The sequence below is a fragment of the Apium graveolens genome, chromosome 3 (assembly GCF_009905375.1).
Source record: "Apium graveolens cultivar Ventura chromosome 3, ASM990537v1, whole genome shotgun sequence".
NCBI classification, from domain to species: Eukaryota; Viridiplantae; Streptophyta; class Magnoliopsida; order Apiales; family Apiaceae; genus Apium; species Apium graveolens.
The window spans coordinates 78787670-78859758 of record NC_133649.1 but is presented as its reverse complement, the minus strand read 5'-3'; the positions used below and the strand labels follow the sequence as shown (position 1 = coordinate 78859758).

General features: G+C 36.5%; 3 protein-coding genes and 1 non-coding gene across 4 annotated transcripts; 1 reads left to right on the top strand and 3 right to left on the bottom strand.

Moving 5' to 3' along the window:
• The first annotated feature begins 11534 nt into the window (after window positions 1-11534).
• LOC141716048 (small nucleolar RNA R71) lies at window positions 11535-11641 on the top strand. The gene has a single exon (XR_012572781.1). It is a non-coding gene; the product is annotated as a small nucleolar RNA R71 (small nucleolar RNA).
• Window positions 11642-38594: 26953 nt separating this feature from the next.
• On the bottom strand, window positions 38595-39380 carry LOC141712476 (UPF0057 membrane protein At4g30650-like). The gene is made up of 2 exons (XM_074515445.1): window positions 39167-39380; window positions 38595-38971 (listed from the first exon to the last, which is right to left on the bottom strand). The coding sequence occupies exons 1-2, from the start codon at window positions 39254-39256 to the stop codon at window positions 38846-38848; spliced, it is 216 nt and encodes a 71-aa protein (XP_074371546.1). The 5' UTR covers window positions 39257-39380; the 3' UTR covers window positions 38595-38845.
• Window positions 39381-44610: 5230 nt separating this feature from the next.
• LOC141712474 (uncharacterized) lies at window positions 44611-47542 on the bottom strand. Its single transcript, XM_074515444.1, has 4 exons — window positions 46795-47542; window positions 45953-46023; window positions 45093-45627; window positions 44611-44960 (listed from the first exon to the last, which is right to left on the bottom strand). Exons 1-4 carry the CDS (start codon window positions 46894-46896, stop codon window positions 44805-44807), a joined length of 864 nt encoding a protein of 287 aa, XP_074371545.1. The 5' UTR covers window positions 46897-47542; the 3' UTR covers window positions 44611-44804.
• A 2173-nt stretch (window positions 47543-49715) lies between these two features.
• Window positions 49716-51603, bottom strand: LOC141710788 (CENP-B homolog protein 2-like). Its single transcript, XM_074513313.1, has one exon. It carries the CDS (start codon window positions 51394-51396, stop codon window positions 49777-49779), a length of 1620 nt encoding a protein of 539 aa, XP_074369414.1. The 5' UTR covers window positions 51397-51603; the 3' UTR covers window positions 49716-49776.
• Between the last annotated feature and the right edge of the window lie 20486 nt (window positions 51604-72089).

The window sequence follows — 72089 nt, the reverse complement described above, 5'->3', positions numbered from 1 at the left end:
TACTTTATGAGAGGGATTAACAACAGGCAAATTATGCATGGTAGACATGGCATTTTTGTTATCCAACTCATGTGTGTCTAAGTTAGTCTCAGTTGCTTTCACAACTTTGACTGGAACTTTCGACACTCTTGGCTTGGAAACAACCTTCTCATTAGCAAGATCTTCAGCACGTATTTCTTCTTGGATAATAAAGGAAGTCTCATCAAATGGTTTAGCAATTGATTCTTTATAGAGGGGTTTATCAACACCCTTAAGCACATGTGGTACTTCCCTACCTTTAGCACATACATGAGGAGGGGAGTTTATGCATAATTCTGCAATAACAACATTTTAATCAAATCCTATTCCAGATGTTTGATTAATAGCTTGCTTACTGTAGAACTCTTTAGCCTTCGAACAAGAATTAAAGTAAGATTTAACCTTAGTCTCAAGACCGGTGATCTTGTCTTTGAGAATAGTTTCGAGTTGTCTATAACAGTTAACTCTATTCTCTAGAAAAGATACTTGTTCTTTTAAATTGTCTTGATTAATGTGCACAAGTTTTAATTCGTTGAACTCTTTCTCAAGGTCTTTGACCTGTTGAATTAACATTTCATTATCACGACGAGCACAATCTAAGGAACCTCCTAGATGATAAACTAATTCAGCTTTAGTAAATTTTACCTCTTTTCTTGACGATGAAGTATTTCCATCAATAGCCATAAGAGCAAGATTCCCAACTTCTTCATCTTCACTATCAGTATCATCCCAGCTTCTTCCCTTTGCCAGATAAGCCCTTTCAGATTTTCTCTTCTGATTTGAATTCTAAGAGTTCTTCCTTACTTGCTTTGGCTTCCTGCATTCTGTGGCAAAGTGTCCCAACTCATTGCAGTTAAAGCATCGAATGGTGTTCCGATCAACCATCCCTGTTTTGTATCCACCACTGCTGATGTTAGAGGATGAAGATCTACCTTTCTGGAATCTGTTGTAGTTGGACTTGTACTTGAACTTGGGATTCCTCTTGAATCTGACATTGGAGAATCTTTTGACAATCAGGGCCATTGACTCATCTTCCAATTGCTCCAGCTCTTCCAAGGAGTAAAAATCATCACGGGATTGATTTGTAGTAGGAGGATCAAATTCTGCTGCTATCACATTTTCCTCAACCTTGGAAGATTGTACCATTCTCTCTGACTATTGAGATTGTTGTTGTTGTTGTTCTTCAGCTACTAGAGCAATAGACGTGCTAACCACTCTACCTTTCCCGTAGACTTCCTTCTGCTGAATCTGCTCCAACTCATAGGTTTTTAACACACCATAGAGCCTTTCCAAAGAAATCTCACTCAGATCTCTCGCTTCTCTTATGACAGTGATTCTATGTTCAAGATGAGTTGGCAATGTTAAAAGGAACTTTTTGTTGACCTCCCTGATTGAATAATATTTTCCATTTATGTTCAGGTTGTTGATCAATGCATTGTACTTCTCAAACACTTCAGTAATTCCTTCTCCTGGATTGGATTTAAAATGTTCATACTCAGAGGTTAGGATCTCTAACTTGTTCTCCCTAACTTCCTCTGTGCCTTCATTAATCACCTCAATAGTTTCCCAGATGTGTTTGTAATTTTTACAGTTCATCACATGTCTGTTCATCAAGGGATCAAGGGAATCAACTAAAATTAATTGAAGGCTGGAATCCAAGGAGGCTTCTTCATTTTCAGCAGGAGAAAAATCATCATGATCTTTTACATAGGTTCTAGCTTTGGTAATTACAACATCATCTTCTATTACCTCTGGTTCAATAACCATCGGAATTTTTGGACCCTTCTTTAACACGTCCAGATATTTGGAATTTGCAAGTTGTAATAACATGAGCATCTTCTTCTTCCACATAATATAATTTTCTTTATCGAACAGTGGAATTTTAACGGTTCCAACTTTTTGTGAAGTCATTATGAATTTTTGAATAAATAAAAATTCAAGGAGTTGAAAAATCACAAAATTCTAGGATCTTGATTTGTTCGTTAATCAGAAGGCTCTGATACCAATTGTTAGGTCCCAATATGTTTGTAGAAAGGGGGTTGAATAAAAACTTTACCGTTTAATCTAGTTAATTGCGGAATAAAAAAGTGAAATAAAATTCAAGTTAAATAAAACTATTATTAAACTTGAAAGGTGTTACAACAACGGTATCGTTTACAAGGCATTAATCTCAAATAAATTATCACAAATCTAGAATAAATTTGACATGAACTTTTTCTATTTTTGCAATAAAAAGATCAAATACTAGAAGCAATTTGAGATTAAGTTCTAGGGATTTTGATCCGCTAGATAGTTACACAAGAACAAGAGAATGATTTCTAGTGGTTTGGATTTAACTTAAATGACTAGAAATTAATGAACTTGAAATGCAGTTGAGAGATTAAATAGTTTGTGGCCGCTGCTTCTTTTGTTCTTGAGTTGGTTGAAATGTATTGAATGATAATCTTTATGATCTTCTGCTGTTGACATTTATAATTCACTCAATAGGACTGAATTGAGCTGGCAAGACAATCTGTGAATTGGCAAGACAATCGGTGAGACAATCCGTTGAACTAGAAAGACAATCGGCATGACAATTGATTATACTGGTAAGACAATTGGCATGACTATTGAATGAACTGGAAAGACAATCGGCATGACTATTGAATGAACTGGCATGACTTTCGGTATGACAATTGATTGTCATACCAGTTCAAATGATTGTCTTGCTGAATTAATATTAAATATAAATTCAAAATCAATTCTGAAAATTCATAATATTAATTCAGAATTAATTAATCAATTAATTCAATTAATTAATAAATTAATCTTTGCATATATAATTTATTTACTTAATTAAATTATATGACTTAATTAATTAATAGAGAATTATTACTACTCTTGAACAACAACCATTCTTCTGAAAATCTTCTGAAAATTATGAATCAATTCCACCACTTCAATGTTGACACTCGATGTACTGTCTGGTTCATGAGTGACTAACTTACGTGGCGTTTCTTCATGTCTTGACTTTGATAACTTGATTTTCTTCATATTAAAAACCTGTAATTATCTGATACCCTAACAAGATCTCTGACACTTGATTAAATCCACAATCTTGATTTATATCACTGAGGCTTGATGAATTTCTTGAAATTCTTCCAGTGAATTAATTCCTCAAGTCTGTAGATGAACAATGTTTCTTAATCCTTTGACAGATGTTACTTTGAGAGATCTCTTTGACGATAGAACCACTATTTACTTGTTACATTCTTATTTGAGTTGAGTTAAATCCTCGAATAAACAAATAGGCTATGACATATGCCTTTCACCTTGATATGTCTCTAGCTTGATACCTTATTAAAAACGACCTAAAGTTATTTATATAGCAGCCCTAATCAGCAGAGAAGTCTTCCAATTCGAATTAGAATAGAATCAAAATTCTGCATCCCGACCTGGCGCGGCCGCGCGCTTGATCAGCGCGGGCGCACTGGCTTTCTGAACTTCGGGCGCCGCCGCGTGCTTGATCAGCGCGGGCGCGCTGGGCTTCTGCCAGAACTTGACTTCTTCATTTTTCTTGCAGATTTGAGCCGGCTTTCCACGAGCTTTTATTCCAACACCACCTTGACACCAAATTAGCACCAAAATAATGTTAATTCACCTGATTACCTAGATAATGCCTGAAATGTAAAAACACTCGAAAACACGTTAAAACACTTAACAACTTGAGTACAAATGCATCAATTCAAAGCTTTACGGAGCGTAATAAAGTGTCATAAATGCCACTCAACATACCCCCAAACTTGAATCGATGCTTGTCCTCAAGCATAAACAGACTCAAAAACAAGAAATAAAAATGCATGAATACAACTAAATGAATGCAACGATCCCCATAGAATAACTAAACCAATCAACAAGCAACACCTCAGCAAATGCAGTTATTCACATAAAGATCAATCGAATCTCACAAATCAATTTACAACCAGAGACGTGCGTGTGTGCAAATGCTTACAGATATACTATCGCAACTAGATCAACAATCATGACTCACTACTCAGCAAAACAATCACAAGTTTATAAATAGAATAAAAGCTAGACTCAAAATAACTTATAACACTTCAATTCTTATATCGGGGTTTAACATGGATTCACACTTTTATTCAGAACAAAACAACGCAAGTATGCTTATTTGATCGTGCAATGAGTGAGGTCCACAAAAGACTTATACAATAGTACCCATGTAGCGAGCATTAGGTTAGCAGATCCCAGACTATAAAAGCCTTAGGTCACTAGGCACAAAGTCCCCTAAGAACTTAATAACTCGAGTACCAAAGAGCCCACTCGTGGTCAATTATACATAACAATTGTTCCTTTTTTCTCTTTTTTTCTTTTTTTTTTCTTTTTTAAAATTCTGAACGAGTGTGTTTCGCTCCATCTCGCTCAACCCTAGACTACTCATATAAATATGAGCCATCTACTAGCCATTTGACACCTAGCCACACAACTAGCAATGAAATCCGATTTTCTCCAATTTTTAAATCTCCATGTCTTTTATTATTAAGAGAATATCCAAAATTCTAAATATAAAGAAGCGATTATAACAAACCATGATCATGATCTAGCACTCTAGCAACCTATAAGACTTAGTGAAATAAAATTATCTCTAGCATGCAAATTAATTCAATAAGACTCAACATCACTAAATACGACATCACTACACTAGCATCAATATCACCAATTAATCGGAAAAATCATCTAAGGGGTCATGTTATAATGCAAATGCATGAAACTATATGAACAAAATATCATAAAAACTATCAAAAAAAACTACATGGCGAAATATGCAAACTATATGAACTAAACTATCATGAATATGCAACTATATGTGACTCACACAAAAATATATTCCTTCAACTACTACCCCCAAACTTAAAATATTCACTGTCCCCAGTGAAGGTAATAGTAAGGAATTTAGGCATACCTACGGCAAATCAGAATCATCACCTTCAACGGGTGGAGTGTCAGGTGTGTTAGGAGGTGGATATACGGAGTCCTCACCAAATACTGGCCACTGGATGTCAACCTCGGTGGCTCGAAATGCAGTCCCAAGTGCCTAGGTGAGATCATGTGCAAACCGACTATGGATGTCGTGCATCGCATCCATCCTCCTAGCTAGACGATTATATTGCATCGAACTCAAACCAGCTCCAATATCGGCTCCTGTTGCCTCCTGCTGCTGCTGTGACAAACCAGCCTCCTCTTCTAACTGAGCTCTCCAGGCTGCTCGACGGGCATGCTGAGAACCTCCCGCACTAGCCTGATGCATGGGCACTCCACCTGGCAGATGATCATATGAATACCCAAGCCCTTAAGGATCGGGCTTACCTCCATACCACTCATGCATGCTCAACAGTGTAGAACTATCGATAGGAGCACTGGGAAGCTGAAGCTGCTCATGTGCGGGCCAATGAACACCAATTACCACGCACAACTTCATCACCACGGATGCAAATAAAATAGCACCTGTAATACCTCCTCTCAAGAATCTCAAAATCCCCTAATATATCACCATCCCCAAATCAATGTAATCACCCTGAAGAATCCCCCATAGCAGACGAGCACCCTCCACAGTAATCTCATGCATATGCGAAGATGGCATGATGTTAGCACAAATAAACGAGTTCCAAGCCCGTGCAAACCTGTTCATGCACGACGCAGGGAATGTGGAGTGATCAGTAGTGCCCCTCTTGAACTTCCGATGAGTCTCAGGCACACACAAAGTCGCAACGATCAAATCCAAATTGAACTCCTTGGGAGTCTTATCATTCCAAGTGTCCTGACCCACCTTCCTCGCGGGCTGCTCAATCACCGTCCTGATAGCCTCCGCAGTATACTCCATAGTCATCCCTCGAACCACCATGAAGCCATTCTTCTCCGCCTTTGGGTTAGCATAAAACTCCCGCACAACACTCATGGGCACAACAGTGGGAGCCTCACAAAAAGGAACCCAGCCCATCTCAAGAATCATCTCCAATAGCTTACCATCCTTCCCTGATGGCATAAAACCTCGCTCCTTAGCAATAGGCTTCGAGAGAAGCCTCGTGTACTCCTCTTCAGCCTCAGGAGTAGAATACCTTGGCCTCACACCACCCGCAGATAAGAATCGGTGGTGTTGCTGCCTACTTACATTATTTGCCTCTTAGGTGCCATTGGGATTATATGAGATAGAATAAAAGTTAAGTGTTTGAGAGAGATTTGTGTTTTAAAAATTATGATGTGGTGGAGAAATTTGTGTATAAGTATATGTATTTATAGGTGGCGAGGTGAGAATTTGATAAGGAATAGAAGTGGGAATTGATTGTGGAAATCGTGGGAATAATGGGTTTGATTTGGAGAGGGAATTATAGGGTATGGAAGAGTAAAAATCGGGTTGGAATTGATTTTTGAGTAAAAATCACGATTTTCTCTTCATTCTTCTATTTTTATTTTTTTTCGAACAGGGACCCGGCGCGGGCGCCCGCTTGGACAGCGCGGGCGCGCTCACTCTCTGGAAAACTGGCTCGGCCGTGCGCTAGATCGGCGCGGAAGTGCTTACCTTCTGGAAAAATAGCGCAACCACGCGCTGGATCAGTACGGGCGCGCTTGGTCACTGGAGTTGGCCCTGAATTTTTTCCTTTTTCCGATTTTTTTATGTTTTTCTCCTTTCTTCTTGCTTCCTCTACCTACTAATGTACAACAAACTTGGGTTATCTCCCAAGAAGCGCTTTTTTTACGTCGCTAGCTCGACGTAGAATTTTGAGCTCAAATGGACAATAGAACGGCACTAACCACCTCACGGTTTGCCGTGTCACCATAATAATGCTTCAACCTCTGGCCATTTACCTCGAATGCTTGACCCGGATCATTCTCAAAAATTTCCACCGCTCCATGTGGAAACATAGTTTTGATTATGAAGGGCCCTGACCACCTTGACTTCAACTTTCCAGGAAAAAGACGGAGACAAGAGTTGAACAAAATAACTTGTTGCCCCAGCATAAATGATTTGAGCACTAGACCCCAATCGTGCCACCTCTTGACTTTTTCCTTGTACATTTTGTTGTTCTCATACGCTTAAAGTCAAAACTCGTCGAGTTCATTCAATTGAAGCATCCTCTTCTTTCCAGTCGCATCCAAGTCAAGATTCAATTTCTTCAAAGCCCAATAAGCCTTATGCTCGAGCTCTACATGCAAATGACACCTCTTACCATAGACCAACTGAAACGGAAACATTCCCAATGGAGTCCTATATGTTGTTCTATACGCCCAAACAGCTTCATCAAGCTTCAAAGACCAATCTTTCCTCGATGGACACACAACTTTCTTTAAAATGTGCTTGATCTCTCTGTTAGACACCTCAGCTTGACCATTTATCTGAGGATGATAAGCCGTAGCAACGCGATGATTCACATTATACCTTTTCATCATAGCAGTAAACTTGCGATTAAAAAAATGTGACCCCTCATCACTGATTATGACTCTTGGAGTTCCAAACCTTGTGAATATCTGCTTGTGAAGAAAATTAAGCACCACCTTCGCATCGTTCGATGGCAATGTCTTAAATTCAACCCATTTAGACACGTAATCAACCGCCAACAAGATAAACTGATTGTTACAAGATGAGACAAATGGCCCCATGAAGTCAATTCCCCAAACATCGAGACCTCAACCTCTAGAAGCACATTAAGAGGCATCTCATCCCTCTTAGACATATTACCCACACGTTGACATCAATCACATTTCAAAATGAACTGGTGAGCATCTTTAAACACTATCGGCCAAAAGAAACCTGCTTGAAGAACACGAGCTGCTGTCTTTTTTCCACGATAATGTCCTTCATAAGTCGTTGAGTGGCAATCTCGCAAGATCCCCTCGTTTCGCTGTAAGGAATACATCTCCTGATGATTTGGTCAGCTCCTTGTCAAAAAAGAAACGGCTTATCCCACATATACCACTTCACTACATGTAGAAACTTCTTCCTTTAAGCATAAGATAAGTCAGGAGGCTGATATTACTCACAAGGTAGTTCACAATGTCTGCAAACCACGGTTCTTCTTCTTTCACTCCAAACAGATGCTCGTCAGGAAAAGACTCATTTATCAATGTCTTATCCAATGAGGTAGCATTAGGATTCTCTAAACGCGAGAGATGATCAGTGACTTGATTTTCAGTTCCCTTTCTATCCTTGATCTCTAGTTCAAATTCTTGAAGCAAAAGAACCCATCTAATCAATCTAGGCTTCTAGTCCTTCTTTGAGATGAGATATCGAATTGCAGCGTGATCAGTGAAAACTGTCACCTTAGTCCCAAGTAGATAAGATCGAAATTTCTCAAAAACATAGACAATAGCCCAAAGTTCTTTCTCCGTAGTAGTATAATTTAGTTGAGCACCATTTAGGGTCTTACTAGCATAGTAGATCACATGAAATATGTTGTTCTTCTTCTTCCCAAGAAGTGCTCCAACTGCATAGTCACTTGCATCGCACATCATCTCAAAAGGTTCATTCCAATTAGGCGTAGTTATGACCGGTGCCGTGATTAAACTTTTCTTCAAAGTCTCAAAAGCTGCAAGGCACTCGTCATCAAACTTGAAAGGAAGTTTCGGCCAGAATGGTTGGGAAAGATCAAAGGAACATCTTTATCTAGAAAACTGCACAATGGCTTTGAAATTTTTGAGAAGTCTTTGATGAAATGCCTATCAAAACCCGCATGACCAAGAAAACTGCGAATTCCTTCAACGGAAATAGGTGGAGGAACATTCTCAAGACTCCCACCTTGGCTTTATCCACCTCAAGACCCTTACTAGAAACCTTGTGCCCGAAAATAATGCCATGTCATACCATAAAGTGGCTTTTCTCCCAATTGAGAACCAGATTGGTCTCAATTCCAAGATTTTGCAAGCATTCCTCAAAAGAATCGCCAAATACAGATAAGTCGTCCATAAACACCTCCACATTCTGGCCAATCATATCATAAAATATGGCCATCATACATCTCTGAAATGTGGTTGGCGCACCACACAGACCAAAAGAAACTCGTCTGAAGGCGAAAGTACCAAATGGACAAGTGAAAGTAGTTTTTTCCTGATCTTCTGGAGCGATACAACTCTGATTGTAACCCGAATAACCATCCAGAAGGCAGTAGTACTCATGACCGGCCAATCTGTCAAGCTTCTGATCAATGAAGGGCAAAGGGAAGTGATCCTTACTAATAACTTTGTTCAGCTTCCTTAGTCCATGCAAACTCTCCACCCCGTGACTGTTCTAGTAGGAATAAGCTCATTCTTCTCATTTGCTACCACAGTAATTCCACCTTTCTTAGGCACACATTGAACCGGGCTTACCCATGAACTGTCTGAAATAGGATAGATGATTCCTACATCTAGCCACTTAAGAATTTCCTTCTTCACTACTTCCTTCATGATTGGATTAAGTCGTCTTTGCTACTCGACCGTAGGCTTTCTACCTTCCTCTAGCATAATTTTATGCATGCAGTAAGAAGGGCTGATTCCCTTGATATCTGTTGTAGTCCAGCCAAATGCCGATTTGAACTCTCTCAGAATCCTCAGAAGCTTTTCCTCGTCACTACCTGAAAGGTCAGATGTAATAATAACAGGCAAAGTAGATGCAGCACCTAAAAACGCATACCTTAAATGCTCAGGTAAAGGCTTAAGCTCAAGAATGGGAGGTTCCTCAATAGATGGCTTGAGGCGTTTAGGAGCTTTGTTCAATTCCTCCATTCCAAGATATTCAATAGGCATATCAATCTTCCTCTTCCAAGGAGAAGCATTCAAATATTGCAATTGTTCTTCACCTTTATCATCTTCACTATCTGAATTTCCCCATAAGACTTTTTTCTAAGGCATCGGACCTTGGAAATTGATCAAGTTCTGAACTAACCACAGAATCGACCAACTCCACATTTAAGCACTCCTCATTTTCCGTAGGAAATTTCATAGAATTGAACACATTAAAAGTTAAATCCTGATCCAGCACTCGTACTTTAAGCTCACCCTTCTGCACATCTATCAAGGTTCGACCAGTTGCCAAGAAAGGTCTCCCCAAGATTATGAGAATCTTCTTATCCTCCTCGAAATCAAGAATTACAAAATCAGCAGGGAAGATGAGTTTATCAACCTTGACCAAGACATCCTCCACGATACCTCGCGGATATGTAATAGAACGGTCGGCCAACTGCAAGGTCATATAAGTCGGTTTTGGATCAGGTAAGTCTAACTGCTTGAAGATTGACAAGGGCATTAGATTAATGCTAGCTCCCAAGTCACATAAGCATCTGTCAAAAGACACTTTTCCAATAGTATACGGAATAGTGAAGCTACCTGGATCTTTAAGCTTCGGAGGCAACATTAGTTGCAGCACAACATTATTCCTCTGTAAGAGCGACTGTCTCTAAATCATCTAGCTTCACTTTCCGAGAGAGAATACCTTTCATAAACTATGCATAACTAGGCATCTGCTCAAGAGCCTCAGCGAAAGGTATGTTGATATGAAGTTTCTTGAACACCTCCAGAAACTTCTCAAATTGCTTGTCCAGCTTTTTTTTCTGCAGCCTCTTAGGAAAAGGCGGTGGAGGATAGATCTGTTTCTCCCCTGTATTACCCTCAGGAGGAGTGTGCTCAACAGTAGTCTTCCTTGGTTCCACTTCTACTTCATGTTGCTCTGCTTCTTTCTCAGCTTCAGCTTCTTCAGTCAACACTTGAGTTTGTTCGAGATTCGCAACCTTTCCAGACCTTAAAGTGATTGCCTTTACCTTCTCCTTAACTTCCTTCTTTCCTGGCACTTCAGTGTCACTGAGTAGTGTGCCAGGTTGATGATTTAGCAAGGCATTGGAAATTTGCCCAATTTGATTTTCCAAGGTCTTGATAGAAATAACTTGACTTTTGCATATAAGCTTCAACTCCTCTAATTCAGATTTTTCATTGGCTTGTTGTAACTGGAGTTGTTGTCTTGGTGTATATTGTGGTTGCTGAAAACCAGGGGGTTGTACTGCTTAGCTGGATATAGCTGATAAGGCTGTTGAACTGCATTCTGAGCGTTGCTCTAACTAAAATTAGGATGATTGCGGTTGTTAGGATGATAAATGGCTGGCACAAGTTGCTGCGAACGCTGAAAGTTGCTCACAAACTGAGTTGATTCACTAGAAATTGCGCACTGATCGGTCTCATGGGCAGCAGCACAAAACTCACAGACACTAGTGAATTGATTTACTCCATAATTAGCCAAAGTGTCCACCTTCATCGTCAAAGCCTTAAGTTGGGCAGCTATAGCAGTTGCTGCATCCAACTCCAGAATTCCTGCTATCTTTCCATGAGTCAGTCTTTGGGAAGGATTCTGGTACTCAATAGCAGCCATCAGTTCAATAAGTTCATAAGCTTCATCGAAGCTTTTAGCCCACAAGGTTCCTCCTGATGCTACATCAAGCATGGGTCTAGAAGTAGCACCCAATCCATTGTAGAAACAGTTAATATTCATCCAATCAGACATGCCATGATGTGGGCACTTCCTTAGAATCTCCTTAAATCGATCCCAAGCCTCACACAGAGATTCTCCAGTTTTCAGAGCAAACTGAGTAAGAGCATTCCTGATTGCAGCAGTCTTCGCCATAGGGAAGAATTTAGTGAGAAACTTTTGAGCAAGATCTTCCCAAGTGGTTATAGACCCTGCTGGTAGAGAATATAACCATCACTTAGCCTTGTCCCACAGAGAGAACGGGAAGAGTCACAGCTTGATAGCATCTTCACTCACATTATTGAACTTGAAAGTGTCGCAGATCTCGATGAAATCCCTGATGTGCATGTTGGGGTCTTCGGTAGGAGAACCCCCAAACTGAACTGAGTTATGTATCATCTGAATCGTGCTTACCTTGATCTCAAAAGTGTTAGCCCTGATGGCTGGCCTGATTATGCTTGACTGAATGTCATTAATCTTAGGCTGAGAATAGTCCATCAAAGTCTTAGAATTTTCTGCTTGATCACCCATCTCTACTAAAGCTGGTTCCTCGACTTTCTCTTCTTCTTCTACCTTTTTTTCTTCCTCAAAAACTTCCTTACGAACTACACCACTTCTTCCTCGGCTTTATCCAGAGTTCTCTTACGAGTACGCGAACGCGCATGCATACACCCTCGCTAGAGTACCTGAAATAAGACAAGGAAACAAATAAGTAACAATGTCTGAGTCACTAAACTTTAACGACCACTGATGGAAAGCACATAAACTATAAATTAACATTGCAGTCCCCGGCAGCGGTGCCAAAAGCTTGTTAGTCGCTAAACACGCGCTAATAATACACGTAAGTATACGAGTTCGCAAGTAGTATAGAATTTTTTCTAGTTCGTTCCCACAAAGATTGGCTTTGGTTAACTAATTAATTCATGCACTTAAGCAACAATGTATGGTTATTATTCAATAATAAGATGATAACAAATTGAGGTTGTTTATAAATAAGAATTAAACTAACAATTATAACTAAGAGAATAAAATTGACTGAATTAATATATATATGACAAACATGGGATTCTAACTTCATTAAATATTTCTTTCAATAGCCTTATTCTTCTCAACCTTAGCATGCAATGGTGACGACACTAATAAGACAACACAAAACTGATAAACGCCAACTTTTGTTGCACGAGTATCATACTACCAGACATCCATAAAAGAGATAGAAGCTGAATAGACACCAATTATATTGAGACCCTATATGTCTATAGAATTTGACAACAGAACGGTTTAAGCACAAGCTATCTATCTTGATTACATAGGGCAAGTAAGATGGTTAAAATTACCCACGAATCATGCATAACAAATACATGAACCTATGCTAGCATGGCAATTTCTAAATCCTTAAATTCACTTTCGCTTCATTAATAATTAACACACTATCTTATAAGTTCACGACGCTCATAAGACGAATACGCACAACCAATACTGGGTTATCATACAATCACTACACACTAAGGCGTCGAAACAAATTAACTAAAGAAATCCATAAATAAATCTGTTAGAACCCCACAATAATGATTAGCCCATAATCGGACTCATCATCAACGTGGGTTCCGATAAAAGCATGGTATAACAAACGTAGTCTTTATAACGAATAAATAAAACCAAGTATAAAACAAGATTAAGGTTCACAAATAAGAAAACTAGCATCCAAGTTACAACTTAAAACAAAGATTCACAAGTAAAAACAAGATCTTCTTTGTCTTCGTTGAATCGTGCTAATACGGTCTTCTTATGGCTCTTCTTGATATGTCTCTGGCTTGATACCCTATTAAAAATGACCTAAAGTTATTTATATAGCAGCCCTAATCAGCAGAGAAGTCTTCCAATTCGAATTAGAATAGAATCAGAATTCTGCATCCCGATCTGGCGCGGCCGCGCGCTTGATTAGCGCAGGCGCACTGGCTTTCTGAACTTTGGGTGCCGCCAGAACTTGACTTCTTCATTTTTCTTGCAGATTTGATCCGACTTTCCACGAGCTTTTATTCCAACACCACCTTGACACCAAATTAGCACCAAAACAATACTAATTCACCTGATTACCTAGATAATGCCTGAAATGCAAAAACGCTCAAAAACACGTTAAAACACTTAACAACTTGAGTACAAATGCATCAATTCAAAGCTTTACGGAGCGTAATAGTGTCATAAATGCCACTCAACAATAGCTCCCCCTCAGGAGTACTACCCTCAAACCTAACAGCCTGTGAAGGCTAATTTGCACATGAAGGTGCATTTGTAACATCCATGGGGTCTTCAGTAAAAACTGATAAATTCCCCATGGTTTTGATGGTGTCAACAAGGTCTACCCCAGCTGGTAGCCTCTCACCATCTAAATTTAGTGTCTAGGTGGTGAGTAAGGTTTCTTGAACCAAGTCACTTGATTGGGAAACACTTGAGGACTTGATTCAACTGTTTCATTATAGGAAGAAGAAATGTTAGAAATAAGATTTTGAAGCTCAGGATTGAGTGTTGGCAGCTTCCCCTGAATGGATGAGGGAGATTCAATGGATGTGATCTCCTTGTGTGTGCCATCTTTATTTCTTCTTTCTGTCATACACTTGGATTTGTTCAAGTGTTGGCTATAAAGACTCTTGACAGGATGCATTGGGGAGAATGTTCTTTTCAATAGAAACATCATGTGAGAGGATGTCTTTAGAATCTATTTTGGCCCCATTTGTACAACTGCATCCTTTTGGGAGGATACAGAGGTGGTTTGAGTGGTCAGCTCAGATTTCTTAGCCTTCTTTGTCCTTTTGACCAATGGTTACTCAGGTTCTGCATGTTCCTCACCACTCTCATTCATAATAGTAAGGGTTATCTCCTTTCTCTTCTTTTTACTCACTTCACCCTTTTGAGAGGATGAAGTGGTTGGTTTCCTAGCTGCTACTTGGTTTGAAGAAATGGTCTCAGCTTTGGAAGGTCCCTGTTGGTTTTCATGTATTTGTACTTCTACAAGTTCAGGTACCATAGTTGTACTAGATTTTATATTTGATCTCATGTCAGGCATTGGGTAAGGGTAAGTCCTAAATCTCTCCATGATGAATGGAATGATTTTCAGACTTACATTTATCTTGTTCTTTGTAGTAAGTGAACCAAATATTATTTTGGACACTTGCTTACAATTGCCTATTTTAGTTCTATCTATACCATTCAATAAATGTATGTTTGTTACTTTATGATTTAAAGTAGACATAATGAATCTAGGGAAGAAAATTTCCTTACCTCTAGCAGATTGGGGTATTGTTAACCTGGTTGCAAGTTCTTCCAGGATCAATAGACCAACATTCGAGTGTCTGTTGTGGGCTATTGAGAACATCAGCTTCTGCACCACACTTAAATGTTGTCATACCCTGTCTTCCTGCATGTGAAGGCCCTTACTATAGAATCAAACACAAAGGACCATTCATTTCTAAGGTTTGTTCTATTCAAGCTTTCCAGATTGATCCTTCCACCATAGTTGATGAAGTCCATAAACTCAGCAAGCTCATCTTATGTTAGCATCTCCACCAGATTTGCAATTGGAAGACCCAAGGCTGCATTAACATCTTGCTCATTGAACTCTATCTATTGGCCTCCAATTGTGCAAGTTATCACCAAAGATACAGAGTTGTCATTCATAACAGTTCTCACCACAACTGTTGTCCAAAACTCATGAAGAACATCCAAGTACAAGACTGGGTTAGCAGTTAAAGCTCCGGCGAGGTAAGATTCAGAAAAGAATTTCACAAACCCCTTGAAACTATCAAGGGCTTGGTTAGCATCAGTAAAAGCCAGGTAATTGGTTCCTTTCTCTAGGATAGTAGCTCTAACAATATTGAGTGCTATTGTTGTTTAGTGAGAGTGAATGGGTAAGAAAAATTAGTGAGAAAGGAGTTGAAACGAGAGAGAAGTCGGTTTTGGATTGAAAAGGCTAGGTCACTTAGAGTTCTCGAAGGTGTAAGTATGTATATGTATCGAGATGTCTGGGTATTTATTGTAAAAGCAAATGTCTTGTCGAGAAGTCAAAAATAGAAGTTTGGAGTATACTTATCGAGAAGTCATTTTGAAACGTGAAAACATATCGATAAGTCATTTTATTTATTCTTGTAGAGAACTAAAAATAAACTTATCGAGATGTCAAATAAATACCCAGTTTGTCCAAAAATGGACTGAATTGTTTCCAATTTTTATTTGAATAAATCAAAATAAAATTGAAATAATTTTGCCAAAAGTATTTTACTAAAATAATTTATTGAATTAAATTATTTCAGTTCTGAGTTATTCATAAGTCTAAAAGATACTTGTAGAGAACTCTGTAAGTTAACACTTATAGAGAACTCTACAATGACTTATTGATCAGTCATAATAAAGCTTATCGAGAAGTCAGTAAATTGACTTATCGAGAACTCACTCGAGAAGTCTTAAAATGACTTGTTAATAAGTCAGTTAGACTTACTCAGTTCTCTATATACTTTTGATTACTTAATTATGCCTTGTGTTAATTTTACATACTGAAAATACAAATCAACACTTAGATAGTTTACTTAGAATTTGAATAATTCCAAGATGAATTTTTATTTTTGAAAAATAAATATGCAGAGATTTCTGAAATATTTATAATTCATATTTCAGTTAATTTCTAATAAAATCAAATTAATTTTATTTACTATAAATTAATCTTCTACAACACATTAGCTGAGTTCTTGCCTTAGGATAAAGAATTTAGCATCCCAATTTCACCTGCAAGTCTAGTGAAAGTTGCTTCATCCAAAGGTTTAGTAAAAATGTCAGCTAATTATTTTTCTATTGGAACAAAAATGAGCTCAATGGTACCATTTGCAGCATGTTCTCTAATAAAATGGTACCTTACATCAATATGATTTGTCCTATAATGATTAACTGGATTTGCCACAATAGATATAGCGCTAGTATTGTCACACATAATTGGAATTTTATGTAACACTAGACCATAGTCCATTAGCTGATTTCTAATCCAAAGCACTTGAGCACATCAACTTCCAGCAGCTATGTATTCAGCTTCAGCTGTGGAAGTTGGCACAGATTATTGTTTCTTTCTATACCAGGATACAAGTCTTTGTCCAAGAAACTGACAGCTTCCACTAGTACTCTTTCTGTCAACCCTGCATCCAGCAAAATCTGCATCTGTGTATCCAACAACTTCAAAACAAGTTCCCTTAGGATATCATAATCCCAAGTTTGGAGTCCCTTCAAGTATCTGAAAATCCTCTTCACAACCATCAAATGTGATTCTTTTGGATTGGCTTGAAATCTTGCACACAGACATGTAGCAAACATGATATCTGGTCTATTTTCAGTTAAATAAAGTAATGATCCAATCATCCTTCTATAGATTGAAATATCTACACTTTTGCCCTTTTTATCTTCATCCAACTTTATTTTTGTAGACATAGATGTAGATGCAGGTGAACAATCAACCATGCCGAAAAAATTCAATAAATCTTTGTCATACTTAGTTAGCTGATGAAGATTCCATCACTTCTTTGACTAACTTGAAGTCCAAGAAAGTAACTTAATTCCCCCATCATACTCATTTCATATTCACTCTGCATAAGCTTAGAGAATCTTTGACAGAGCTTCTCATTAGTAGAACCAAAGATGATATCATCCACATAAATCTGAACTAGGATCATATCACCACCATACAGCTTGTAGAATAGTGTCTTGTCTATTGTTCCTCTAGTGAAACCATGTTTAAGTAGAAAATCTGTCAGCGTGTCATACCAAGCTCTAGATGCCTGCTTTAGTCCATATAGAGCCTTGAGTAGCTTGTACACAAAATTCGGAAATTCTGGATCTTCAAAGCCAAGTGGTTGTTACACATAAACTTCTTCTTCTAACTCACCATTTAGGAAGGCACTCTTGACATTCATTTGATATACTTTGAAGTTAGAATGTGCAGCAAATGCTAGAAAAATTCTTATTGCTTCAAGTCTTGTAAGTGGAGCAAAAGTTTCATCATAATCAAGTCCTTCTTCCTGTGAGTAGCCTTTTGCAACCAACCTTTCCTTGTTTCTGGTAACTATACCATTTTCATCCATTATGTTCCTGAACACCCATTTTGTTCCAATTATACTTCTATTCTTAGGTGCAGGAACTAACTCTCAAACTTTGTTTCTTTCAAACTGATTAAGCTCTTCTTGCATGGCAGATATTCAATCAGGATCCATAAGAGCTTCTTCAATTTTCTTGGGCTCTACTTGAGATAGAAAGCATGCATGTAGGCAATCATTATCAGTTGTACTTCTAGTCCTTACACAGCATTAGGAACACCAATTATTTTATTTTGATTGCGACTCCTATCCCATTTTCTGGTATGAGTTTGTTGACTGGTGCCTTCATCATTTTTTTTCATTATTTCTATGACTGGTAGATTCTTCTTCACTTTCTCCCCCTAAGTTCGTGCTATCAAATTCAGGTGTATGAGATGAGCTTCTGTTTTCATGATTTTCCTGTTCAGTAATATCTTCATTCAACATCTGTTGTGCATAGCGTTTATCCTCTTCATCGTAATCACTGTTAATGTTGAGATTTTCAAATGAAAGGGCTTCAGCTTCATTTTTATCAAGGCATTCCAAGCCTGGACACTTGTCATCATCAAAAGTCACATATGCGCTCTCCATGATTTTCTTTTGATCAATTACATAGACCTTCTAGGCAGTTCTTTCTAACGAATATCCCAGAAAAATTGCTTCAAAAACCTTTGAGTCAAATTTTCCCACATATTCAGAGTTGTCTTATAAAATGTAACATTTGCTTCCAAACACATGAAGATATTTTACAGTAGGCTTTCTCTTAGACATGATTGAGTAAGGTGATTTTCCATGAATCTTGTTAATGAGATATCTGTTTTGAGTGTAATATGCAGTATTTACAGCTTCTTCCCAAAAACTAGTCGGCAGATTTGCATCTTGCAGCATTGTCCTTGCAGTTCTACTAATGTTCTGTTCTTTATCTCAACTACCCCATTTTGATGAGGTGTTCTAGCAGCAGAGAACTCTTGAACAATGCCTTTATTTTTGCAGGATTCACTCAATGTTGCATTTCTGAATTCTTTTCCATTATCACTTCTCAATCTCTTCACACACTTTTGAACTTCAGTCTGTTTCTCTATCTTCTTTTTGTGCTCAATTATGATGTGTGGAGTTTCATCTTTAGAGTGCATAAATTATACCCATGTGTATCTTGAGTAGTCATCCACCATCACAAGTGCATATTTGTTTCTTGAAATTGATAAAACATTTACTGGCCCAAACAAGTCCATGTGAATAAGTTGTAATGGTGCACTTATGTTGTTAGGTCACACACACACTGTAGAGGGGGTGAATACAGTGTATAATACAATCAAATCGAACTTTAAAATCTTAAGTAACAGAAAACAAACTTTATTGAAACAATAAACTCTGTTACAGTATGGAACTGTTACCTCTCAGTGATGAACAAATATCACGAGAGCTGCTAGGGTTACAATGAATAATCTTCTCGAATATGATAACACTTATAGTGTAAACCCTATGTCTGTGTTTATATACTACACAGTTACAAGATAATCGCTAATTGATATGGAATATAATTCTGCTTCCTAAAATATATCAATCAGATATCTTTTCTTCCAAGTATTCCATTCTTCACGGAACTCCTTCTTCATGCATATCTCTTCTTATGTTTATCTTGATCTTCTTTACTTTAATCAGCTACTGTCCTTATCTGATCGTCCTTCAGCACTTAAGTTCTGATATCTAACTTCTGATGATTATCTCCTGATAATATTAGTACTGATATCCTTAAGTCCTGACTTCCAGTATAAGTACTGATCAACGGTTAAGTACTGATTTGTCCTGTTAAATAAGATCTGAAATCTAAACATAAATTATATTAGCCATGACATTATCAAATATATCTAACAATCTCCCCTAACTTGTAAATTAGCATAATATACAAGTTTAACAGATATTTGATGATGTCAAAAATATTAAGTACAAATGCATGAGAATTAGACTAGATAACTACAACTTACAGTCCTTAAATCTTTACCAATATTCAACTTCTGATAACAACTTCAGTCTGTACAAATATCAGAATTTAAGCAGTTGTAGATCTTCGACTTGGCTTCATCATCTGATCTCTCTGATGTCAGGAGTTGTTCTGAGATAGTTCTTCAACAAACATTTCTCAGCATATCTGAGTTCATCAATCATTCTCCTTTTGGCATCTTTAAGCTCTGCAGTATCTTCACCAATTTGAAAGATTGCAGCTCTGAGATCATTGATCTTTGCTTTTCTTATATCCTGATCCAGTCTGATCAAATAAGCTTTATCAGACTCAAGATTGAATTCAACAGCCCTGTACCCCAGAAAGGTAGTTATAATCTTAGCAGTGTTGAGCTTCATTTCAACTATATCACCATTGTGATCTCTGTACTTTGGAACGTATGTGCTGTCAGACTTAATAGAATAAAGTCTTTTCTGTCTCTGAATCTGTTCTTTCAAATAGTTTGCAGCAGTTCATGTTATTATGTCATCCACTTGAAGTAAGAATAGTACATGCTCCAATTCTTCAAAATACTTCAATGGAATGGCATTTTGTCTCATATGATAAACCCTACCATCTGTCATGAAATACAACAACATGTATTCTTTCAAGTAGGTATGGTAAACCATCTGTACAGATTCCAGTTGATTCAATCTCTCAGGAGTTGCTCCAATACCTGGTTCACTCAAGGAAGTTGGATCATTGGTGGTGTTATGTATTCTTCTTTCATCAGCACTTCCCAATCCAGTTTTATCTCTTGCTTCCTTTCCAGTAACTACTCTAGCTTCAAAACCACTTGCAGTAGTCTTCAAAGGTTGAGTCTATTTTGCTTTAGTGAATCCTGGTAGGAGTGTCTTTGGTCTATCTTCTGATATCAAGTTAACTTGAGCTATGTCAGAGGTTACTTGCTTCTTCTGAATATCAGAACTTACAATTTCTTGACTCTGAACAACTTGAGCCATGTCAGAGGTTGTTTTAAAAAAATTTCTTGAAGTCAGAGCAAGATTATCCTTTTCATCAGTAATTTATTCATCCTCTGGAGGCACATAAACCTTGATAGGTTCACCAACCTTTTCTTTACCCTTGGATCTTGGATCTATCTGCGGTTGTGATCTAGCAAATGTTGCTTCAGTATATGTCCTTTCTTTGATCACAATGCCTTTGAGTTTTGGAAGTGGCTTTTTACCAGAAGCTTCAGATTTAGATGTGACTTTCTCTGATTTAAGCCTGGCTTCTTCTTCCATTAAATTTTCCAAGTCCATTCCTGGATTTTCCTGAAGAAATAACTGTCTTGACATTTCCTCATCAAGATCTAAAAGTTCATCAGAACTTATCCTTTTACCAGCAGCAGAACTTATTCTTTTCCCAGTATCAGAACTTGTCCTGTGACTTGTGATTTCAGCTTTTCTTGATGTGAATCTTCTACCTTGACTATGACCTCTACCCATTCCAGGGTTTCCTTGATCATCTTTTTCATCATCCTTCCCTGTCAGTGTCTTGTCAGTCTTGCATTTGGACTTAATTACTTTCTCCCCCTTTTTGGCATCAGCAGGTAGTAGAAGAGATATAAGCAATTCCACTAAGGATTGGATTTCAGTCAGTTGTGATTGCTGAGAAGCTTGATTTTTCAGAATATCATCAATCTGAGCTTGTTGATGATCTTGAGTCTTCTCAATATAAGCAATCCTGTCAAAGGTAGGTTGGAAGAACTTTTTCTTATCAATTTTCCAAACTTGTTCCTGTTTGATAAATTCTTCCTGAATCTTGTGTAGCTCTGCATGAGTAGTTGAGTGAAGACCTTGTAGATGTTTAGTACTCAATGCAGTGACTCTAAGCTGAGTTTTGAAATCATCAGAATTTAACATTTCATCAGCTTTAGTCAAGTGCTCAGCAAGATGCTTTGCAGTTGGAACACATGAAACTGAGTTCCATTCCTTAGTCCACTCCTGTCCTGCAGGAGTGTCACTCCAAGGTACTGGTGCTTCTCCAGTAACAAACTTCTTAACCAGTTCAGACTTTAGAATAGTCTGTTGAGGAGCATGTCCTGAAGGACCTGCTGCATCAGCATCTGCAGTTGGAGCAGCATCACCAGTATCTCCAGCATTTGCAGCATCAGAACTTAAAGAATCAGTATCTTCTGATAAGACAACAGTGTGAGTAGCAATGAAGGTTTCAGCATCCTCTAATTGCTGATCTGGTTCTAAGTTCTGATCAACAGCCAAATCCTGATGCTCACCTAAAGTCTGATCATCAGCATCATGATGCAGAGAAGGTGTTGTTGATAACTCTGGAGTTTGAACAGCATCAGTAACAGGTGTTGTTGAAGGATTAGTTACAGGTGGAGCTTCTAAAAGAATTACTTCAGGCACAACCAAGTTTTGAACATCAATATCAGTACTTGTTCCTGGATCAACAGGAGACACAGATGGTGTGTTAGCCTTTTCAGAGTCAGCTTCCTGAGATGGAGTTGATGGAGAAGAAGTGACTGGAGCAAATTCCTTGTCTTGTGAGATCAGAGATTCCTGATCCCCTTCCTTAGCTGCTTCCTCTTCATCATCTGAAACTGGCATGTGTGCCCTCTGTTTCTTGTATCTCTTTGTTGATTTGGATTCCTTTGGAGTGTCAGGAACTGTCATTCTTCTAAGCCTCTTGAGAAGCCTAGCTCCCCCAATTCCATAATCCCTCTGAGAAGTCTCTTTCTCAGCTTCACTTACAACAGGTTCTGAAGAAGGAACCTGTTCCTCAGTATCAGATTCATCTCTCAAGGCAATCCTCCTTCTCTTTTGAGGTCTTTGAGCAACAGTCTTTGTCCTCTTTGGCTTGGAGGATGAAGGCTTCACAGTAGGTGCTGAGGATGAGGGTTGAACAGTCTGTGAAGTGGAGAGATAGGATTTGAGATATGTCATGAGGGTAGGTTGAGTAGAATGAGTGGTAGGTGCTGAGGATGATGGTTTTTGGATGTTTGTTGTTGGTTGGACATCAGAGTAAACAGATCTATAAGTATCAGGATCAGCATTTACTAGGATCTGTTTTACAGACTGAGGAATCTGTAATGGTCTAACCACTGATTTCTTAGTGTCAGCATTTACCAGGTCATTAAAGTAGCGTTTTGCAACTTTAAAAGGTGTGGTTGAGGAACTGACTAATTGAGGTTCATCAGTACAAAAAGTATAACTAAGTTGACAGAATCTAGCAAAATAGACAACATTCCTATCCTCTATCATCCTATCCCCAATAAAACCAATTATACCAATTACAAAATCAAAATGAGTTTGATTGATAATAGCATACCCGATGTGCTGACTCAGAATTGGGATAGCATCAAAATTTGAACATTTGTTCCCAAAAGCTTTGGTGATGCAGTCGAAGAAGAAGCTCCATTCTCTTCTGATATAAGCCCGTTTCAACTGGCCAAGTTTTGCCAAACTTCTTTCATATCCCAAATTAGCCATTAACTCCTGAAGAGCTGATTCCTCTGGAATTGAAAAAGTACACTCTTCTGGGAGATGTAGAGCCCTGCGTATTGTACCAGGAGTAACTGCATAAGATGAATCACCCACTTCGAAAACAATACTGGGAGTGCCATGTTTACCACCATCATCAAAGTGCCCAGTCCGCCAAAACGTCAGAACTTGTTGGCTCGAAAAGACTGAAGGCTGGGTTAATGCATACCCAATCTCACTGTATGCAAGAAGATCTTGCACAAAATGCAATTCAGATGGAGCTTCAGCATGATCAAGAATTGCAGCATAGTTGTTTGGAACAAACTTAGCTCCATCAATGATTAAATCCTTAGGTGCCATGTGAAAAATTTAGATAAAAAAGTGCCTGTTAGGTGTTTGATAAAATGTCTGTATGAAAAACCAACGTGAGAAGATGAGAGAAACTGAGAGTAAAAGCAAGTAGAGAGAAAAAAATATGAAGGAAATAAAAGATTAAAGAAATCCTCTCTCTGTCGTACTTATACTCTGAAAAAAAATGTTACCGTTGGACACCTGTCAGACATGCAGTAATAACGGATAGTTACTGGGCTCGAGAAAACAGTAATTATTACTTACCCACTCGCCTATTTTCAAGGGAAAAAAAACCGTTCCACTTACCCAGATATGCCATTAATTAAGGTGAAACAGTTTTAATTCAAAATTGAAGCCGTTCCCACTTATGGAATTATTTTTCACTGCAACATTAATATTCTGAAAATAAGTCAACTGAAAATGACCAAGATAAATCATATGAATAAGTACTGATAAAGGAAAGTCAGAACTTAAATTTAAACAGAATTTATATGGTCATCAGAATATCAATCAGGATTTATCAATGCATTACAAAAAATCTTAGAGACAAAATCTTGAAACAAAAACAAATTTCATTAATATATCAAGTGAATACATTCATGAAATTGAGATTACATCAGAATTTATACAAGATTTCCCTAAGGTGCTAAACCTAACATCAACAGCCTTAGTCCTAGCTAAGAAGCCTGACAAAGCTGATGATGAAGAAAAACAGGAAGAAGACGAGATTAAATCATTTCTTCTTCCTACTCTCGACAAACAGAATGGCGAGTCGGATGATTCGCTCTTGCTGGTGGAGAGCTTCCAGCCTTTCCTCCTCCAATCGCTCCAGATGGCGATGGTAATCCATATAGAAGAACAGGAGGTGGGTCAGTACCTCCTGTGGGACAGAGTCCCATATCTCCTCAGGAATGGCCGTGACGTGCCATTCCTGCTGCTAGTCGGCACAGCTTAGCTCCATATTGAAGTTTTGGTAGTTCAAAAACATGTTGTATCTGACCATTGCGTTTTTGAAAGAAAAAGTATGAAGGTAAGTTTGTGAGAAAGAATTTGATGGGAAGGCTAATGTGAAGTGGCTGCTTATATAGGCAAGAGAATGCCAGGAGACGTAAAAGTATTTAATGCTGACAGGTAGAATTAATTCTACCTCGTCTCCCCAGACTTTGAAAAAAGAATAACATTCATTGGAAGGAGAAAAAAAATGGTTGAATGCGCACAAGAAACAAGTAAAAGTGGACTGTTTAAGTACGAATACCATTAACCCTAACCATAGTGACTATTAATCTTCCACTTCAACATATTCTAGTTTGAACCGAGACTGTTATTAAATTTTATCCACAGATAAGCCAAGTAAAGAATTAAACTGTAATATCAGAACTTAGACTTATATCAGAACTTAACAGTCATCAGAACATAATTTCTTAACTCGAAAAAGGAATGCCTATCTAAGTAAATCCTCATACAAGTTCTGAGTTATACTCTTCAGAACTTAATCGTCGGAATATGCAACCAGAACTTGTCCTCAGAGTTAGTGCATAATGACACAATGACTGTTTATCTAAAACAACATAGACCACCACAGTAATTTTCATCATTCAGATGGAGTGATTAGTGTGTGCATTAAGCTAAATTCCAGACAAGGAGTAAAGTCTGATTCACTTCAGTACATCTTAGAAATAAGGCATAACTAAAATTTTGATAAAGAGCTGTCATTATCCTGAATACCTATTGATGAATGAGTTCATGCTTGAGTCCACCTCAGCTGTTTTTTGCTAATTTTATGCATCTTTTTAAATTCTATTTTACAGTGGCTTCTCAGTGTAAGTGAGTCACGACTGCTTATCAGAATTTATGCTATTATCAGAGTATTTCTCCAGTAATCATAGAGTGTGAAAAGTCACCAAGAAAATATTTTGCTTTTCTAATGCATATTTACTTAATACCAGCAATGCACTTGGGTCGTCCCTTCCACATTTTTACTCTAGATCTCAAAGGAGTACCTGATTTTATTCTTTGATCCATTTTGCTTTTTCTTTTGATAAGTGAGGTGTATCAGCACTTAGTACATTCAGCAGTTTTACTAGTATCAGAACTTAACAGATGAGTAGCATTATTTTAATTTGTGACTTAGTAATAAGATAAACAAAGTAAACTCAACTAAGCTCAATTATCAGAATTTGCTTGTGACATAAGATTTCCACAGAAATAATTACTTCTTATATGGGATCATCTGTTTATTGAAGACTACTAGGTCAGTATATAGCACAGTTATCCTCATAGGATTGAATAGTTACTTAAACAGACATAGCACTTATCAGAGTTTAGAAACATATATCAGACAACAATCAGTACTTGAACGCATATTTCAATTAATCACAGAATACACAAAGAGATTACATGCTGTAAATACTGATCATAAAGTCGAATGAAACAGAACAAAACTAGACAGATTTAGAAAAAGAACCTGAAACCATTCCAAGTTCATTTACCAATCTTGTAAAAGTGGCTTCACACAGTGGTTTTGTGAAGATATCTGCTAGTTGTTGATCTGTTGGAACAAAGTGCAATTCCACTGTACCTTCATCCACATGTTCCCTTATGAAGTGGTACCTGATGCTGATGTGCTTTGTCATAGAGTGTTGAACTGGATTACCTGTCATAGCAATAGCACTTTGATTATCACAGTAAATAGGGATTTTGAAATAAGTTAACCCATAATCCAGTAACTGATTCTTCATCCAAAGAATCTGTGCACAACAGCTTCCTGCAGCAATATACTCTGCTTCTGCAGTTGATGTGGAAATTGACTTTTGTTTCTTGCTGAACCAAGAAACCAATCTGCCTCCAAGAAATTGGCAGCTTCCACTTGTGCTTTTCCTGTCAATTTTGCAACCTGCAAAATCTGCATCTGAGTAACCTATTAGTTTAAAATCTGATTCTCTAGGATACCACAATCCCAGATCAGCTGTTCCTTTAAGATACTTAAAGATTCTTTTCACAGCTGTTAAGTGAGGTTCTCTTGGATCTGCTTGAAATCTTGCACAAAGACAGGTAGCATACATGATATCAGGTCTACTAGTAGTTAGATAGAGTAGAGAGCCAATCATACCTCTGTAATCAGTAATATCTACTGATTTACCAGTATCCTTATCCAGTTTTGTTGCAGTGGCCATTGGAGTGGATGCACTTGAACAATCTTGCATTCCGAATTTCTCTAGCAAGTTTCTGGTGTACTTAGTTTGACAAATAAAAGTACCTTCTTCATTCTGCTTGACTTGAAGGCCTAGAAAATAGCTAAGATCCCCCATCATACTCATCTGATATCTTGACTGCATCAGTTTGGCAAACTTCTTGCAAAGTCTGTCATTTGTAGACCCAAAAATGATATCATCAACATAAATCTGGACGAGAAGTAAGTCCTTTCCATGGTTGAGGTAGAACAGTATTTTGTCTATTGTTCCTCTGTTGAATCCACTTTCCAGAAGAAACTGAGCTAAAGTCTCATACCATACTCTAGGAGCTTGCTTAAGTCCATAAAGTGCTTTATCAAGCCTGTAGACATAATCTGGATATTTGGAATCTACAAAGCCTGGAGGTTGTTCAACATATACTTCCTCCTCCAATTCTCCATTGAGAAAAGCACTTTTCACATCCATTTGAAAGACAGTAAACTTTTTGTGAGCAGCATAAGCCAAAAATATCCTTATGGCTTCTAACCTAGCAACTGGTGCAAATGTTTCATCATAGTCAATTCCCTCATGTTGAGAATATCCTTTTGCAACCAGCCTTGCCTTATTCCTTGTAATTATGCCATCACTGTCGGTTTTGTTTCTGAATACCCACTTTGTACCAACAACAGATCTATTCTTTGGTCTTGGCACTGGGGTCCAGACTTTGTTTCTTTCAAACTCATTTAACTCTTCCTGCATTGCTTGCATCCAATCAGCATCTTGAAGAGCTTCTTCCACTTTCTTTGGCTCAGTCTGAGAGAGAAAAGAATTGTAAAGACATTCATTTGAAGTACCTGTTCTAGTTCTGACACCTGCATCAGGATTTCCAATTATCAAATCAGGTGTATGTAACTTTGTCCACTTCCTTGCAGATGGAAGGTTTTCTCTAGAACTGGATGCTCCCCCATGATCCATGCTGTCTTCATTTTCATTTTCTGATGCTCCCCCTGAAACTATGCTCTCTGAGTTGGATTCTTCAGAATTTAGATTTTCAGCACTATCAGAACTTGGCTTATCAGAACTTGACGAATCAGAACTTGAAGAGCCAGATGTATGTTCTGATGTTTCTTGAGATGTGGTAGGATATTGAGTATGCTCCCCCTGCATTGGTGCATCTTCCTTTGACGTAGTCACCACAGTTTCAATAACATCAGAGTTTAATCCATCAGAGTTTACAGTATCAGGACTTAGACTGTCAGGATTTTCAGTATCAGAATTTGAGTCTTCATTTTCAAATCTCAGCTGATCATGATCAATGAAATCTTCAAGACCAGTAATCTTCTTGTCATCAAAAGAGACATTGATAGATTCCATGACCACTTTTGTTCTCAAATTATAGACTCTGAAGGCTTTTGTGGAAAGTGGATATCCAACAAAGATTCCTTCATCAGCTTTTAGATCAAACTTGGATAGCTGTTCAGGATGAGTCTTGAGAACAAAACACTTGCATCCAAATACATGAAAGTACTTCAGATTTGGCTTCTTTTTCTTCACCATCTCATATGGTGTTTTTCCATGCTTGTTAATAAGTGTTGCATTTTGAGTAAAACAAGCAGTCTGCACAGCTTCAGCCCAGAAATAGGTTGGAAGCTTTGCTTCTTCAAGCATTGTACGTGCAGCTTCAATGAGAGTTCTATTCTTCCTTTCAACAACTCTATTTTGCTGTGGAGTTCCAGGAGCAGAAAATTCCTGCTTTATTCCATGGTTTTTGCAGAACTCTTCCATCATCAAATTCTTGAACTCAGTGCCATTATCACTTCTTAAGATTTTCACAGAATCTTTGAGCAATTTATCCAGATGTTTGACATGATCAATCAAGATAGATGCAGTTTCACTTTTTGTGTGCAAGAAATACACCCATGTGTATCTGGTGAACTCATCCACTATGACCAACGCATACTTCTTCTTTGCAATAGACATGACATTCACTGGACCAAATAGATCAACATGTAATAGATGATAAGGCTCAAGAATTGATGATTCAGTCTTGCTCTTGAATGAAGATTTTCTTTGTTTGGCCTTCTGACATGAATTACAAAGACCATCAGGAGCAAATACTGACTTTGGCAATCCTCTCACAAGATCTTTCTTGACCAGTTCATTTATATTGTTGAAATTTAAATGAGAGAGTTTCTTGTGCCAATTCCAGCTTTCTTCAATTGATGCTCTACTCATCAGACATATTGCAGAACCGTTAGTACTTGTTGAAAGCTTAGCTTCATAAATGTTACCACGCCTGTATCCTTTCAGAATAACTTTGCCTTTAGATTTACTCACAATTTCACAGTGTTCTTCAAAGAAATCAACATGATAACCTCTGTCACAGATTTGACTTATACTCAGCAGATTGTGTTTAAGTCCTGAGACCAGAGCTACTTCTTTAATTATGACATTCCCAAGATTGATATTGCCATATCCCAATGTTTTTCCAATATTGCCATCTCCATAGGAAATACTTGGGCCAGCTTTCTCCACAAAGTCTGATAGCAGGGCCTTATTTCTAGTCATATGTCCTGAACATCCACTGTCTAGAACTAGAATATTTTTCTTGTTGCCCTTCAATCACAAAGACCACTAATTATTAGTTTTAAGGACCCAGACTTGCTTGGATCCTTTGGTCTTATTAAGTTTGTTAACATTTGCAGCGGATTTAGCATCAGAGTTTATGTTAACATTTTTCTTTTCAGAACTTACATTATCAGACTTTGAATCAGAATTTACACTAGAAGGAACAATGGAAACTTTCTTCAAAGAAGGTTTTATTTGATAATAATCATAGTACAAACTATGATATTCCTTACAAGTATAAATGGAATGTCATAAACTACCACAATGAAAACAAGGATTTTGTGGTTTGTATCTAACAGACTGACTCTTAACTCCTGATTTTGAAGGTAAGGAGTTAATATTCTTATTCTTCCTGCAAAAAGAAGCCAGATGATTAGAACTTCCACAGTTATGACATGTTTTCCTAGGAGCATCAGGAACAGGTTTATAATTATTGCTTTTATTCACACCTTCCTTTCCATTCCTATTTTTCCTAGGTGATTTTACCTTGTTTGCATTCTTAACATCTTTCAGCTTATGCTTAAGCTGCTTCTTTATCATTAAGCCTATGTTTACTTCAGCTGTCTTTTCCTGTTTTAGTTTGTCAGAAGTTAATTCCTCTTTAACTTCTAATTTCTCATTTTCAGACTTTACAGTTACAAACTTAACAGGTTTTAACTTTGGCTTTTACTTAACAACAGGCTTAATTTCTTCAGTTCCTTTATCATTCTTATCCTCTCCATAACCTAAGCCCTCTTTCCAGTTTCCACTACTTAGCAAATTTTGAGTTGTTTTGCCAGAATTAGTCCAAGTTCTGATAATCTCTCTTTCCTTTTCTAACTCAGTTTTTAGAGATTCATTCATTTTTAGCACTTCATCCCTAACATAGAAAGCATCATCTCTATCCTTCTGAGTTTGATGAAAGATGACTAACTCTTTTTCTAAGAAATCATTTCTTTTCTTAAAAGCAAGATTTTCAGAAGTTAATCTTTCACATGTTAAAGTTTGATCTCTATAACTAACAAACATGGTTTTAAGATATCTTCTCAACTCATTAATATCATCAGTATGAAAAGCATAACTAGTCTGAGGTACCTTTGTTTCAGCAGCTTCAGAACTGCTCTCAGCACTTTCTTTATCAGCATTTGCCATTAATGCATAGTTCTCCTCACTTTCAGAGTCTGAGGTGTCTGTCCAGCTTTTCTGCTTTGTGACAAGAGCCTTGCCTTTGTCACCCTTTACCTTTTTGCAAACAGGAGATATGTGGCCTTTCTCACCACAGTTATAGCATTTAACATTGTTATAATCTCCTCTTTCAGACTTTCCACCCCTGCCTTTAGATCTTTTGAAATTCTTCTTATCATAACTTATACCTTTCCTGGAAAACTTCTTTCCCTTCCTGAACTTCCTGTATGCAATCTTTGTGATTCCTTTCACCATAAGAGCACACAGCTTCATCATCTCCTCATCAGCATCAGTCTCAGGCAAGCTTTCAGAATCTGAGTCATCATCACTTTCAGAACTTGATGACTCAGTATCAGACTTTATAACAAGAGCTTTACCCTTGTCTTTCCTTGAGGAAGCTGCTTTGGGGGATTCTTCTTCAGCCTTAAGAGCAACTGTCCTTGACTTTCCTCATTTCCTATTGCTTCTTTGTTCCATCTCAAGTTCATGAGTCTTGAGCATTCCATAGATTTCAACAAGAGTTGTTTCATCAAGATTGTAGTTGTCTTTTATTGTTGTTGCCTTTAAATCCCAGCATTCAGGAAGAGCTAACAGGAATTTAAGGTTTGAATCTTCAAGATCATACTCTTTATCAACCAATGACAAATCATTCAAAAGTTTGACAAATCTATCATATAAATCATTCAATGACTCATTAGTCTTTGAGTCAAAGTGTTCATACTCTTGAGTGAGTATTGTCTTCCTGTTCTTCTTAATTGTGTCAGTTCCCTGACACCTTGTTTCCAGAGCATCCCATATCTCCTTAGCAGTCTTGCAGTTGATTACCCTGTTTGACATTACATTATCAATGGCACTATGCAGTAAGTGTCGTACCTTAGCATCCTTAGCAATTGATGTTATATCTTCAGCAGTATAATCACTCTTTTCCTTTGGTACAGTCTTTGTTGCTTCACCTGCAACAGCAAGCTTGGTTGGTTTGTGAGGCTCTTCCTTGATTCTATCAAGGTATTCTGGATTTGTTGCTTCCAGGAACATGGTCATCCTTACCTTCCATATGGGATATTCAGATGGTCTCAGTATGGGAACTCTGATGGTCTCATACCGACTCTGAATTTGTGTCTTTGGTGGTTCCTCAGTTTTGGTAGGCTTAGTTGGAGTTTCTGTGTCAGACATGATTGTGTTTGGATCTTTAACTGTATGTGTGTTAACAGATAGGCTCTGATACCACTTGATAGGTCACACACACTGTAGAGGGGGTGAATACAGTGTATAATACAATCAAATCGAACTTTAAAATCTTAAGTAACAGAAAACAAACTTTATTGAAACAATAAACTCTGTTACAGTATGGAACTGTTACCTCTCAGTGATGAACAAATATCACGAGAGCTGCTCGGGTTACAATGAATAATCTTCTCGAATATAATAACACTTATAGTGTAAACCCTATGTCTGTGTTTATATACTACACAGTTACAAGATAATCGCTAATTGATATGGAATATAATTCTGCTTCCTAAAATATATCAATCAGATATCTTTTCTTCCAAGTATTCCATTCTTCACGGAACTCCTTCTTCATGCATATCTCTTCTTATGTTTATCTTGATCTTCTTTCCTTTAATCAGCTACTGTCCTTATCTGATCGTCCTTCAGCACTTAAGTTCTGATATCTAACTTCTGATGATTATCTCCTAATAATATAAGTACTGATATCCTTAAGTCCTGACTTCCAGTATAAGTATTGATCAACGGTTAAGTACTGATTTGTCCTGTTAAATAAGATCTGAAATCTAAACATAAATTATATTAGCCATGACATTATCAAATATATCTAACATATGTAATTCACAGTTTTTGACTTGTGACTTGATCTTTTTATTTTTCCTTTCTGACGAGCTTCACAGACTTCAACTTGAGCAAACTCAAATTTTGGCATGTCTCTCACCAACTCTTTCTTGACCATAGTGTTGATAGCCTTATAATTTAGATGTGAGAGTTTCTTATGCCATAACTTGCTTTGCTCTATGGATGCTTTGGTGTAGAAGCAACAAATTTCATTCTCATTTGTTGAGTCCAAGTCTGCAACAAACAAGCTTCCTTTCCTTGCTCCTTTCAGAGCAACTTCATTGGTTTTCTTGTTGATGAAAATACATTCTTCTTTGTCAAATAGAACTTTAAAACCTTTTTCTGCAAACTGGCTGACACTGAGAAGATTTACTTCAAAACCAGCTACCAATGCTACATCATCAATGACAATATTTCTATAAATAATCTTGCCATGTCCCATTGTGAATCCTTTGTTGTTGTCTCCAAAGGTCACCAAAGGGCCAGCCTTCTCCTCAAACTGTGATAGCAGGGCCTTATCACCTGTCATATGCCTGGAACATGCACTGTCTATGATCCATATGACCTTCTTCATTTTGCCCTGCACACAATGAGTTTTAAGTATGTTTAGCAACCAAAGCAGTGTTGGGTACTTTCTTCTTGTTAACTGATTTAGCAGAAGTAGAGTTAGAAGTTTCAGAAAGAATAGCATTCATAGATGTTTGTGCATTTTCCCTTGCAGCTGTAGACCCAATACTGACTTCTTTGAGATCTACTCTTAGCTTGTGGTAACTTTTCATTACTTTTAAGTTATAGGGAATGTAGTCAAACTTATCACAAAATGAATAGGGATCGTTTGCCTTGGCTTCATTATACTTGCAGGCTCCTTCGACTGGCTTGCTAACAACCTTTTTACAAAGGTGAGTTAGGTGATTCACAGAGCCACACTTTTCACATTTCTTTCTTAGAGTATCTGCAACATAAGCAAAATTGTTGCTTTTGTTTATCCCAATTTTCCCATTTCTATTCTTCTTCTTCTTTCTTGCATCTTCAATTTTTATTTCCTTGACAGGTATCTTGGAATCTTGGTTATCCATGAGCTTCTTTTCAACTTTGGAAGTTTGAGTTGTTTCTCCATTTTTCTTCTCATTGTCTTCATCATCAATTTCTTGCTTTATGATCAACTCTTCTTCACTGAAATCTACTTCACGTGCTTTGAACATAGGTGAGCCAACCTTTTTCAGCATAGCTGGAACATCTTCATTTTCATTTGCTTTCCCTTTTTCACCTACAGCTTTCTTCTTGTTGTTCAAGGCATCATAATCAAGACCAATAGCAATATTTGCACATGGCTTGTTCTTTTCATGGTATTGTCCAACCAACTCAGATGCATTTCTGAAAGATTTGAACTTGACTTCATTCTTTTCTAGCTTTTCCTTTAACACGGATTCAATCTCATTTGCACAATTGAGCTTGTTCTTTTGATATGCATTTTATTGTTTTACAGCTTCAAGCTCTATCAACAACAATTCAATTTCTTGTTTCTCATTTTTAAGCTTCTCATTTATCTTTGTCAGTCTGCTAACCTCTTCATTAGCAGCAACCATACTTGTATGAATGTGAAACATTTATGTGCTCATCCTTTCAACAGTTTCCTTATATTGACTCACATTTAAATCAATGGTGGTAAGTGTCGGTGCCTGTATTTTTGATGAGGATGACTCTCCTTGCTCCAAGGTCATAAGTGCATAATTTTCAACTTCCTCATCTTCATCATTATCAGAATCATCCCAACTCTTTCCCTCTGCAATATAGGCTTTGCTTTGTTGTTTCTTCAGAAGAGCTTAATTCTTTGCTTCCAGTTCAAGATAAGCTTTATCTTTCTTTGTTTTCTTGGGTTTCCTGCATTCTGTAGCAAAATGGCGTAGCTCATCACAGTTATAGCACCTTATTTTTTATCTGTCAACAGATCCAATTTTGTAACAATTTTGCCTGTCAGATGTGTACTTCCCTTTTCCTTTCCAGCTGATGTCTTTGTTGAATGATTATCCTTTACCCTTGAAGAATCTTGGATTCTTTACTCTAATGTTAGAGAACTCTCTTTCCAAATAGGCCATTGACTGATCTAGCTCATCAAGTTCATCCAAGGTTTATAACTCATCTTCTTCCAATTCCAGTATGACTTGTTCATGTGACTCATTATTTCTTTGCTCACTTGTTGAGACAACTGAAGTCTGGGATCTTGGCTCATCATTAGAGGTCTGGATTTTATTGACAATTAGAGCACTTGATCCATCTACAACGTGCCCTTGACCATCCCTTTAATGACTTCCTTTGAATTATTTCTAATTCATATGTTTTTAAGATTCCATATAGAACTTCCAGAGTCATTCTACTCAAATCTCTCCCTTCTCTGATTGCTGAAATTTTCTGTTTCAAATGGTCAAGGAGTATGAGCAAAAACTTCAAGTTCACTTCCTCAGCTTCATAGTATTTTTCATGCAGGTGCAAGTCATTAATTAGCTTGTTAAACCTTTCAAACACAACAGTAATACTTTCGTTTGGCTTAGCCATAAAACCCTCATACCATGAAATCAGTATCCTTCTTTGATTTGACCTAACTTCCTTAGTTTCTTCATAAAGTATTTCAATCTTCTCCTAGATCCGTTTAGCAGTATCACAGTTGACAATGTTATTGTACATTAAATTGTCAAGTGACTCTATTAAGATCGACTGCAAGCCACTATCTAGGGAGACTTTTTCTTTCTCAGGCTCAGTGTACTCTGAAGGGTCTTTATGAGTATAATGAGCTAGGATGACCATATCTCCATCTGTAGATTCATCAACTTTTACCATAGGAGTGAAAGGCCCATTTTGAGGATCTAAATATATAATGGATTGGCCATCCTGATAAACATCAATATTTTCTTTTTCCATAGAGTATAGTTAGTCTTATCAAAAGTAGGGATTTTGATTCTACTGATTTTCTGTGTGTTCATTCTTCCAAGATGTTGAATCTGTTTACTTTCAGATTTTGCTCTAATACCACTTGTTAGATAATGAATCACACACGGGGGGTGAATGTGTTTTAGTGTTATTCTGCTTCTCTTGAATTGTTTATGGTGGTGAACAAAGTAAATTAAATCTTGTGGTGAAATGTGTTAATACTTAAATCAAATAAGAACAGTGGACACAGATCTTTCAAAACTCACTTAATTTTATATTAAAAATTAAGAATGTTTTGCTACAAAATTTCTAGGCTCTTTGTTGATAAAGAGCTTAGCTTCTTTCTTGAAAGAATACAAGTTCTTTCTTATCTAAATTGTTACTTCTAAACAAAGCATCTAATATTTACTTTATAGAACAGTAAACACTGATTATTACATAACATGCAACAACATGTACTAAACCCTATTTTTGGATAACCAAATCTTTCGATTTATGGCTTAGTGTGACTTTACTTTGCCAGTTAATCTTGGCATTTGATCTTGTACTCTTCAAGCCGCTTTTTTAGACTTGTCAATCCAACTGATTAGATTGTTTGTTGCTTGATAATCTTGGATATTGAACTGGTCTGCATTTTGTACTTTGAGTTTTACCTCGAGATCTCCAGTTTTGTATATAGAAAACTTGACATCTCGATAAGTATATTGGCTTATTGAGATATTTAATCACTCTATAGATGTTTTGACTTATCAAAGTCTCTGAGTTCTCTATAAGAGAATTTGGCTTGTCGAGATCTCACAACTTCATGTCTTCACTTTGACTTATCGATAACTCTGAGTTCTCTAGTGACAAATAGACTTATCGATATCTCATAGTTCTTTAGTGAATAAATGACTTGTCGATATCTCCAATCTTCATGTCTTCAAATTGGCTTGTCGATATCTCTGAGTTCTCTAATAGCTTTTCCTGACTTGTCAATAAGTCATTCTGGAGTTCTCGAATGACTTCTCTATAATACTTAATCTGTGACTTGTAGAGATCTTGACTTAGAATATTTTTCCCAAAACAAATTTATTCAACTCCAAGCTTCTTCACAATTCTTCTGAGACATGATTTTCTTGATCTTCTTCCAGATAGAATTTTTAGGCTTGATACTGTTTACAGAGAAAGACTTCAGTCTGCCCTTGAACATTTTTACAGACTTAAGAATTACAATACATAATGCAAACATAGATTATTATACAACTTACTTATGGTTGTCATATTGATTTAGTCTTGTTAATGTACAGACATGTCTTGCACAACATTAAATGCAATACATCGTAGGCTTACACTAAAAATATGCACTGCAATTAGTGTAGGTGAGAGGTGCACTAAAATTACTGTGCACTGGCCACTGTGATGTGCATATTTCATATTCCAGGTGTACTAGAGAGCTTGAATTCAGAAGGTTTCGAGGTTATGTTACTTTACTTCTTTCCGTTTATATATTGATTTTTATTTTTAATATTTGTCAATTTTCTAACTGAAACCGAACCAATTATAACTGAACCCGTGTTTTTTAAACCGGATCCGAATCCGAACCGGCGGTTGCGATTTTTAATTTTAGAAACCGAAAATATATGGTTGCGGTTCCGGTTTTATACGAAAACCGAATTGAAACGGACCATGCTCTCCCCTAACCCACGGAGTTTATTTCTATATTTTGTAATTTGCGGATTATATAATTTTACTTTACTTTCGATCTTGTGTTTTGTCATTTTTTTTAAAAAAAATGATTAAAGTATATTGATCCGAAGACTTTCAAAATGATAGACAAATTTATATGTACATTATTTCATTCATAAATTTAAATACACATTTCGTTATACATATTATGGTCCTGATGTGCGAAAATAGGTATTTTGGTCAAATTAAGATGACATGGGTATTTTTGAGACTCCAGTTCATGAGCATGAAAGGGAGTACACTATTGTTTGGCAACATGATCTTTCAGGATTTTATACAGTTAAAAATGCCTATAGATTAATTTAGCGAAGGAACGGATGGTATAACATGAATGCAAGGTTCAAGGTCATAATGCAACTTTGGAAAATCAAGGCTCCCCCTTGAGCTCTCAATGTAGTTTGGAGAGCTCTGACAGACTGTCTACCAACATTAATGCAGTTGTATCATAAACGTGTCGAGGTAGTTACTACTTTCCTTGTCTGTTTAGGAGATAAAAAATTAATTTTTCATAGCTTGGTATTATGTCCGTTTGCGATGAGCTGCTGGAATGGGTCTTATCCAGGAATTCAAACCTCCTAGATACAAGTTTTCGGGGACTGGTTGGAGGACATGTTTACAAAATATAATCATAATTAATTTGTTGATATTGTGACTTTGTGTTGGGCATTACGGAGGGCAAAAATGATGTGGTTTGGGAAAGGAAATACTCGTAGGTGAATAGGGTTATAGTTTCAACAAAGCAGTACGTTTTACAATGGAATTATGTTCAGGTAAATTGTTATAATGCTATATCTGATTTCAGCGTTAAGAGGATGGAGCTATCACTTGGGTAAACCCTAAAGGGAACTCAATAAAGGTAACAGTTGATGTTGCTCTGTTTGCGGTTAGAAGGGAATATGGTCTGGGAATGGTGGCTCGAGATTCTGATGGGTTCTCGGTGGCAGCAAAGATGAAGTGCTATCCCGTGGTGATGACCGCAAAGTATGCAGAAGTGTTAGCAATCAAAGAAATCAAAGAAGTATTGTCCTGGATTAAAATCAAGGTTGGCAGGAGGTGATTCTAGAATCAGACTGTTTGGCAGTCGTGCAAGCAGTTCGAAACAACGGGGAGATAAGATCAAGTTTTGGCCAGGTGGTGGTAGGTTGTCGTTGGGAGCTCCGAGATTTAAACAATATTTCCTTGTTATTTATTAAACGATCTGTAAATGTAGTTGCTCATTATTATGCAAGAACGTCTTATAGATATCCTGATCGTACCTTTGATAGAAGTGATGTCCATATTAAATTTCATGATTGTTTATATTCAGAAAATTCTCTCAGGTTTTGTCAAAAAAAAAAATGACCGGCGAATCTCGATAACAATAAAACCGGTCGGTAGGTTGATAAAATATTATTAGTAGATTTTCATTCATATTTATTTCTATACAGAAATATAAGAGCAAGTACGGTAAAATAATTATTCATATTTTTAAATTGAAATCCAAGGAATGAGAATGATGAAAGCAAAAAAATTGTTCAACTTAAATCTCCCACAACATCTGTTCTACTTTTTTTTTCGTCTTGTATATTGAAGTTTAATCGTAAAAACTTAGTAAAAAAAGTTTAATAAAAAAAAGACATGTTTTACTGTGTGATTAAACCGGGGGGTGGTTAACTCATTGGGGTAACTCAATTTGTGCACCACGGTCAACCGACTTGAAATCGCACCAGCTAGACCAGAGACTCTCCCAAATAAGTAACAAGAATCATATTACAGGATGAGTCTTCAAATTGCTCACTTGACATGACAACAAACAACCAGTATTAGGATTCAACAGGAGATTGTCAACACACTAAAAACTTGTTCCAATTGCTCATCAAACAGAGCCAAAGTACATTATTAGTTTACAGACAAACAGATACAAACAAGACATTTTGAATTGCATAAAACTGATTGATAGATTCAAACACAAAACATAAAACAACAACAAGTTGTTGACGGAGCTAAGCAACAGCAGTGTAATGGTCACGATCCGTGTCACGGTGAGTAAAGAGAATAGCGTAGAGTGCGTATATGATCCCAGGGATGTACCCTAATATTGTCAGCACCAAGCATATCAAGAACTCTACCTGCAGTAACTCATCATATATTATTCAAATGTTACCTGTAATGCATATATATATGTAATAATACATCTACACAGAGTCATAAACCACTGGTTAAAGCAAAAGCGTTCGATTCTCGGTCATCCAATCACTTAATAGCCACATACCGATATGCATAATTTACGAAGAAAATACAGATGAATTTGGAAAAGAACTTACGGAGCAACAGCCAGTTTTGAGGCAGACACCGAGGGGAGGGAGCAAGATGGCAATAATGATTTCGCAGAAGAGTGCTAGTCCCGAACTCATGTTTACGCTTCAAGAGGAAGATCCGGGAGTGTCGGCCTATATAACCTTGCTTCTGTCAAATGTTTATTTTTATATTATATCTTCTACTTCCCCCTCGACCCTTATCTTTATATTTTCTTTTATTTCATATAATGTGTATGTGTCCTTATATTTTTTTAAATTAACGGTGTGGATTCATACAGCTATTCATGGGGACCTTGTGTAGTCGGCAGCGTACCAAAATATCTCTCATCTCTCACCACATCCTGCTTCGTGTTATTTGTTCTCTTTTTCCTTTTTTTTAGTCATTTTGCATAAACCCTTTGGATTTGAACCCCGAAAAAAAAAAGAAAATTTAGAGATAAATATTATAAATTAAAATTATTAAAATAAATTAATATATTACACAATATCTACTTTTTCATTTCATCCAATTGTATACAATTATTTTCAAGACTTGACACTTATTTCGACAAAACAAAACAAATTTAAACTATAATATGCTGGGACAGCTCAATGGGAGTGTCAGATCTCAAGGTCACGTGTCCAATTTGAGTTGATCCACTTTCCCTGCAAATACTTTTTTTTAGCATTTGTATTGAAAAGAGAACACAATACTCCTACCACTATTACCTCTGTTCACTGTTTGCACGTATTTCGAAATTTTTATAAAATATACTTTCATAATATTTTTTTCAAATTTTTTTTAATAAAAGTTTAAAAATAAAACTTTAATACAAAAAAATAATAATTTAAAAATATATTATAAAACTATATTTCAAACGAATATTGAAAAGCGTGCCAAAAAATGATGTATAGAATCTAATAAAACAGAGAGTATATATTATAGCCCCTGGGTTCCCAAAATTTTGCGTGAACGAGATTTAAAGTCTATAAACAGGATTGGGCTTTATTGACATGAACTGTGATATATTTTAATATAAATTTGATTCAAAAAATTATGATTCTGGAGATATATGTGCTAAAGTGGAAGATTCTTAGATTAGTTAGAACTGGGAAATGTAGTTCTGGCGAAGATACTAAGATACTAAGAACAGGTGAGGTGCTAAAAGCACCTGAAAGGCTAGAAAGGATGTTGAGGTGTTAATGCAGAAGCACCTCTGATGGCAGAATTAGTGTTTAACTGGGGTTGTACCTCCTAAAACAAAGGAGAACGACTCATATCTTCATGTGATGAATTTTTAATAGAATTAAAGGATAAATACGTGTTTTAATGATAATCATGTCTCAGTTATGGATTAAATTAGGTTTCTAAGTGTCCAGCCGCACTTGGATACTTTAAATTCACTTGTAAACAGTTGGAACGGCTGTGGGAACTAGTTTGGCTTATAAAAACGTAGATTATGATCAAGTAATGGAGTCCAACCCTAGAGAACTATATTGAACTTGATAACTATATATAGGGTATGTAGGCAATGGGCAAAAGGGTCTGAATATTCACTTTATACACAAATTGTCACGTGTAACCATTGTGATTATTTTTCATGTATATCTGGACGGAATTCAGAAGGTATTTCTCAGTCATTTTGCTTGATTATTTGTTGATTCAGTTCATATTTTATACAATATTCCAACTTTATTTCTGCAATCGTACCACTATTTACAACTGTAGCAGCCACATTTTCACTCAAAAATTAAAGGTGATTCAGTTATTTAGGCATAATTATCCCGGGATGTTATAATCAGTTTATTACCGTAACATTTTTGGCGCTAGAAGGAGGGGCACTCTTAATATCTTTTTTGAGAGAGGAAGGTGTCGGACAATTCCGACGAGAAACAAACACCGAGAAGGGATCAAAATGGCAATAATGGCAATCCCAGTGGAGAAGTTACCAACAAGGATATCCTGTATCACTTGCAACAGATGAGCAATAGGATTGGGTTCTTGGAGAAAAAGTCCACGAGGTAAAGCACACGGATCAGGAAGCAGAAACCCGTGGGAAAGCATGGTGTCAGCATGATTGAGTTTAGAGGTACTTAAAGCACCTATCCTTTCCGGCCATTTTCCTGAGTCCGTTTTCACCAAGACCGTAACACATGCACACTATTGCCATATCCTTAATTTTACACGTTTTACCTATTTTACCAAGACCTTTACCTCTATCAACTGCTTGAGGTTCAACTTCGAGACTGAAGTTCAAACCTGATAACCTTTACCTCCATCAACAGCTTAGGGTTTAGCTATGCGGATGAAGCTCAAACCCGATGATCATAACCTCCATCAGCATTTTGGGGTTGAGCTTCGCGCCTGAAGCCCATATTGACCTATCCAGATGGTCTTTACATTCATCAGCAGGTGAGGGTACGGCTTCACATCTGAAGCCCACATGGACCTATATTTCGGTTGTTCCAGGTCGAAATTAACATAAAAAACCTCTTTTCCGACCATTTAACCCATGCACACCAAAGCCATATCCTTAATTTTACACGTTTTTACCTTCTTTTTTTATGAGCCATGATATCTCCTTTGATTCATCACCTTTTTTGGCATACTTTCTTGAGAGGTTGATTTTCCTTCTCGTATGCGGACCGATTCACAAAATCCTTACTAGAGACATCGTTTTTGGGCTCATTTTAAAGATTACCACAGTTGTTCTTTGAGGTACGACCATCGCCGAACATCCTTCCTCTCTAAAGATGATATTCATCCCCTCCTTCTAACAGCAAAAAAGTTGTAAGAGAAATTTGGTTACAACACCCGTAATTACCGTGCTGAAATAACTTAATAGTCATTGGTTCTCAGACTTAGAGCTGTTATTGCAATCGTGACTATGGTGGTGCGGATGCGGTAACGTGGTTGAAAGTGTATGGTATTTTAGAGTTGAATTGACAAAGATAATATGTACTGGTGACAGAGAAAGTCCTTCTCAGTCCGGCCAAAAGTACTCGGAAAATGATCACCATGATTACACGTACCAATTCGCGTAAATTGTGAAAATCCGAACATTTTGCCAATTACCTACATACCCTTTATATATGGATCAAGCCCAATGTAGTTCAATAAGGTTGGACTCGTGTCCTTGAGCAACAAGTTACGTTGCTGATAACCCATAAAAGTGTTTGCGTTATTCCAGCTATGTCCCAGGTGGGCTTCCGGTGTTCATGTGTAACAGGTATACGCATGGACACCTAAGATTGAAAAAAATCCATTATTTATGATGATTATTTGTGAATTGATGTATATATCATATAATTATATGTACTTATCACGTTTGGAGTGATAGAGTTTGAGTATGAAGTAATTCCTTGATTGTCAAGCGATTCTCTAAAATTATAGGAAGGTACAGTCCATGTCCAGCACTGATATCGTGACAGGGAGTACGCAAGAGCACCTGCACATGTACTTTGTCATCATAATAGAGTTTAGTGGTACTTAAAGCACCTACCCTGCCCTCATGAAACTTCTCATGGTGCACAACAACACTTATTACACACCTGAAGGCCACATGGACCTATATTTCAGCTGTTCCAGGTCAAAATTAACATAAACAAACCTCCTTCCCGACCATTTTCCTTAGTCCTTTTTCACCAAGACGGTAACCCATGCACACTGAAGCCATATATATCCTTAATTTTACACGTTTTTACCTATTTTTTTCGGTGAGCCATGATATCTCTTTTGATTCATCACCTTTGTGGGCATACTTTCTTGAGAGGTCGATTTTCCTTCTCGTATGCGGACTCGATTCATAAAATCCTTACTTTAGACATCGTTCTTGGGCTCATTTTCAAGATTACCACAATTGTTCTTTGAGGTACGACCATCGCCGAACATCTTTCATCTCTAAAAATGATAATGATCCCCTCCTTTTAGCATCAAAATAGTTGTAAGAGAAATTTGGTTACAACACCTGTGATTACCGTGCTGAAATAACTTAATAGTCCTTGGTTCTCAGACTTAGAGCTGTTATTGCAACCGTGACTGTGGTGGTGCGGATGTAGTAACGTGGCTGAAAGTGTATGGTATTTTGGTGCGGAATTGACAAAGATAATATGTACTAGTAACTGAGATAGTCCTTCTCAGTCCGACCAAAATTACTTGAAAAATTATCATTATGATTATACGTGGCAATTCGCGTAGATAGTGAAAATCCGAACCTTTTGTCAATTGCCTACATACCCTTTATATATGGATCAAGCCCAGTGTAGTTCAATAGGGTTGGACTCCTGTCCTTGAGCAACAAGTTACGTTGCTGATAACCCATGAAAGTGTTTGTGTTATTCCAACTATGTCCCACGTGGGCTTCTGGGGTCCATGCGTAATAGGTATATGCATGGACACCTAAGATTGAAAAAATCTATTATTTATGATGATTATCTTTGAATTGATGTATATATTCTCTTAAATTATAGGAAGGTACAGTCCATGTCCACCACTGAATCGTAAGAGGGGGTACACAAGAGCACCTGCACATGTACTTTGTCAGCATAATAATAGAGTTTAGAGGTACTTAAAGCACCTATCCTGCCCTCTTCTCCTAGTGCACAACACTTATTGTGATCATATTTATTGTTAGCCGGACCCCTAAAGGGGAACTCCAGTTCCATGTAAGCACCTCGAGGTTCATACGCTCGATAGAATCCCGGTTTAAGGACTTCAGGTTCGCACCAAAACCTCATCATATTTTAACTACCCATTTTTAAGAGCCCAAGTTATACTAAAATCATTGTCATTCGATGTCAAATAAGCTCAAACTCCTTATGTGCCTTAAATCGAGTCAATGGAAAATTTTGGGTACAACAAAAACTATATAACTATATGTCATTTTCCTAATGTCAATCATTACGAAATAATTTAGTTGATGCTATTGAATGTCAGCTATAATGAAATAATTTAATCGATGTTACTAATATAAATGCAGGAATCCATTTTTTATTTAGCATGTAGAAGTCTAATGTGTGATATTTTATAATTATCTCGAGAACAAATTTTGTACTAGTAATATGTTTCATATTATAATTTTCTAAGTTACTTTTACCCGGATAGTTCAAAAATAATCTAATTAGAGACGATTAAAAATAAGTGCAGGGGAGCTCTTGCATCAGCCTTTTATCCCATGACAGACACATTTGATTCATGTATGGCAAATATAATTGAAATTTTCAGAAGAATAACTCTTGCAGAACAGATGGGGTTTTAAACATATCATTGTTGAAGCTGATAGTCTCAAACTCTCGATGTTATTCATCTGTTAAAAAGAGTAGAGTAGCCAGCTGCTGAACTTAAGATAATCTGTGATTTCAATGAGGTTTATCCCAACAATAACTAGTACTCCAATCAAGCATTATGTTTCTGGCCTCTTTTCCAAATTTGTTCTAGACAACATATTGTCAGATCGGTAGAACCAACGACATTTTCTCCGCCACTTAAAATCACTTTTACATTAATATAAAAATCAAATATATGTTGTGGTTTGAGCCATAGCAATGAAGTTAGCATTTACCAATGAGAAGCATAACTTATCTTCTACACTTCAATTCTATTGTCTTCTAGACAAGCATTTTACTACATTATAATTCGCTAATAAATATTCACAAACACACCGACTTACACCCTCAAAGCAACTGGATCTTGCCATGAAATCTTTCTCTTCACAACACGACTGGAGTTGTCTCCCACATTTCTACAGAGAGATAAATGCAAATCAGATAGCTTGTCTTGCTTCACCATCTCACAATTATCCTGGTGTTCCTCTTCTTCTACCTATCATGTTCAGAAAAAACAGGACAACCAGATAAATAACATAAATATGATGAATGAGGTCTATGATGCACATTACAACAATGCAATTATGCAACAGTTCATTTCACAATGCAGTCTGAATCAATAACTTACCAGTCTCTGGTTCAAGTCAAAAATGGGAGCTTTACTTTTCTCAGTGGGTTGTTTGATACTAAAAGTAGCTTCATTTCGAGTTAAATCAAGAACTGAAGCTGGAGTATGCACAGCTGCTAGACCGTTTCCATTATATGCATTTTCTTGCTTGTTCAAATCAATCATCGTTATAGGAGTTTGACGAGAAACTACTTCTTTGCCTTTGTATGACCTTCCCATGGGATTTAAATTTGAGACGGTGGAATAAAAGCGAGTTGCATTCTTTCCACTGTCATATCTTCCTTTAAGGATTGGATCAAAACTTGGAATTTTGTTCTGCAAAGAAATTTCATTTCCGGTATATACTTTTCTTTTGTAGTTTGGTTGGTAAACCGGGGGAAAGGCTCTTAAAGCAGCCTCTTTCTTATTTGGAATCTGAACCTTCACAGTTTTTTTCCTTTGATCTTCTACATTATGCTGTTGCACAAGTTCCTTACCCTGCTCTTGGTTCATAGTTTTACTACTTTTTAGGTACTCGTATCTTCTTCTTAAAAATCTGTTCATACAGGGGAAAGAAAAAAAATCAATTTAGCTTGGCAAAAAGAATAATATTCAGCTTAGTAGAGCCTTCCAAAATTTTTAAAGTAAAAAAGGAGATTTATTACTACACCATGATACACTAAAATCTATGTAATGATAATAAAAGAAGCAAAGTAATATAGTAGACACATAATTTCTACCACAACAGTTAAATCACAAACAAATTGCCCAATTACCTCTTTCACAAAAAAAAAGTTATAGGCAACTGTTTTCATGTCATGTCCAGTATAATTGATGCTTAACCAGTAGTAGACATCTCAATGCGGAAGTGATCAACATACCGTACTTCAGCTCGTAATGTCACTTTCCTCTGTTTCATGTTTTCCAGCTTGTTTCTCGAGGATTGAACTTCCTGTAAAATTCTTACATTGTTAAACAATACTTCATTTAATACTCCAATTCAAGGAGTCCATTTATATTCTAGGAGCGACTAAATTAATAGTATTAACAAGTATGTAGGGTATATATCTAAAAACAAACTGAAGATAAGCCTGCTCAGATACCAAACCAAACATAGCCAAGCCCTCGAGCATTTGTTGGGAGGGTAGGATGTACACACACTACTCAGCACTGCTCTCAACTCATAAGCTTAAACTGATAAATGCTAACTAAAGGAGGGAGGTATTCTACATGATTTCTGTTCCAACAACCCTCTCCTGGACTAAAGATCTATCGGAAAACATTGTGACATAAAATCAAAGGTTTAAAACTTGAATCTTTGTAACAGGTGATCTAGATAATTTTCAGGACAACTAATATTTTTTCTAACTAATTTTTTTCAAGACACCTAAAGTTAACAATACACAGAGACGCATGTTAAATTAATTTCCTTTTTTTTTGCTACATGTTAAATTAATTTCAAAGAACAAATCAAGACATACAAACAAAACCCAACAGTCTATGCTAATGAACCCACATACATACCCCTAAAACCCACAAGAGAAGCTGAAATTAAATTGCTTACAAGAATAATTGACGGAAGATTAGCCAGTAATCAAAGAAATAACATCAGATCCATCAAAAAGATCAAATTTTGAACAATCAACCAAATATATTCAACAACAAACATCAAAATCACACACACAAACATGACAAGATATAAATTTTAAGAGAAAAAACAGACCTTTTGCAGTTCATGGTAATCTTGCATCAGACTTTGAAGCCTGGACTTGGTCTTAGCATCCCCAGTAGACGATAAATCAAAAGCAACCCTTTTCATCTTCATGAGATTTCAAGAATTACAAATGAAGTAGTAGATGATCTCAAAGGGATAAATATTCTTGAAAAGAAATAGTCTTGATAAGAGCAGGGAAGAAATAAAGAAGATAAATGTGCAAAGAATAGTAAAAGGGTGGGGGAGGTGAGAAGGTTCTTGTAATTAGCTTTGATGTGGAAAAACCAAAAGCCCAAAAAGCCCACAAAGACTTCAAATACATTGTATGTTTAGGGAACAAGAAATTGATCAAGGTGGGAATATATTTTGGGGGGTTGCAGAAGGGTAAAAGTGGAAACATGATGACAAAATTCAAGACATGGTCTTTTCTTTTGTTGGTGTTGTTGTTTTATTGCTTTTTCTGATATTTTGTTTTTCATCTCCAGCTGTGCCATTAAGAATAGATAGGATATTATAGTTGAGAATGGTATGGAGTGTTGTTTGTTTTTTTGGATGATGATGAGGTTTTCTATGATTTGTTTCTTCTTCTACCCCTCTTTCGTGGGTGTTGTTTTTTTTTCACTCCTAGTCCTAGGAAGATAAAATAGTGGTAGGAATAGGATACAGGTATTTAGGTGTGAGAGAAAGTGACATAAATGAATATAGTGAGGAGGGTTTTTGCTGAAAAGGTAAGAGAGATGAGTGGGGAAGCTGTTCATTGATGTTTTGCAGTTGTTGGGTTGGGGGGTAGGCTTTGTTTTTAGGCCTGAGTTTCTGTTTTTTGACTGTGATTTTCATGTCCTTTTCTTTCTTTCTTTTTCATCTGTATATCAATGTGTGCAAAGTCTCTCTACGTGAAATTACAACTTTGTCCCTCTCTTCTTCCATGGTTATCTTTTACTTTTGAAATAATCCACATTTTAAGTCATCTACAGGCTACAGCTACAGAAGGTCCTTTATTTATGTGATTCCTTGTCACGAGAGAAAAGGGTATTATGGTAAATTATCACTGATGTACTGTGAGCCGGCCATATGGCATGGAGTTAAGATTAGTTTTGATAAAATGCTGCCTACAGCTTAAAAAATTCTTGCTACTGTTATTCTTCTTTAGTCTGCACTCACTATAAATAACATTTGCAAATATCGTAATGCGCATATCTGTATTATATGCAAGTCCACTTGAGAATATGCCAATATGGTGCTACACTACACTGCAGTCTGCAACCAGTCCACCATGGTAATGATATGAATATAAACACGAACAAACATATATATACATTTCATAAGCATAACCCAGCATGCTGAAAATAAACAAAACAATTAGTACTAGTAGAATATAACAGTTGACGCACCCAGCTGGGGATAATTTGAGTGGGGGGATGTATAAGTTTAACAGAGAAACTGGGAATACAGAGAGTAATTTAACAATAATATACTTTAGTAAATGAATTGGTGTGTGGTCACCTTTCCATCACCCCTTTCTTTCAACTTTCTATCAACCCGGCCCTTTTATTGTATTCAATTAAAACACAATTCTTGCCAGGTTATACTGTATATGCCAATACTCCATTACATTTAGGCATCAGCTCCCTCTCGTAAATGTATACGATTCTTGGATTTCATGACAATTGACGATGAGTTTTGAAGAAAAGGTGTTGTTGCTTGTAAAAAAGTACAGAAAATAGTCTAATATATGTGACTAATTTTCTTGTATAATACTCCCTACGGACCTGGACCTGTCATTTGTAATGATTTGGGCACGCAGGACAAGAAATATAATAAAATAATATTATTTTTGTTAAAATAGTGGGATGAGAGATAAAGAAAAATTGTAATTTAGTGGAAAAAAAATATAAAATTGGTTAAAGTAGTGGGAACATTTAATATTTAATGAATAAAGTGAGTGTAGTAGGAGAAAATAGTTGGTGTAGTTGATTTTTATATAATAATTTTTTATTATTTTTGGTAAGTTTGAAATGTATAAAATTGAATGAAACATCCAAAAATAAAAAGTGTACAAAAATAAATGAGATAGAAAGAGGACAAGGGCCTTGGTCTGAAATACAGTACTTTATAATCAATGCCCGTGTTGCAGACTTTGGTCACTTTACCTTTACCTTGAGCAATCAAATTTAAAATTGATTTGGATTAAATACTAGATTGGTCACTAAATAAATTTATATATCTCAAAATTATTACTGACAAATTCGGCATCTTATTTAAAACACTTTAAAAGACATGAATCTCGTTTATCACCACTCCTTCCTCATTATTAGACAAATGACCAACATAAATATCTATTTTACCAAGACTTCCGGACACATTAACCAAATTTATAACTGAAGCATCACCCAAAAAAGTTTAATGCCTTGTTTAAAAGTACGACCATCATCCCTTTAAAGTATTTTAAATGAGATTTATGTCTTTTAAAATATTTTAAATGACACACCAAATTTGTAGTAGTGAATTTGAAATATGGAAATTTATGTAATGGCTAATTTGATATTTTACGTGAATTAATTTATGAGCAACCTCTCTTAAATCGCTCAACCAAAGAGTATGTATGGTAGAGTATGTATGGTTGGATCATCCTCAGACGTTGATGATCATTATTATAGTTTCCTCATCAAATTGTAGTGTTTCCTGGCCCGTGCATGAAAATTCTTCCTGCCCGGAAAGGACTAACCAATCATATTAAACCAAATGTCCTAAACGTGGAATTTTATACAGTTAAACCTCGATTAAGTAATATCCGATAAAGTAATAACCTCGCTTAAGTAATAATTTTCATCGGTCCCAACTTGGGCCAATGTTGTAAAGTAATATTCTCGCTAAAAGCATAAGATAATAAAAAATTCGAAAGTCATTAAGGGCCCAAGTAATATGTAAAGTAATAATTCCATAATTATATATATATATATATATACTGTATAATGTATATGATTACAAAATTTAATTCTTATTAAAATATGAATCTATTGTAGCTTGTTTCTTCTTTCCACCAAAGCCAAAATTAATCTCGTCCTTGACTTTATGTAAAGCAAAAATAACTCCTGGTATGTTTTGCTCGTGTTGTAACAAGTAATTGTTCAAAGTGGTGAGTGCTTGAAATGCTTCCTTTGATGACACGCTTGGGATGACATTGCTATCGTCGGGTTCAGGATCAGTCCCTTCATCAGTGCTCATTACCGACTCAATGATTTCTTCATCCGTAGGTGATTCCATAACCGCATCATTCTCGTTTGGATAGTTTAAGAGATGCTCGACATCCATCACATTCCTATATCGTAAATTAGAGATAACTTCATTTAATCCTTCGACACCTTCATTTATTTCTCCAAGTTCTTGTTCATCATTTTCTTCTGAACGAATCTTGCAATGCCGAAAACAATTTGCAATTGTGGTTGTTTTCACATCAATATTCCAAGCCATGTTAGCAAAACTAATAGCATTCAAGATATTAACTTTTTCAGGATTTGTTGCATTAACTTCAAGACTTTGCAACATGCTAGAATATAGACGACGCCGATAGTGAACTTTAAATGCTCGAATAATTCCAGCATCGCATGGTTGAATCTTAGATGTTGTGTTAGGAGGTAGAAAGAACAACTCTGTATTTCTCAAGCCTTCAACTATTTTTGGATGAGCAGGACAATTGTCAACAATCAAAAGTACCTTCCTGCCATTCATTTTACTATCAAACCAAGTAACAAATTCTTGAAAAAGCAAGCCAGTCATCCAAGCCTTCTTGTTAAAACGATACACACAATTAAGATTGTTTATATTCACATTTTTAAAGCACCTAGGATTGGCGTACTTACCAATGATCCAAAGTGGAACTTTGTCAGACCCATCACCGTTGCAACACACAACTACAGTGATTCTCTCTTTATCTTTTTTGCGGCCCTCTAGCTGTTTGGTAGCTAGTGAATGGTCAGCTTCAAGTCGATAGAATAATCCCGTTTCATCCATGTTATAAATATCTTTCAACTGAAATTGATCCAATTTTGATCGGATGCCTGGCAATGCATTTTCAATGTTCTCCATCATCACTGAACCACTTTCACCAAAACGCCGATAAGATTTGATTCCATATCTTGCCTTGAAACGTTCTAACCATCCACTGGAAAAGCTAAAATCGGAATTACTTTCCCCATACATTTTCTTCATTAGCTCCTTTCCTTTTTCTTGAATGATTTCTCCAGACATATTAACTTTATCTTGCCTTTGAAGAAACCACTCAAACAAAACTTTCTCTAACTCTGGATATTTTGCTGATTTGTGTTTTTTGACATCACTTTGTTTCCTCTCGTCGGACAAGTATTCCGAGGCTCTCTTGAGTGTGTTTGATATAGTTGATTGACTGATATCTAAGTCATATTTTTGATGTACCCATGCTTGTAAATCTTTCTGGCTTACACCTGGATTCTCCTTTTTATATTCACAAATAGCACTCCTTATCTTATCTGTGATTGCTGATTTTTTCACTCCTTTTAGATGATGCGAAGACATTGGTGTATACTGTAAAACAAAGTTGATATTGTATGTGTCTGTAGTGTACCATTCTATCATTTTATATAGTTAATCACAAAGTCTTATCATTAATATTATGGTGTCTCTTCATGTATTTTTATTTAAGAATTACAATAAATATTAGATGGTTGAGTTTCAATACAACGTACACAACACATGTTACCTTTATGTACTGATCTGGTGCAATTTTAATATGCATGCATCTAGTTTTTGGATATAAGTAATCATAATAAAAGTAATTTTAGATCAAATACATTGCATGTGATTAATTCTAATTTTTATACGTACATTATATATTATACTGTACCACGTAAACATAAAAATTCGGTAAAGTAATAAAATATTACTTTATCGATAAAGTAATAAAATATTATTATATCGATAAAGTAATAAATTCGGTAAAGTAATATTTTTTCCCGGTCCCAAGGGTATTACTTTAAAGAGGTTTAACTATTGATTAACAGTATCAGAAGTCAGAAGACAATTAATAATGATCTATCCTACCAGTTTTAATTTAGTTCTGGTATGGGTTTTTTTCTACACCAAGAACAGTTATGGAATGGAATGTCCAATGCTCTTAAATTGGATTTTAAGGAATAACATCAAAAAAAGTTCTCCAAAAAATCTCTTATTCACTCCTTATACTACTAGGCATCACTTATTTAAATTACACGATATTTTAGTTGGCTTCTTATTAATGTTATAAAATATTAAATATTAATGATTTAAGATATCATTTTATATTTAAACTTCAACAATAGTTCTTATATTGCATTATTATTATTATACTAGTAAATTTGAAAACATTAAAAAGAAAGAGAGAAAAAAGAATTACAAAGAAGAGAGAAGAGAGACAGATGAATTTTATATTGAAAAAAATAAGAAATGATTAGTAATTTCTTAAACATAAGTTACAAAGTAGATGTATTAATGATATTAATAGCCATTAAGAGCAAGTACAAGAGTGATTCCTTATAAATATTATAAGATATTAATTGTTAGTGATTTCGGATATGATATTATATTTCAACTTTAACAATGTTCCTCATTCTCCTTATTAATATTATAATAATAAATTTAAAAGATACATACAAGAAATGAAAAGAAAAAAGAAATAAAACAATAAAGGGAAATGAATATTTTATTAATAAAGATATATAAGATATGCCTTGTGGTAACTTAAAAATAATGTACGAGGAGGGTGTCTCACTAAAAAACCACTAAAATACTGTTGGAGTATTATTTTCTATCAAATTCCTTATATTTGGACTTAAAAGATTGTTTAGGAAATTTGTTGGGCCTATTTTAGGATACTATTAGAGTGCATTTATATCCCAAATTCCTTAGAAACTTAAGATCATGTTTAAGAAAGATACGATAGTGTGAAAAGTAGCATTAAATTTTCTTAAATAAAAATTTATTTGCTAATTTTATTGTCGTATTATTTGGAATGTGGCTCATATGTGGGATACTCTGACCCAACTGAATATGGTATTAGAGAAGATTTGATTGACACTAGCCGAGATTGTTATATATACTTAATCTTGTTTCATTATGAATGTTGTAAATTATTTCTTTCTATCACATTAGTGCCTTGATTAAAGTCTTTTATTTGTACCTTTAATGGATTTATTAGTGCCTTGATTGAGGCTTTTATTTGTACCTTTTACGGGGGGCTTTTGATGACATAATTTTTGGTCTTTTAAAGGGAATAGTGTGCCAATTTGTTTTGATTTATTTATGTCTAACTAAAGATTTTCTTCGGTTCGATTTTATTTATTTTTTCTTTTCTTTTTAATAATTTATCGAATATACTTTTTTTTAATATTTTTTTCTTTATTTCACTTGTTTTTATTTTCAGAATATTTGAAAGAGTTTTATGGTTATTTCTCTTATCAAACGTTTAAAGCATAATTATTTATCCAATAATCACGGATCTAAATTTTTTTCAGAATATACTAGTATTGTTCTTAGTTTATGTATAGAATGTATTTTTTATGGGGCACACTTTTTCCGCTTTGAGTTTTTTTTCCAATAGGGTTTTACTCTTGTGGGGTTTTAACAAGGCCTTTTTATGGGTTATCTTTTCAGACATTTAAATGTGATGTTATCTAAACTTCCGGGAGTACTTGCTTACTTTTCGGTAGATGATCTTTCAATGAATGAAAGAAACTCTGTTCCGGATTGGTAACTCTATCCCTCTTAAGCAGCATACTTCTCCTTTTAATTATATATATATATATATATATATATATATATATATTATTTGTAATAAATGAGTTAAGGAGTTGTTCGACTTGCTCTAACGTCTTTCTGGTACGATGTTATTTATCAAAAATGGAATGTCCTATAAACTGAATGACAACTTACCCATAAACTTATTGGTCAGTAATTTACTGTGGTGGTTATCCGGTAATATAGAATCCATGACACATGCGATAGATTTTTTGTGAGTCTACACATATCATAGTCTGAAGTCAACCACGTTGGTATCTTTGATACACAAGTGGCTAAGCGATGTACATGCACAATTTTCATTCAATGGATTCTAGAAATCTATTTGCAGCAATTGTGCTATAATTCCAAAAGGATTAGATACCACTTATGCTACAACTATTATGCACTGTTTGTTTTTCGAACAATGTACGTAAAATATTTTTTCCAATTCATAAGTAAGCCAAAAATACTGATGGTCTCACGTATGACTTTTCTTCGTTTTAACATTCTTTCCTCCAAGAAATTCAGGTATACTGGACCAAATATCATAAAAGTATATAACTAAGTTATAGTAACGACCATAAACGAATAGAGTCGAGCCCAATTTTGTCCGAGTTAAAATGAGCTTAGCTTATTTTCGAAGCGAACCAAGTATATCCGAATTTTCTACTTGAAAAAAATGATTTTCAAGATCGGCTCATTTACGAGTTTGGACACGAACATTTCGAGCTGAACGCAAATGTGAACCAAATTCGAGTTGAATCGAGTTGTTTAGTATTAGTTTGTGTTTATATATACTCAGCCCCGATAATAACTAAAATAAGTTGTATTTTTTTAATTGACAAATTTGAATATATTGATATTTATATTTATAAAAAATAGTTTTTGTATCAAGCTAAACGATCTGGGGCGAGTTTAAAGATTTCAAGCCAATCACGAATATGTGTAAGCTCGGCTCGAGTTTGTTTACTTTTCGATCACATTTTAAAGTTCAAGATCGGGTTCGATTAGCAAACAAACCAAGATGGGTCAACCTGAAATTAGCGAAACTTGAGTTTTGTTCACGAACGATTCTATTCAGTTACAGCCTTACTCGTATCATTATAGATCATCAAAAAATAATATAATTTGTAAGTGTTATAGTAGAATTTTAAATATTTATATACTTAAATTGAGTTTATACATGGCTCGATGCGAGAGTGACGTGTTACAAATTTTAATACTAACGTCCTCTACAAACCTGTACGGATAGCACTTACGTACTATTGTACATTTCTAGCATCGTGAAATAATATTTTGACTTCTTGACCCCTACCTTCCAAATTCTATCCATTATGGGATTAAGCCTAACATCATCAACTCCGCTAATTTGACAAATCGAACCTTCAAAGTCGAATATGATGTAACAATTTGGGTAAATTTCCGAAACCCTATCGAAAAGTTTTAAACATTTTGTCATGTCTCGAATTGGAATTCAAAATAATTCGAATTATATCCAAGTGTAACAATTTGGTAAAGTCCTCAATTTTGTGAAGAGTTTCGAGCACCAATACGCAACGGAAATGTTAAAATAAAAAAAAAACTCAGAATAAAGTCAAAATTCCTGCAAGAACCATGCAAAAAACGATATCTAACTAATAGAATAGATGTTTACTTTAAGGAATTTTACGTAATAGATGTCTAATGGAAGTCCCTGTGTTAGGTATGAAGTGCAACTAGGGGTGTGCACGGTTTGGTTCGACTCAGCTCGGGTTTTACCGAAAACCATTACCAAACCGTGTATTTTGGTTCGGTTCGGTTTTTAACTATTAACCGTAACCGAACCCTCCAGAACGGTTTTTTCGGTTCTGTTAACCGTGTCACGGTTTCGGTTTTTCGATTTTTATTTTAAAAAATATATTTAATATAATATTAAGAAATATTTGCACTTACCCTTTCATAATTATATAGAGTCTAGTAATTTTATAATCTAGAAATTGGAAAAGAAAAGTGATTAATTTATTATCAAAGATTGCAACAGAGAGGAGTATCTAAACATTAACATTTAATAAAATGACTAACCAGGAGACCTACGAGTCACAGGTTAGTAAACTGCACTCGGTGATATTTGAATACTCTAGTTTGGTAAATAATTTGTTTTGTATATTTAAAAATATATTATATATAAATTAAATAAATAAATATTATAAGCGGTTCAATTTTTCGGTTCGATTTTGAGGGTAAAACCATAACCGTAATCTAACTGTTATATCAGTTCGGTTCGGTTGCGGTTTTTTCGGTTTTAGTCGATTTCCATTTTTTCGGTGCGGTTTTTCAGTTTCTTGGCTCGGTTTCGGTTTTATTTTGCTCACCCCTAAGTGCAACACTAAGGGGGGGATGAATGTGTTTTCTTGATTTTTCTTGATTTTACTTTCTTGAAAATTAGTTTGTGTTTAAGCTTTGGAACTCAACAACTAGATATTAATTTGTAGTGATAAATAACTGAATGTAAAAGACACAAGTAATTTATGAAAACTCACTTGATTTATATTTAAATCAAATTTGTTGTGCTAGAAATCCGTATTCTTGAATAATAAGAACTCAGCTACTTCTCTTGAGAGAATACAAGTTTTCTAGATCTGTTTTGTTACTTTCTAAACAAAGGACTCGTGCCATGTTTTATAGAACAACATGAACAACTTACAAAGATTACACTAAAATGGACTAACACATATTCTAAAGTCTATTTGTCTATTTCCACTTTAAGTGCAGCAAATCTTCACACAATCTAACAGGTCTGTGACCCTCTTTTGTCCAGTTCATCTTGGCCATTGATCTTGCATTCTTCAAGATGCATTTGTAGACTTTCCAGTTCAATGATAGAATTGTTTGTTGACTGATAATATTGGATCTTCAATGTAATAAACCCAAAATTTTTAAACTTTTACTAATGTAATAACCCCAAAATTTTGAACTTTTTTTTGTAACCCTTATGAATAGTGTTTTTGCTGATATTGCTGAATAAGAAAACTTTTCATGCCACACTATGTAGGGGTTCTTTTATTGTTATTCTGAGATCTTATTAGCACTCTATATGATATATAAGTGTATGTAAAGATCGTCAGAATCCAAATTCAAACACTTTGATTTCCCGAAAATCCACCAGATACCGAAAGAATTGAGTATAAGGTAACATGATAAAAAGGATTTAAATTCAAGGATTATAAGAGAGGATCATAAAAGGAATATAATGTATTGAGAAAGGTTAAGGAAACCCAAGTAATAAGATCCCGGGTATGATCCCTCAAACGATAAACGAAAACGAAAGTTAAGCGAACCGTATAACAGATCAGCGGTCATTAGCCAAGTAATTAGAAGCTAATCAAAGAGGTTAGTGAGGATGATGTCATCAAACCAATAAGAAGAGGACAAGTGTGGGAGGATGACATAACAAGGTGACATAAGCATGACAAAAAGGAAGTGTGTTGTTGGTTGATTCTTGGCCATGCAAAAGTTACCATGGTTAAAAGTAATAAATCAAAACAAAACAACATCAACCAAGCCAAAACAATTCATTTCACCAAAAAACACAAAGTTGACTTCATTTCTTCAAGGAAGCTCTCGCCTTTTCTCTTTATTTCAAGAAGGAAAATTCAAAATCTAAGATCCAAGCCTTGTTAATTAGTGAGGTAATTATCTAATATTCCTTATGCATAGATATAGCTATCCTATAAGTTTGAGCTTCAAATTCATTCACAATCTCTTCCTAAAAATCATGGAAGAAGAGGGTGAATAGTGTTTTTCAAGAACTTAAATTTTTGTTCTTGAGTTTTTGTTTAGATTAAGCTTGGATAAGGACTTTTAAGGGTGATTCCAAGCTAATTACTTGATTCTCCACTCTCAAAGGAAGGTATAACCCCTCCAAACCCTAACTTTACTTTGAGTATTAGGTTTAGTTTTGTTGTTATGGTTCATGAGAAGCATGATTCTTGTAGACTTAGAGTGTGGTTGGTTTTGTAATGAGTTGGAGTTGTAATTCTTGGATTATTGATTAATGAATTTAAGTATAGTTTTAATTCATGTTTGAGAATAATATAAATTGGAAAACTTGAGGTGTTGGGGCTGTTGTAGTATGTTATGGATGGATTTTGGTTGTATGAATGAATTGTGGTTGATTGGTGGTTGGTTTGGAGTAGAATAAAAATTGGTAATCGCGTAAACATAGTCGTCGTAATGTCTGATCTACTTAAACTGTTTTTGCTCTTAACATCAGAACCCTAGAACTCACTGTTAGGATTTGACCATTGCCATGATTAGATAGTTCATGTTACGAGCTTCGTTTTGATATGTGGTTCGTTTGAATCCGATGTACGGTTTAGGAGAAACGACCGTTTTAAGTAACGGCGTTTCGCGAACGAACCATTACCCCTCGCCTTACTTTGAAACATAGGTTAAAGACCTTAAAGGACTAATTGGAGTATGAATCATTTATGTAAAGTATATTAGGCAGTTGGTAAGGCACTCGCGAAAGAATCGCCTTAAAACCATTAATGGTTAATTTATTAAAAATGGTGGAGCCGAGGGTACTCGAGCGACTTATGGGAATCGTTGAGCGCAAAGCGAGTGTTAGAGTCTAATTGGTTAAAGTATAGATTCATAAGAGACTTTGGTTTAATTCCAACTTATATGTTGTTTATAGGTTACCAGACTCGTCCCAAGCCATTTGTCACCCCCAGTTGCTCAGACAAGTTTTCTACCCGTTATATTGTTGTTGTGATGTAAATATATGTATATGCATTATCTTGTGATAAGTGCATGATTGTTATTAGCAAATCTTACGATATATTGGAGCATGTTGATAAGGTATATATGCATGCTTGTTTTGTAATCTTGATATCTACTTGTTGATTCAAATGCTTATAGTTGCATAATATCTATGCTAGAGATAAACAGTAGTTGCGTATACCCTTAGTATAGGGGACCCAAAGATGAATATTTTCTAAAACCGGGAGTCGATGTTCCCGAGTATATTATATATATATTTATATATATATATTGATATAGTTTTCAAAACTATCAATCGAAATAAGGTTTATTCGATAACTTTATTTTAAATAATGAATATTATTTGAATATTCATTCGAGGACTTATGACTCTGTTTATTCTACTTAATGAATATTATTTGAATATTCATTCGAGGACTTATGACTCTGTTTATTCTACTTATTAAATATTATTTGAATATTAATTTAAGGACTTATGACTCCGATTATTTACTAAATAATATTCTTTATTTTATTAAAGAATAATGTTTCGATAATAAAACTTATTTTCGATTATTCAAATAAAGATAGTACTTTCGTATAAGTATATCTTTGGTTATTTATTATTCATTTCAAGTATAAGTTTTAAAACTTTTACTTCAATTATTTTTATAAGGATTATCCTTATGGGAATATTATTTAAATGATAATATTCAGATATTTTCTAATATACCGGGACTGATTTAGTTTATTAAATCAGCATTACTCCAAACACTCTTTAAAGTGTTTTCGAGTTTTCAAAATGATTTTTAAAAGTTAGAGCGGATCCAAAACTCATTTTTATATTTAAGATCTTCCTTTTAAAGGGGATTTAAATACTCGCTCAAAACCTGAGGGATCCGGCTCTGTGGTGTATTTTATATTCGCAACGAGGTTGGTGTTTTGGTAAATGAATTGATTACTTACCCAACGTTCGGGAAGTAAGTCCATCTATTGAGTCGGCATAAGCAACATGGGCTCAGTGGGCATCCATGAAAGCATAAGTGGCTCAGTGGGAGTCCATCAAATGCGTAAGTGGCTGAGTGGCAGTCCATCATAAGGTCCTATTGCGACCAGGGTGATGACCAGTGGGGAATTCGTCCATCTACTAGTAGAAAAGGTTACTTATTGGTATCTTTGCATGATCAACAAGATATCGGGTTTATGCCAAAATTCTTTTCCTTTCCAAAATTCATTGGATATTACAAACTCTGTTCATACTTTACATAACAGAGGGTTCCGGGAAATGTATAAGAGATATATATATATATATATATATATATATATGGATATATATATCGGGACTAAATAAAGTATCTCGAAACTTCATTTCATTCAATAATATATCAAAGATTGAATCTATTCAAGTCTTAACTTGTGGTCTCATCTATGGGATGACCTTTTGAAACCTATAATACTTTGAACAGTGGTAGTTCATGTAATTTTATAAATGATATAAGTATAGTGAAGTAATTGGTAACTTCATCTTCCTTTAAGCTTATATCCAGTAAGTATCTACCTTACACTTGATAAAGGTTTCCAGTAAGTTATCCATTTAGATACTTGCATTATTGTTTACACTATATATTATCTTGCGAGCTGTAATGCTCACTCTTGCTTCATTTCTTCATCACACAACAACAGTTAGGAAAGATGGCCAGACTCGAGCAGACCCAGCGCAAGCGCGTGGGAAGCGTCCCGCGTCTTCCCGTTGATGTTGTAGCTGCTATAGCTGCAGAGGTAGATCTATTAGTAAATCAGGCATTCTACTTTTGGGAACCAAATATTGTATAATTATAACTTGTGGCAGATAATGGCAATTAACTGTAAACTTATCAAGTAATCATTTTGGGTTGTAATAACTTTTAAATTGTGGATTCAAGGACTTGTACTTATTTCAATTTCATCTCTGAGACTATAACGGGTTGTGGTGTGTGTTAGTGTGGGGTCACAGCATGAGGTTATTTATTATTAATTAAGTTAAATGATATTGTGGAAAGAAAGACCGTGACGACCCGGATCCCCGACCCCGGATCTGGGGGTGTTACAGAAATGGTATCAGAGTTAAGCATTATAAACCTCAGAGATGATGCGACGATATAATAATCAACTCACAAAGATAATAAGAACTCTTGCCAAGTTCATAGTCGGACTACTTAAAGTAGCACTGACAGTTAAAACCCTTACGGGAACCCTTATAAGTATCATGATAGTAACTTAGCTCGTTTAATGTGTAGGCACATGAGATAGAGGACCCTGAGATGTTCGAGCGTGAGCATGATGAGGCACTGCTAGATGCTGAGGATCAGGAGGAGCCTGAGATGGAGGAGGATGAGGAGGACCCCTCAGAGGAGTCAGAGACAGAGGTTATTGCTATTTCAGATGAGGAGGACCCGGATGAGGTCCCAGTAGCTGAGGAGCATGTCGGAGCTATAGTGGAGTATACTGGTACCCCTTTACCCTCACTCCCGGTGGTCAGAGCTCCTACCCCTCCACCCCTATCTTGGAGCCCCTATGATGACAGCTCAGAGACCCATACTCCCGAGTCTAGGCAGACCGAGGAGGCACCCCCGGCGGCTCCGGATTCACCAACTCTCGACCCTGCCCATAGGCAGTCTTTGTTAGCTCACGGCTATGTTCAGGATGTACTGAGGACCCGAGTGGCTGTTGCTGAGGCCCGACTGGATGAGGTCAGGAGGGAATTGGATGCGGAGAGGGCGGGTAGGCGTGCCCGAGCTTATGAGACTAGGGCTACTATACCCCAATCCTTGAGGAGGGAGCTGACGGGGATAGAGCTCACATCCCGAGCGAGACTCCGATCGCTCCAGGGGGACAGGCATGGTAGGATATCCAGGCAGCAGGCCGACTATATCTTCCGTCATGCGATGGAAAGGGTATGGGAGCTGACCCGCTCCGGTGTGTGATTCAGGACCGACGATGGGATAGTCTAGTTGTCTAGTTAGTCGAGGCCACAGTAAAAGCCAATTTTCCGGGATAGTTGACTTGTATATAGCATCCCTTTTTCTGACTAGATAGATAGACTCTTGTGTATCACTTTTGGGCAGATGGCTGTAGCATTGTTGTACTTTTGACCAGATCAAACTATGTATTTCTCGCATTATGTATATATTTGTTTCCTTTCAGTTCAGTTCCTTAGTGACGAGATCACTGTTTTTATCATTATTATTACTGCACTTCTTCTAGAACTGTCATAATATAATAGAACTGCGAGATACATTCTCCCCATTATAGAACTGTGCAAGGCACAATGTTGTGTATGATTGTGACCTAACGTTGAATTTCCCAAAAAAAAATTATCAGTATCATGCCGCCAAGAAAGATTGGAACTAGGGCGAACCCTGGATCTGAGGACCAGGGAAGCCATAACCAGGACGATAGGAACCAGGAACACAGTGAAGAGGAAGACGAGGATTATGTTGAACAGGATGACTCCCTGTATGAAGAGGAGGAGGAAATATATGATGTTGAGGGATTTGAGATAGAGGCTGAAGAAGGAGAAACTGAAGTTGAGCAACCAGTACCAAACTCAGGCATGGATCCCATGGGCCAGTTCATGCAACTACTAAGGCAGAACTTGGAGCGCCAACCCAACCCACCCCCTCAAGGAAATAACAATGTTGTGGCAAACTCTTTCAGGGCTTTTAAGTCCCTTAAGCCCCCTGAGTTCCACGGATCAGCCGACCCAGTTGAGGCAAGGGCATGGCTGAAGGAAATGAAGAAATCCTTTGAGATTCTGAGTACCGATGAGGCACAGAAGACTGTATTTGCTACCTACATTCTGAAAGGAGAGACCAACTACTGGTGGGAGGCCAAGAAAAACATGGAGACATATACTATTATAACCTGATAGAGGTTCAGTCAGTTGTTTTTGGGAAAGTATTTCCCGAGGTTTATGGAGAACCAGATGGAGCTCAAGTTCTTGGAGCTAAAGCAGAATAACTTATCTATAGCAGAGTACGAAGCAAAATTTACCGAGTTATCAAGGTTTGTGCCGGAGTTTGTGAGCACCGAGGAAAAGAAAGCTAGGAGGTTTCAGCAGGGACTGAAACCGTGGATTCAGAATAGGGTGGCAATCCTTGAGCTTACGGATTATGCCACTCTGGTGCAAAAGGTAACAATTGTAGAAGCCGGAAGTGAACAGATGCAGAAGGAAAGAGAGAAGAAGGGAATAAAGAGGAAAAGTATGAGTATGGGTGGAGGTTCCGCAGGAGGGATCTTCCCAACTAGATTTAATCGAGGAGCAGTGTCCCTACCGGGAAAGAACACTAGGTTTAAGCGGCCAATGAGTGTGAATGTGAGCCAGAGCGGCCAGAAGTCAAGAATGTCCTATTCCAACCAATCTCGACCCCCATTGCCAGCCTGTAACACTTGTGGAAGGATGCATACTGGGGAGTGTAAGGGAAAGCCAGTAACCTGCTTTAAGTGCGGTCGAGAGGGTCACTATTCAACTAAGTGCCCTTCATCAACCCCTGCTGTCATTCCAACCACCACTTGTCATCAGAGTGGACGCCCGGGTCATTGGAAGAGGGAATGTCCAATGAACAAACCAGCAGCTTCAGGAGCCAACAGGGTTGCCTCCAATAAGCCACCTAATGCGAGGACTTTCAACATGACAGTCCAGGATGCTATGAAAGACTCAGATGTGATAGCAGGTACCCTTTCTCTAAATTCAGTCAGTGCAAACATTTTATTTGATTCAGGAGCAACTAAATCTTTTATATCAAAAGACTTTGCGCGTAAATTAAGACTTAAGGCTGAACCCTTAATAGAACCCTTACAAGTAGAAATAGCCGATCATGAAGTTATTCCTGTTAACCAAATTCACCCCGCCTGTGAGTTAGGCATAGGGGAACAATCTTTTAGTGTTGATCTGATTCCTTTTAAATTAGGGGAGTTTGATGTAATTTTGGGAATGGACTGGCTATCTAGCAATGATGCTCAGATAGACTGTACGGGGAAGAAAGTTAAGTTAAATATCTCAGGAAAGAAAGAAGTCATATTTAGGGGAAAGAGGCAGACGCAAAAATTTTTGACCATGGCCCAGGCCAAAAGGATGCTACGAAAAGGAAATGAGGCTTACCTAGCCTATATGGTGGACACGCAGAAGGAGGTGCCCAACTTACAAGATATACCGGTAGTCAACGAACTTGAAGATGTATTCCCACAAGACCTTCCGGGATTACCACCCGATAGAGTGATTGAATTTGCTATTGAGTTGGCCCCAGGGACGGTGCCAGTTTCAAAAGCACCTTACCGGTTAGCCCCGTTAGAAATGAAGGAATTAGCTACTCAATTGCAGGAACTCTTGGATAAGGGTATGATAAGACCCAGTGTGTCTCCGTGGGGAGCACCAGTGTTATTTATTAAGAAGAAGGATGGGAGCATGAGGCTGTGCATCGACTACCGAGAGTTGAACAAGCTAACCATAAAGAACAGGTACCCGTTACCTAGAATAGACGATCTGTTCGACCAGCTAAAGGATGCTGTTTATTTTTTCAAGATTGACCTGAGAACTGGATATCACCAGCTAAAGATTAAACCCGAAGATATTCCCAAGACCGCGTTCCGTACCAGGTATGGGCACTATGAGTTCTTGGTAATGTCCTTTGGATTAACCAACGCCCCAGCGGTTTTCATGGATTTAATGAACATAGTATTTAAGAAGTACTTGGACAAGTGTGTGATAGTTTTTATCGATGATATTTTAATCTACTCAAGGACTGAGGCAGAACATGCAGAGCATTTGAGGATAGCTCTAGGAATACTCAGAGAGGAACAGTTATATGCCAAATTCTCGAAGTGTGAATTCTGGCGGAATGAAGTACAGTTTTTAGGACATGTGATCAATAAAGAAGGAGTATTGGTCGACCCCTCCAAGATAGAGGCTGTCTCAAATTGGGAAAGGCCAACCACACCCACAGAGGTAAGGAGTTTTATAGGATTGGCCGGCTACTATCGTAGATTTATACAGGACGAAGATCGCAGCCCCTTTGACACGACTTACTCGTAAGACAGAGAAGTTTGAATGGACGGAAAAATGCGAGAACAGTTTTCAAGAATTAAAGAAAAGGTTGGTAACGGCCCCGGTGTTGGCATTGCCAGACAGAAAAGGAGATTTTGTGATATATAGTGACGCGTCGCACAAAGGATTAGGGTGTGTGCTTATGCAGCATGGTAAGGTGATTGCGTATGCGTCGAGACAACTGAAGGAATACGAGATTAGATATCTTACTCATGACCTTGAGCTCGCGGCAATAGTTTTTGCCTTAAAGATTTGGAGGCACTACTTGTATGGAGAGAAGTGCGAGATTTTCACAGACCATAAGAGCCTCAAGTACATATTTACGCAGAAAGAGCTCAACATGCGCCAGAGGAGATGGTTAGAGCTAATCAAGGACTATGATTGTGAGATTCTCTATCATCCAGGGAAAGCCAATGTGGTGGCTGATGCCCTTACTAGGAAGGAAAGACTCAGAATGATAATGACTTCGGAAGAATTGATAAAGGATTTCGAGAGAATGGAAATAGAAGTAAAGGTAACCGGAACCGGAACTGAAAAGCTGTTTGAGATCTCGATGCAGCCAGAGTTATTGGAAAAGATCATATTGTGCCAAGAGAAAGTAATGAATGAAGACAGAGATTCAATGACTGGAGAAGAGATCCATACTGAGAGAGATGATAAAGGGATAATGAGGTACTCCTACCGGATTTGGGTTCCAAACGTTCAAGAGCTTAAAGATGAGATTTTGGATGAAAGCCATAGTTCAAGGTATTCCATTCACCCGGGAAGCACCAAGATGTATAGGGATTTGAAGGAGTATTACTGGTGGCCCAACATGAAGAGGGACGTAGCAGAATGGGTAAGCAAATGTTTGACTTGCCAAAGAGTAAAGGCAGAGCACCAGAGACCCAGTGGACTGTTACGACCCCTGGAGATTCCCGAATGGAAATAGGAACAGATAGCCATGGATTTTGTTGTCGGTTTACCAAGGACAAAAGCCAACCATGATGCCATATGGGTGATTATAGACCGACTGAAAAAGTCATCCCATTTCATTCCTATCAATGAGAGATACACAGTCGATAGACTGGTGGATATTTACCTTAAGGAAATAGTGATGCGACATGGAGTCCCAGCGTCCGTTCAACTCCAAATTTTGGAGGACCTTTCAAGAATGTGCGGGGACCAAGTTAAATATGAGTACCGCTTACCATCCCCACACGGATGGGCAGAGTGAAAGGACCATCCAGACACTAGAGGATATGTTGCGAGTCTGTGCAATAGACTTTAAAGGAAGTTGGGATGATCACTTGCCGTTAATCGAGTTTTCATATAACAATAGCTTTCATGCTAGCATCAGAATGCCGCCTTATGAGGCCCTATACGGAAGAAGGTGTCGATCTCCCTTATACTGGGATGAAGTAGGAGAGCGAAAGATGCTCGGACCCGAAGTGGTCCAAAGGACCAAAGATATAGTGGATCTTATCAAAGGACGGCTGGTAGCAGCCCAAGACAGACAGAAGAAATATGCAGACCTAGCTCGAAAGGACAAGGTGTATGAAGTAGGGGACTTAGTACCACTAAAAATATCCCCTTGGAAGGGGTTAATGAGGTTCGGAAAGAAAGGAAAACTAAGCCCAAGATACATTGGACCTTTTGAGATACTAAGACGGATTGGGAAGTTGGCTTACGAGCTAGCCTTACCCCCGAACCTACAACAAGTTCATAATGTGTTCCATGTGTCAATGCTAAGGAAGTATCATCGGGATGCCAGACACATAGTGGAGTACGAGCATGTGGATATGCAACCAGATCTGACTTACGTGGAGAAACCAGTAAAGATTATGGATAAGAAGGAGCAGGTGCTTCGGAACAAAGTGATCAAGCTAGTCAGAGTGCTATGACAGAATCATAATGTGGAAGAATCATCTTGGGAACTAGAGAGCGCAATGCTAGAAAAGTACCCCCATTTGTTTTCTATTTGATTCCGGGACGGAATCCTTTTAAGGAGGGGAGACTGTAATAACCCCAAAATTTTGAACTTTTTTTTTGTAACCCTTATAAATAGTGTTTTTGCTGATATTGCTGAATAAGAAAACTTTTCATGCCACACTATGTAGGGGTTCTTTTATTGTTATTCTGAGATCTTATTAGCACTCTATATGATATATAAGTGTATGTAAAGATCGTCAGAATACAAATTCAAACACTTTGATTTTTCCCGAAAATCCACCAGATACCGAAAGAATTGAGTATAAGGTAACAGGATAAAAAGGATTTAAATTCAAGGATTATAAGAGAGGATCATAAAAGGAATATAATGTATTGAGAAAGGTTAAGGAAACCCAAGTAATAAGATCCCGGGTATGATCCCTCAAACGATAAACAAAAACGAAAGTTAAGTGAACCGTATAACAGAACGAAAGTTAAGCGAACCGTATAACAGATCAGCGGTCATTAGCCAAGTAATTAGAAGCTAATCAAAGAGGTTAGTGAGGATGATGTCATCAAACCAATAAAAAGAGGACAAGTGTGGGAGGATGACATAACAAGTTGATATAAGCATGACAAAAAGGAAGTGTGTTGTTGGTTGATTCTTGGCCATGCAAAAGGTACCATGGTTAAAAGTAATAAATCAAAACAAAACAACATCAACCAAGCCAAAACAATTCATTTCACCAAAAAACACAAAGTTGACTTCATTTCTTCAAGGAAGCTCTCGGCTTTTCTCTTTATTTCAAGAAGGAAAATTCAAAATCTAAGATCCAAGCCTTGTTAATTAGTGAGGTAATTATCTAATACTCCTTATGCATAGATATAGCTATCCTATAAGTTTGAGCTTCAAATTCATTCACAATCTCTACCTAAAAATCATGGAAGAAGAGGGTGAATAGTGTTTTTCAAGAGCTTAAATTTTTGTTCTTGAGTTTTTGTTTAGATTAAGCTTGGATAAGGACTTTTAAGGGTGATTCCAAGCTAATTACTTGATTCTCCACTCTCCAAGGAAGGTATAAACCCTCCAAACCCTAACTTTACTTTGAGTATTAGGTTTAGTTTTGTTGTTATGGTTCATGAGAAGCATGATTCTTGTAGACTTAGAGTGTGGTTGGTTTTGTAATGAGTTGGAGTTGTAATTCTTGAATTATTGATTAATGAGCTTAAGTATAGTTTTAATTCATGTTTGAGAATAATATAAATTGGAGAACTTGAGGTTTTGGGGCTGTTGTAGTATGTTATGGATGGATTTTGGTTGTATGAATGAATTGTGGTTGATTGGTGGTTGGTTTGGAGTAGAATAAAAATTGGTAATCGCGTAAACATAGCTGTCGTAATGTCCGATCTAATTAAACTATTTTTGCTCTTAACATCAGAACCCGAGCACTCACTGTTAGGATTTGACCATTTCCATGATTAGATAGTTCATGTTACGAGCTTCGTTTTGATATGTGGTTCGTTTGAATCCGATGTACGGTTTAGGAGAAACGACCGTTTTAAGTAACGGCGTTTCGCGAACGAACCATTACCCCTCCCCTTACTTTGAAACATAGGTTAAAGACCTTAAAAGACTAATTGGAGTATGAAACATTTATGTAAAGTATATTAGGCAGTTGGTAAGGCACTCGCGAAAGAATCTCCTTAAAATCCTTAATGGTTAATTTATTAAAAATGGTGGAGCCGAGGGTACTCGAGCGACTTAAGGGAATCATTAAGCGCAAAGCGAGTGTTAGAGTCTAATTGGTTAAAGTATAGATTCATAAGCGACTTTGGTTAATTCCAACTTATATGTTATTTATAGGTTACCAGACTCGTCCCAAGCCATTTGTCACCCCCAGTTGGACAGACATATTTTCTACCCGTTATACTGTTGTTGTGATGTAAATATATGTATATGCATTATCTTGTGATAAGTGCATGATTGTTATTAGCAAATCTTGTGATATATTGGAGCATGTTGATAAGGTATATATGCATGCTTGTTTCATAATCTTGATATCTAATTGTTGATTCAAATGCTTATAATTGCATAATACATATGCTAGAGATAAGCAGTAGTTGCGTATACCCTTAGTATAGGGGGCCCAAAGGTGAACATTTTCTAAAACTGGGAGTCGATGTTCCCGGGTGTATTATATGTATATATATATATATATTTATATATATATTGATATAGTTTTCAAAACTATCAATCGAATAATGTTTATTCGATAACTTTATTTTAAATAATGAATATTATTTGAATATTCATTCGAGGACTTATGACTCTGTTTATTCTACTTAATGAATATGATTTGAATATTCATTCGAGGACTTATGACTCTGTTTATTCTACTTATTGAATATTATTTGAATATTTATTTGAGGACTTATGACTCCGATTATTTACTAAATAATATTCTTTATTTTATCAAAGAATAATGTTTCGATAATCAAACTTATTTTCGATTATTCAAATAAAGATAGTACTTTCGTATAAGTATATCTTTGGTTATTTATTATTCATTTCAAGTATAAGTTTTAAAACTTTTACTTCAATTATTTTTATAAGGATTATCCTTATGGGAATATTATTTAAATGATGATATTCAGATATTTTTTAATATACCGGGACTGATTTACTTTATTAAATCAGCATTACTCCAAACACTCTTTAAAGTGTTTTCGAGTCTTCAAAATGATTTTTAAAAGTTAGAGCGGATCCCAAAACTCATTTTTATATTTAATATCTTCCTTTTAAAGAGGATTTAAATACTCGCTCAAAACCTGAGGGATCCGGCTTTGTGGTGTATTTTATATTCGCAACGAGGTTGCTGTTTTGGTAAATGAATTGATTACTTACCCAACGTTCAGGAAGTAAGTCCATCTATTGAGTCGGCATAAGCAACATGGGCTCAGTGGGCGTCCATGAAAGTGTAAGTGGCTCAGTGGGAGTCCATCAAATTCGTAAGTGGCTGAGTGGCAGTCCAGCATAAGGTCCTATTGCGACCAGGGTGATGACCAGTGGGGAATTCGTCCATCTACTAGTAGAAAAGGTTACTTATTGGTATCTTTGCCTGATCAGCTAGATATCGGGTTTATGCCAAAATTCTTTTCCTTTCCAAAATTCATTGGATATTACAAACTCTGTTCATACTTTACATAACAGAGGGTTCCAGGAAATGTATAAGAGATATATATATGGATATATATATATATATATATATATATATATATATCGGGACTAAATAAAGTATCTCGAAACTTTATTTCATTCAATAATATATCAAAGATTGAATCTATTCAAGTCTTAACTTGTGGTCTCATCTATGGGATGACCTTTTGAAACCTATAATACTTTGAACAATGTCAGTTCATGTAGTTTTATAAATGATATAAGTATAGTGAAGTAATTAGTAACTTCATCTTCCTTTAAGCTTATATCCAGTAAGTATCTACCTTACACTTGATAAAGGTTTCCAGTAAGTTATCCATTTAGATACTTGCATTATTGTTTACACTATATATTATCTTGCGAGCTGTAATGCTCACTCTTGCTTCATTTCTTCATCACACAACAACAGTTAGGAAAGATGGTCAAACTCAAGTAGACCCAGTGCAAGCGCGTGGGAAGCGTCCCGCGTCTTCCCGTTGATGTTGTAGCTGCTATAGCTGCAGAGGTAGATCTATTAGTAGATCAGGCATTCTACTTTTGGGAACCAAATATTGTATAATTATAACTTGTGGCAGATAATGGAAATTAACTGTAAACTTATCAAGTAATCATTTTGGGTTGTAATAACTTTTAAATTGTGGATTTAAGGACTTGTACTTATTTCAATTTCATCTCTGAGACAATAACGGGTTGTGGTGTGTGTTAGTGTGGGGTCACAGCATGAGGTTATTTATTATTAATTAAGTTAAGTGATATTGTGGAAAGAAAGACCGTGACGACCCGGATCCCCGACCCCGGATCTGGGGGTGTTACAAGTAACCCTTATGAATAGTGTTTTGGTGATTATGCTGAATAAGAAAACTTTTTATGCCACACTATGTAGGGGTTCTCTCATTGTTATTCTGAGATCTTATTAGTACTTTATATGGGATATAAGTGTATGTAAAGATCGTCAGAATCCAAATTCGAACACTTTGATTTTTCCCGAAAATCCACCAGATACCGAAATAATTGAGTATAAGGGAACAGGATAAAAAGGATTTAAATTCAAGGATTATAAGAAATGATCATAAAAGGAATATAATGTATTGAGAAAGGTTAAGGGAACCCAAGTAATAAGATCCCGGGTATGATCCCTCAAACAATAAACGAAAGTTAAGTGAACCGTATAACAGATCAGCGGTCATTAGCCAAGTAATTAGGAGCTAATCAAAGAGGTTAGTGAGGATGATGTCATCAAACCAATAAGAATATGACAAGCATGGGAAGATGACATAAGAATGATGACCTAAGCATGACCAAAAAGGAACGAAGGTTGGTTGATTATAAACCACACAAAATTCACCATGGTTAAAAGGTAATAAATCAAAACAAAAGTGGATCAACCAAGCCAAACAAATCAAAAAACACAAAAAACAAAGTTGAATCTCATTATTCAAGAGAAGCTCTCGGCTTTTCTTGTTTTTCAAAGAGGAAAATTTCAAAATCCAAGATCCAACCATTGTTAAATTGCAAGGTAATTATCCAAGGTTCCTTATGATTAGTTATGGCTATCCTAGGAGTTTAAGCTCCAAATTCCTTCACAATCTCTTTCAATAAATCATTTAAGAAGAGAGTGAATAGTGTTTTCAAGAAATTTAAATTGTTTGATCTTGTGTTTTTGGTTAGATTAAGCTTTGGTAAGGACTTTCAAGGGTGATTCCAAGCTCCTTAGTTACTCTTACTCACCAAGGAAGGTATAATTTCTTAACCTAGCATTGTTATTGAATATTAAGAGCTTATTATGAGTAGGATAGTTCATGAGAAGCATGGTAATTGAATATGTAGAGATTAGTTGGTTTTGTGATGTTTTTGGAGTTGTAAATCTTGGTTATTAGTTAATGAACTTAAGAATAGTTTTAGTTCATGTTTGAGAATAATATAAATTGGAGAACTTGAGGTGTTGGGGCTGTTTTAGTAATGTATGGATGGAGTTTGGTTGTATGGTTGAATTGTGGTTGATTGTGGATTGATTTAGAGTAGGATAAAAATTTGGTAATCGCGTAAACATAGCCGTCATAATGCCCGATTTACTTTAGACTGTTTTTGTTCTTAACATCAGGACCCATGAACTCACTGTTAGGTTCTTACCATTACCATGATTAGATAATTCATGTTACGAGCTTCATTTTGATATGTGGTTCGTTTGAATCTGATGTACGGTTTAGGAGAAACGACCGTTTTAAGTAACGGCGCTTCGCGACCGAACCATTACCCCTCGCCTTACTTTGAAACCTTGGTTAAGGACTTTAAATGACTAATTGGGGTATAAAACAATTATGTTAAGTGTATTAGGCAGTTGGTAAGGTACTCGCGAAATAATTGCCTTAAAACTTTTAATGGTTAATTTATTAAAAATGGTGGAGCCGAGGGTACTCGAGCGACTTAAGTGAATCGTTAAGCGCGAAAGCGAACGTTAGGGCTCTAAATGGTTAAAGTCTAGTTTCTTGATCGACCGTGGTTTAATTCTGGCTTATGTTGTTGTTCATAGGTTACTGGACCCACTCTAAGCTTAAGTCTACC

Excerpts from the sequence above, each read along its gene's own strand:
- LOC141712476 (XM_074515445.1), bottom strand. The coding sequence starts at position 39,256 with ATGAGTTCGGGACTAGCACTCTTCTGCGAAATCATTATTGCCATCTTG. Across the intron at positions 38,972-39,166 it reads TCAAAACTGGCTGTTGCTCC|GTAGAGTTCTTGATATGCTT; the intron begins GTAAGTTCTTTT and ends GAGTTACTGCAG.
- LOC141712474 (XM_074515444.1), bottom strand. The coding sequence starts at position 46,896 with ATGAAGATGAAAAGGGTTGCTTTTGATTTATCGTCTACTGGGGATGCT. Across the intron at positions 46,024-46,794 it reads ATTACCATGAACTGCAAAAG|GAAGTTCAATCCTCGAGAAA; the intron begins GTCTGTTTTTTC and ends AGAATTTTACAG. Across the intron at positions 45,628-45,952 it reads ACATTACGAGCTGAAGTACG|ATTTTTAAGAAGAAGATACG; the intron begins GTATGTTGATCA and ends CTGTATGAACAG.
- LOC141710788 (XM_074513313.1), bottom strand. The coding sequence starts at position 51,396 with ATGATAGAATGGTACACTACAGACACATACAATATCAACTTTGTTTTA.